Here is a 71,448-nt window from a genome sequence, read left to right as displayed (position 1 = left end):
CTTAGGAGGCTGAGGCAGAATCACCTGAGCCAGGAGGCTGCAGTGAGTTGTGTTCATGCCACTGCACTCCAGCCTGGGTGACAAAGCGAGACTCTGTCTCAAAAAAGAAAAGAAAAGAAAATGACCAAAGGAAGCAGGAAAGAGCCAGAGAAGGAAGATGACAAGAAAAGAGGAGGGAGTGTGTAGAGGTGAACGATCACATGGGTGAAAACAGTGAAGAGGGAAAAGGGCATGAGGAGGGGGCCAATCCGATTAGAAGACACGTTAATTTCCTCAAGAGTCAGAGCAGTCTCATATCTGTTTGTTTTTCTCGAATCCCCTATTTAACCCCCGAAAAATGTTCAATACATACTTCATTGATTCCAGCTTGATTGATTGATTGAGTTTGAGATGGAGTCTCACTCTGTCACCCAGGATGGAGTGCAGTGGCTCGATCTCAGTTCACTGCAACCTCTACCTCCTGGGTTCAAGCAATTCTCCTGCCTCAACCTCCCAGGTAGCTGGGATTACAGGTATGCGCCACCACACCCAGCAAACTTTTGTATTTTTAGTAGAGACAGGGTTTCACCATGTTGGCCAGGCTGGTCTTGAACTCCTGTCCTTGGGTAATCCGCCTGCCTCGGCCTCCCAAAGTGCTGGGATTACAGGCATGACCCATCAGATCTGGTCTCCAGCATTATTTATGAACCATGCTTCCAACAGGAGACTCCAACTCTCTGGTTCATCAGAATCCTGTGCCTGAGACTTCTGACATTCATGGTACCATCTAAATTCTCATTCTATCCCAGGTTCTCAATGTTGCCTTTGAAAGGCAGGACTTTAGGTTGTATAGACCTTGAGTCAGCAAGGTCTACCTCAGGGGAAAACTGCTCCCTGTGCTAGGTCTGTATACCTAAAAGAAGGCTACAGACCTTGGTTAACCCATCAAATTGTGATTTTGCCCATATCTGCCAGCTGTTAGTAAATAAGTTCCTTTGTCTGGATGCAGAAAAGATCCAAAATATCCATATTGAAGATACCTGGTTTCTGGTGCACACTCTGCCTGTCTCCCCTTGCTGGGAGTAAGTCTTCATAAATAACTGTTGTTTTTTTTTTGTTTGTTTGTTTGTTTTGAGAAAGGATCTCACTCTGTTGCCCCAGCTGGAGTGCAGTAGCACAATTACAGCTCACTGCAGCCTCCATCTCCGGGGCTCAAGCAATTCTTCCACCTCAGTTTCCCAAGAAGCTGAGACTACAGGTGCATGCCAACACACCTGGCTAATTTTTTATTTTCTAAAAAATTATTTATTTTCTAAAAAATATAGAGGAGGTCTATCTATATTTAAATATGAATATAAAAATATAAAAAATATATAAATATAAATATAAAAAATATTTTAAAATATAGAGGAGGTCTCTCTATATTTCTCTATGTTGCCCAGGCTGGTCTTGAACTCCTGAGCTCAAGTGATCCTCCCACCTTGGCCTCCCAAAGTGCTGGGATACAGGGCAGAGAACTTCTAATGCATTTCAGCACAGCGGCTGCTTTCCCAGGCTAGATCGCTGAGCCAGCCTCCGTCTCTATCCTCCTCAGCCAGCTATTGCTGGAACTGCCTGTACCCGCTGCTCTCTGCCCTGGCTGCCTCTAAGAGAGTGCTTTAAGGCTGGGTTGCTTCAAGCACTCTCTGCCCTCAATGCTAGCTTCTCAGTGGCTTGGCAAAGGTGCTTCCAACTCTTTTCTTTCTCCCTAGGGTCATCTTGGTAGGAATACCAGCATCTTAATTTCCTCTTTTATAAATCCTTACCTGATTTCCCTTCAGTTTTGCAGTTAAATCTACTGGTAATTGTGAAATAGCTCATGTAAAAAAAAAAAAAATCCTCAGAGCCTAGAAGCCTGGTCCTCAACTTCCAGCCCTCTTTTCTCATGACCAAAATATCCTAGAGCCTTCAAGTGTTCAGTACAGGCCCTGTTGGAACCTCTTTGAGCTCCACTGTTTATCTCTAGAAAAGCACTGAATATAGCAAGAGGCTAGAGGCATGCTGACATCTGCTCATCAGCAGAGCAGAAATGATGGTTTTAATTTCCTTTCTCAATTAATTCATTCCCAGGCTGTTCCCTCCCCACCTTCATAAGCTGGTTCTTATTTCAAAAAGTCAAAGTAATAAAGCTGCTCTCCATTACTCATCCAGTTGCTTCCTCCAGCTGCACATACCCCACATGCTCTTCCTCAACCTCTCCTCATCACCTTCTTTTTCCTCCCTTCTACCTCTCCCTCACCCCTTCTAGAGGGAGTGCAGGAACATTGCTCTTCCTCCAAGTCCTACACTCTTCCTACAACCTTCTGAGCTTATTCTCGCTGGGTTGGTTTTCACGGTGCTGAATACATACCTCTTGATATGCTTTGCATTGATTGATTTCCTCATGCCAATGTTCCAGGCATACTTCTCTCAGAGATGACCCTAAGAAAAAATCTGCCCCAGAGAAACTGAAAAATCCCAAAAGATTGAATGCCTAACAGAGCTGGATTTATTCCCTCATTCCCACAACAGGAATTAAAATCTCAGAGCTGGACTGACCCATAATGCCCAGGCACTGGCCCTAACAGTGGGTCTGGACCAGGAGCCAGGATTTTTGTGGGGACAGCCCTCTGTAGGCACCTGGAGGCACCTGCATGCTGCGTGTTTGGACATGTTTGGGCAGTGAAATATAAAGAAATGGGCCGGGCGCGGTGGCTCACGCCTGTAATCCCAGCATTGTGGGAGGCCAAGGCGGGCGGATCATTTGAGGTGAGGGGTTTTAGACAGCCTGGTCAACATGGTGAAACCCGGTCTTTACCAAAAATACAAAAAAATTAGCTGAGCATGGTGGCGTGCACCTGTAATCTCAGCTACATGGGAGGCTGAGGCTTGAGAATTGCTTGAACCCAGGAAGCAGAGGTTGCATGACCTGAGATCATGCCAGTGCATTCCAGCCTGGGTGACAGAGTGAGAGTCTGATTGAAAAAAGAAAGAAGGAAGGAAGGAAGGAAGGAAGGAAGGAAGGAAGGAAGGAAGGAAGGAAGGAAGGAAGGAAGGAAGGAAGGGGAAAGAAAGAAAAGGAAATGCAACTGAGTGTATAAGGTAAGGCATGGGGCTCTGGACTCAAATCTCAGATTTAAGTTCTGCCCTGACATTTATTACCTACCTGACCCTGGTTAAGTTACTTCTCTACCCCTTAATTGTAAAATAACAGTACTTCCTTGGCTGGCAGGACCAAATGAGAGCATGTATGTAAAGCATTTAATGCAATGTCTGGTGCATGAAGAGCATTCATTAATTGTAAGAAGTTATAATCATAAGTGAATAGACATCACTAAGCCAGAGAAGCTGTTAAAACTCATTGTAGGCCTCTAAATTAAAAAAAAAAAAATACAGCCTTGCTATTTTTTAAAAGTATTGCCTCTAAGAGTTGCTTTAATAAATTGCTAGAAAGGAGTGATTTATAAGTACCATATTGTTGGAATGCAAACAGATACTTCAAAGAGGTAAAAGTAACTTGTTTTCTTGAGGGGGATAAATATTCCCCTTGGGATCTTGTTTACAAACTCAAATATCTTCTAAGCAAATGATGCTAAGAGAAACTCTAGCCCTTACTTAGGGGAAATGATCACAAAAACTGTATTCTGAGCTTTGAGTAAATGAGGTTTCTACCCTGCAGAAAAGGAGCCATTGCCCAAATGAAATACCCTGATTTCAAAAGCATGAGGAAAAATTGTCAATCTTGAGGTTTTCCATTGTATACATGTTTATTCTAATGCTGCGCAATATTGGGTACTGGCCAATCTACTGCACAAAACAGTTTTCAAGTATTCATGTGTAGACTATCTAAGGGCAGCTATCTAACCAATCTTGTATATGATGCTTTTTGTTCTGTCTGCTTATATCTTTACTGTTTCCCAACACACACACATGCACACTCACCCAATTCACATCCACACTCACACAGACACACATATCAACACACATTTACTCACAGGCATGCATAAACTAACACACTAACACACACGTTCCCTCACTTTTTTTTCTCTTCTACACACACATACACACACATACACACACAACCCCACTTTGCCCAGAGCAAGCAGAGCCCAGAACTCTGTCTTCTGGTGGCTACGGATAGATCCATGACCGCTCTGAAAAGCATCTCTTTGTTCCCTTTCTCCCCTCACTGCAATATTTCCTTTTCCTGAATATCACGCAGCAAGGGGCAGGGAGGGGGAAAGGAAGGAAAGGAAACCGTGGTCTCCCCCCAGCCCAGCAGTGCAGGCTGTGCGAAGCAGAAGGCTCCTGCTGCTGGGTGCTGGCATCTCTCCTGCCATTTTTTCTGAAACTTTGGGGTGTTTTTCTCTTCGCAGCACCCACGCTCCCCTCCCTTTCTGCCAAATCTCCTTGTTGTGACACAGCGAGCGGCTGGTGGGTGGGGGGAGGGGAATCAGCTAGGTGGCCTCCCGGCTGAGTTACAGCTCCCCCTCCAGGAGCAGGGAAGGCAGAAATGAGACCACAGACAAATCCTAGAAGCCCCCCTAGTGCTGATCCCCCTACATACCCAGAGCGTCTGTGCACCCCCCGACACCCACCCATACACAGACACACACACACACACCCCAGATGAGCGTGGCAGGCACAGCCACACAGTCAGTAACACTCAGGCGGGAAACCCCATGTCACATTGCCATGGGTCTGCCCAGAAGCAATCCATGCCCCACGCCCCTCCTTTGATCTCTCACCCCTTTGCTGGGCCACAGAATGTTGCTGAGTGCTGGGCCTTGGGTGCGTGGACTCCGATACCACCGGCACTTCAAGCACAGGGACCACCAGCGGCAGCGCCAGCGGCTGCCCAACCCCCTCCTCCCAGGGCTCCAGCAGTACACCCTGAAAAACACAGACACAGTCCTGGTTGGGGGCGGGGCAGAGGAAGTGTGGGGTACATCTCATGGGCTGTGGCCTCGCTCCCCTCGGGTTCAGCTGATGGCCAGCAGTCCCTGGGCTTGTCTGAGGGAGAGACATCACTACAAGAGGAAAGGAGAAAGGATTCAATGACCTCTCAGAGCTCTCTCAAAACTCCGGGAGAACCAGTCAGTGAGAGCCAAGTGACAGGTCTGAATACCGGAGGACCCGGCGTTGCCAAGCTAGGTCCTGGGTCAGGAAAGTCAAAGGACATTCCCTACTGTGCGGGGATAAAACAGGAGACTCTGTGGGCTCAGCTGCAAGTACCCAAAGATGGGCCCCATCATTTTCCTTGCTGGCCACTGGAGGGCCAATACCCTGCCCTCCTCCCTCCCCAAGACCTTCTTTTTATCAGGCTGTTTCTCTAGCCCCTCTGCTTTAGGCACATTATTTTATTTTAATTTACATAACTCCACTGGGTGTTACTGTAGAAAAAATTTAAAAAAAAAAAAAAACCAGGCCAGGTGCGGTGGCTCAAGCCTGTAATCCCAGCACTTTGGGAGGCCGAAACGGGCAGATCACGAGATCAGGAGATTGAGACCATCCTGGCTGACACGGTGAAACCCCGTCTCTACTAAAAAATACAAAAAACTAGCCGGGCGAGGTGGCGGGCGCCTGTAGTCCCAGCTACTCGGGAGGCTGAGGCAGGAGAATGGCGTGAACCCGGGAGGCGGAGCTTGCAGTGAGCCGAGATCCGGCCACTGCACTCCAGCCTGGGCGGCAGAGTGAGACTCCGTCTCAAAAAAAAAAAAAACCAAACACAACTTGTGGTTCAGGGATTTTACATGATTTGATCAAGATTACAGCCAAGTGCGCGGTGTGGCATGTGCCTGGAGTCCCAGCTATTTGGGAGACTGAGGCAGGAGGATCACTTGAGTCTAGGTCAGGAGTTGGAGTGCAGTCTTCATCCTGGGTAATATAGCAAGACCTCATCTCTCAAAAGAGAGAGAGAGAGATGCAGAGAGAGAGAGAGAGACAGAGACAGAGAGAGAGAGGGAGAGAGTGAGCTAGAGAGAGAGAGAGAATACACAACTAGCAAGTGAGGGAGCCAGGGTTCGCCCCCATACCTGGGTAACTTCGTAACCTTGGCCCTTCCCACTGCTTCTCAGGAGCTCGCCACTGGAACCTTCCCAGCTTCCTCTGAGTGAGCTGGAGAGGGAGTCTGGTGTTGAAGAGAGTGTTGGGGGAGGTAGAAGAGGCATCTGCCTACTGACTTTCTTCCAAGGGAACAAAAGTAGCACAGCCTGGGAACCCTCTGCGCCGTCTTCCAAGCCTTGGGAGGCAGTGCCCAGTGGCTCGGGTGATTCCTCTAAAGCCATTTCGAGCCATTTCTCCTTCAGGACCCCACACTTTCTTGGCCAGTGTGCTACATGGCTGCAAAGATCCCAGCCCTGGACAGGCAAAGAATGTGTTGATTCAGAAACAGTTTTTAAATTAATAAGCACATGGTGATTCAGGCTGTTTGTTCAGGGCAATGTGCTGCCTAAATTGGAATGTGCCAAACTCCCTTCTCCCCCTTCCCCTCACCTTCTCCCCCTTCCCCTCACCTTCTCCCCCTTCCCCTCACCTTCTCCCCCTCTCCAGGTCCTGGCTGTTCCCCATGTCATTCTGGTAGTCAGAATTCCAGTTCCTCCATACCCTCAGGTGGGGCAACTGTTAGTCTGCAAAGCCTAACTTGCCAACTGAGCAGCTTCCCTGGGCTCTGAGGTCTCTCGTGTGTGTGTGTGTGTGTGTGTGTGTGTGTGTGTGTGTGTGTGTGTGTGTAAGATGCTTTTTCTTCTTAAATTGAAAAGTGATTAATCCATCGGTTCTCCTCTCTTCTGGAACATGTCCTAGGAGGACAGGTACTACTCAGTTTCATATCTGCTGTCAGGAAGTAGGCATAAGCAGCTCCTCCTTGAGGCAAGACCTACAGGTTGGACTGTCTTGAGGATGATCAAACTAGAAATTATTCTTCCTAGAGGGGCTGCCATCAGAAGTTTATCTCATCTTATCTCCCTTCAAATAGAGCTGCTCTTCTCTTCAGCCCAGACAAACATAATACATTCAAATACTCATTCGACAAGTATTTATTGAGTCTTTATGAGCCAGAAATGGTTCCAGGTGTAGGCATATGGTGGTAACGAGACAGAGAGGCACCCTACTCTCACGGGGTTTCATTCTAGTATGTGGGGGTGGGGAGAGGCAGATAAGAAATGAGGAAACCAATAATCAGTGCCAGGATATATATCAAATAAGATATGATAGAGCAGGGATCAGATCAGCAAGCTATAGCCATGGGCCGAATCTGCCTACTACCTGTTTTGTAAACAAAATTTATAAAGTAAATAAAGAGGCTAACACAGTGGTTCATTCCTGTAATCACAACATTTGGGGAGGATTACTTGAGGCCAGGAGTTTGAGACCATCCTGGGTAACACAGCAAGATCCCCATTCCTGCAAAATAAATATTTTTTAAAATACCCGGGCAAACTTGGTGGGCACACATCTGTGGTCCTAGCTACTTGGAAGGCTGAGGCCAGAGGATCATGAAGGTGCAGTGAACTATGATCGCACCACTGCACTCCAGCCTGGGGAAAAGAGTGAGACCCTGTCTCTAAAAAAGAAAGAGAAAAAAAGAAGGAAGGAAGGAAGGAAGGGGAAGGAAGGTTGAATGCTCAGCAAGGGCCTACTTTATTTTCTCTTTTATTTTTTTATTAATTTTTGAATAGATAATATATTTAATGAATCTACATTTAAAAAAAAATAGAAAAAGATATGCAGATAAGTCTATTTTCCTGCCCTGTTTCCTAGCTATCCACTTTCCTTCCCCATAAGCAACAAAATGTTAATTTCTTGTGCCTCCTTCCAGAGAAATGTATTCATACAAAAGCAAGTACATGTGTACAGTCTATGTTTTTGCCCCCAAGGAAGCTATTTTAAATTGGAAGATCGGGAAAGATTTGTGATTTAGGATAAAATTTGAATAAGAAGGTGCCAGCCAGGCAAAGATCTCAGAGCAGCAGCTTCCAGGCTGTGGGAACAACTAGTACAAAGGCTCTAAACTAGACCTGACATGGCAGGCCCTGAGATGAGAAAGGAGGCTCATGTGTTTGGGACATGCTGGGCCAGAGGGCAGTGATTTGACATAAATTGGAAGAAATTAGAAAGCAGGAAGATTTTGCTCTTAAAGGCTCTATAGGCCAGGCATGGTGGTTCATGCCTCTAATCCTACCACTTTGGGAGGCTGACGCAGGCGGATCACGAGGTCAGGAGTTTGAGACCAGCCTGGCCAACATGGTGAAACCCTGTCTCTACTGAAAATACAAAAATGAGCCAGGCGTGGTGGCACATGCCTATAATCCCAGCTACCCGGGAAGCTGAGGCATGAGAATTGCTTGAACCCGGGAGGCGGAGGTTGCAGTGAGCTGAGATGGCACCACTGCACTCCAGCCAAGGAGACAAAGTAAGACTCCATCTTAAATAAATAAATAAGGCTCAGCCGGGTACATTGGCTCATGCCTGTAATCCCAGCACTTTGGGAGGCCAAGGTAGGTGGATCACCTGAGGTCAGGAGTTTGAGACCAGCCTGGCCAACATGGTGAAACCCTGTCTCTACTAAAAATACAAAAATTAGCTGGGTGTGGTGGCACACGCCTGTAGTCCCAGTTACTTAGGAGGTTGAGGCAGGAGAATCGCTGGAACCTAGGAGGTGGAGGCTGCAGTGAGCCGAGATCGTGCCACTGCACTCCAGCCTGGGAGACAGAGTGAGATTCTGTCTCAAAAAAAAAAAAAAAAGAAAAAGAAAAAGAGCTAATATAAATAAAGAGAACAGCAATTAGCACAGTAACCACTCAACAACTTTCTCCCCCTCCTCCTCCTCATTACTTGGTTTACAAAACACTTTCTCATCAATTATCTCATTTGATATTTGCAATAACCCTGTGATTGGGCATGGCAGGTGTTACTGTTTCCATTTCACAGGTAAAAACATTGAGGCTCAAGATGATTAAATACATCGTCCAAGTCACAAAGCAGAAACAAACCCAGGTGTTCTGACTCCACATAGCACAAGCTTCTCTCGTTATGGGGAGAGCAGAGGGCAATGTAAGCAGGCAGAAAAACAGGAACAAGAGAAAGAAGCAGGCAGCTTTGGTAAACCCAATTGCATGTCATTTGCACCAGGCATGCTCTCTCAAGAGAAGCCTGCAACCTCTGCCTTCTAGGTAGTCTCCATATTCCCAGATCACAAGTCCTAGCTCAGGAAAAGGAGCAACTTACTGATGGACAGCCTCAACAGAGCAGGAAAATTGTGAACAAGAGAAATTCACCACCTCTATAATCTCATTAACACTGCAGACCTATACGCGCATGCACCAGACCTGCAGGTTGTCAGCGGTTAGTTACTAAGCCTGAGGCCTGAAATAAATTAGGCTGCATCTCAGAAAAACAAGGTTATGTTACTCACATTAAGTATTCGTGTGGATTAAAATGCCATCTACTGTTTTGTGGGTCACCTTTCTTTTCTCAGGGCCCTGCTGAGTGGCTAGAAGGGCTATCTTCCACACGTGCCACTCAGACTCTGTCCTGTCGCTTCCCAAAGGGGACTGGCCGAATTGAGCTACCTACCCCTTGTCTATCAGAGGCAGGCTATGAGGCCCCCAAGTAGGGGCTTCAGTGTCTGCCTTTGGAATGAAGTTGCCTTCTGGGGTTGCCCCTGGCAACCAAACTGCTTGAATGTCTGTATCTCTTAGAGGAGACTTGGGAGCTGGGGAGGAGGAGGAATCGGTCCCTGAACAACAGGATGCAGGGAGCATGTCAGGCATTGTCCTCCTTTCCACCTTTCAGCCCCTAGACCCCACCTCCTGATGAGAACAAGTGTTGTCCCCTCACCTGGCTTCTGCAGGTCAGCAGAATTAGCCTGAGATTCTCCCTGAGGACAGGGAGGTTGTGGAGAACCTGCCTGCTTAGCCTACTGCAAAGATCCAGGTACCCAACACATCCTTGGCCAGTTCCTGGCACACGATATGCCTTCAAACACCTTACACCATTTTGTCCTTTAAGCTTCAACATCCCCTTCTCCAGGAAGCCTACTCTGACTTGGCTTTTGGCCCCAGGCAGAGATAGTGTCCCTGCCTGTGAAACCCTGAGTATCACTCTATCATAATACACATCACTCCATTGTAGATGTATCTGTTTTTATTAGCTCCTCGAGGTTAAGGAGTGTGTATTATTCTAGCCCAGGACCTGGCACATAGGCACAAAATAAATGCTTATTGAATGGGTGACTGAGTGAGAACACAAGACTGTGACAGGAGAGCATTTCCCAAACCAGCAGTCCTTTGTCCATTGCAGATTAGTAGGAATGTCGCAAAAAATAAAAAGGATTTCTCTGCTTAGATAATGTTGGGAAAGAAATTCCCTCCCTTCCTGAGGCAGGAAGATCTTCAAGCACTGGCGGGAGGAAACAGAATGTGTAGAGCACAGAGGGGCCTGAAATTATTCAGCTCCAACCACAGCATAGGGTGTGCAGAGGGAACAAGGAACCAAGACAGTCCTGAAAGCTGAATTAATACATTTGGGACAGGCAAGTGGCAAGCTCCAAGCCTCATATTAGGAAGACAGATCTGGCCAGGTACGTAGGGTGGACTGGAGGGAAGAATCAGCTGGCAGGGACACTTGTCAGGAAACTGTTGTGACAGTGCAGACTTGATCTGTAAAGGGTGTAGACAAGAGCAGTGACAGAGGGAAATGAAAGCAAGAAATAAACCACCCAACTCTATTGGATGGCTTCTTCATCAGCCCGGGGATGGCAGCTGCTGCCTGACCCTGGTTAACTGCCAGCCTGTGGTTGCCATCTGAGCTGACTGGCCACCAAACACTTGGTGCCCTGCAGAAATCCTAGCTGCCTTTACCCCTGGTGCTGAGTGGTGTGGGGTGGAGGGTAAGTCTAGGAGAGCATTTCCCAAACCAGCAGTCCTGTAGTCCATTGTAGATTAGTAGGCATGTTGCAAAAAATAAAAATGAGTTCTCTGCTTAGATAATGTTGGGAAAGAAACTCCAGAGTTGACAAAGGGAGAAAGTTTCTCTACTGGAACATGTCAAGGAGCCATGTACCCCTTCCCTCAGTGTTTATCAACCTGAAATGGCAATGGAGCCCTTTTCATACCAGCCCCATTCACAGCTCCTAAGAGAGCACTCACTTCCTTAGAGGTACAGCTTCACTCACAGTCCTACCTCAGAAGCAGTACAGAAGCTGCTTACAAGCTCTGGCTCTCAAGTCAGTGGGTCTGGATTCAAATCCTAGCTCTACCACTTGATGGTTATCTAGCCTCTCAGTTTGCTTGTCTACACGATGGGGAAAATATTAGAAGCTACTGCAGTAGGGTTGTTTAGAGGATTATATTAGCGAGATATGCACCTAGCACTGTACCTGGCGCATAGGAGTCCCTCAAAATTTTTGAGCTACTGTTTTTATCCTATGCAACCACATGCCCTATAATGAGAGTTCAAGATCTGAACCAGGGCAACCTGGTGAGGGGAGGGTGTCAAATTCTCTCTCTGGAGATTTAGAAGTGGAACGCAGGGCCAAAAGGTTGGCAGTGGGAATGAAGGCGGACAAGATGTATAAAAAGAGGAGCCAGAATCTGAGATCGAGGCCTGAAGAGTCACAGCCAGCACCTCATCACGAGTCTGCCCCTCATTCTCTCCCCATGCTCGCAACCCCATTTTCTGGCTGCCCCTGTTTGCCCTCCCTGTATTGGAGCAGCATCAGGCCCTCGGATGTTTCCAGCCAGTGGCCTCCACCAGGTGCTTATTGACTCTTACTGTGTGAATGAGAAGCTCATGTCATGTCCTCATGACTACAAGGAACACCCCTTCCCCTATCTTTTACTCCCCCTTCCTCTCTTCTTGTCCTCACTGCACACGCACCTTTCCAGATGCTTCCCTTGAACCTGATAGCTGTCACACCTTCCCAAGAGTGGCCTTTGGATCTGGAAGACAGAATGAATAAAGGAAATCATTCCTTCCATCAATACAGCATTGTGCAAAGTGATTTTATATGATTATGATAACACTGTGAGGAAAGTATTATTATTTCCATTTTAGAGATGAATAACTAAAACTTACAGAACTTAGCAATATCTCAAGGTCACACAGCTACACAGGGTAGAATCAGGACCTGAACCCTGCACTTTTCACCTCTAAGCCAGGGTCATGTGCACTGTACCCTCCACCCTGGCCTCCCTGCCAACCCAGGACTCAGGGTCAGGCCACTATGGCTGCAAATCACAGCCTTTTTTTTTTTTTTTTTTTTTTGAGATGGAGTCTCACTGTGCTCCCAGGCTGGAGTGCAGTGGCGTGATCTTGGCTCACTGCAAGCTCCACCTCCCGGGTTCACGCCATTCTTCCGCCTCAGCCTCCCAAGTAGCTGAGACTACAGGCGCCCGCCACTACGCCCGGCTAGTTTTTTGTATTTTTAGTAGAGACGGGGTTTCACCATGTTAGCCAGGATAGTCTCGATCTCCTGACCTCGTGATCCACCCGCCTCGGCCTCCCAAAGTGCTGGGATTACAGGCTTGAGCCACCGCGCCCGGCAAATCACAGCCTTTATCTAAGAACTTGTCTCTGGGCAAGTCACATACAGTTCTGTGTGTTCATGGGTAGGCACCACCCCCAAATACCTAGCTTTGCCTCTGAAAGTGACTTTTAAGAAGAGGTGAGCTAGTCAGGGTATTCAGGGATGCCAGGAGCAAAGTCTTGGATCAGAGCTGCTCTGCCTGCTCGTGTCACACTGCTCTCCTCTGGGGGAAATCCCCAGAAGCTGTGATATGCTTGGGTTCAAGATTCTGCCCTAATGTGGTCTGACAGCAGCTAAAAGGCTGGAGTGGGAAGATCTAGGACTGAAAATCCCTCAGTGGAAACCTGGTTTCCTGTTACTACCCTTTGTGTTCTGTGTATTTGAGGGACTGAGGAAGACTCAGACACCATGATTATCTGGCAGGTTTTGAGTCTCATTCATTAGCCATGGGAAGAGGCACCTCCTCCTCTCCATCCAGAGAGGGCCTGAATCTAAGCACGCCAGGCAGATGAGTCTGTGCTTTCCGTGTTCCCCCTTTACACCTGGCCCTCCTCTCCTCCTGCAATGGCCAGTATCTTGTCACTCACGACCCCGCTTCTGGATCCTGGGGCCCACCTCTTCCTTCCCTTCCCTCTCCTTATGTGCCAGCATCATCACAGAATCGCTCTGAGGGCAGCCCAGAGTCCCTCATGTTTTTATCTTGTGAATTCCAGAACTGACAATTTCTTCATTACAAAGAGGAAAGGGCTGACTCCTGTAATCCCTGGGAGACCAAGGTGGGAGGACTGCTTGAGGCCAGGAGTTTGAGACCAGCCTGGGCAACCCAGGAAGACCCCATTTTTACAAAAATTTAAAAATTAGCCACGTATGGTGGTGTGCACCTGTGGTTCCAGCTACTCAGGAGGCTGAGATGGGAGAATCACTTGAGTTCAGGAGTTTGAGGCTGCAGTAAGCCTTGATTGTGCCACTGTGCTTCATCCTAGGTGACAGAGATGCTGTCTCAAAACAAACAAAAAACAAAGGGGAAAAGATGTATTCCTTATCATCTTCCCTAGCCTGTGGGGCTGAGAAGGCAGGTGGTCTGAGCCCCCCTTCTACCCTATCCAAATTGCTGTCCTTCCCAGCTCCACCTCAGCTGCCAAAGTCTGCCATGGTGCACAGACAAAGGGAACCACAAAGCTCCCCCAGGAAACCAAAAATGCCAACACAACAGATTTATAACTGTGAATAGACTCCAAGAGATCATGGAGGAAAACTCCAAGCCTTTTTAGTTTCTACACACACACACACTCACTCACACACACACATACACCGACACACTCTTTCCTCCACCCCCAACAGCCCTCCCTTAAGAGAGATGTTAATGGAGTCGTCCATTAAATGCAGCAGCTGCCAGAGCATTCGGCTGACTGGGCAGAGGGCCTGAACCCATTTATTCCAAACTGCAGCCCCCATCACATATCTCAGGTTTTTATCTTTTCATTTCCACACTGTGCTCCGGCCAGGTCGCTGAATGCCAGCTCCCGGCCTGAGAACCCACACGCTTCCATGGAGTACACACTAATGCCTGCCTGCCTAACAGCCACAAAGGCCGTGCATGGAGGGATGGGAGGGAGGCCAGCGGGAAGGGTAAATCAGTACTCATATCCCAAAGCCCACTCATACTCAAGAAAATGTTGCTTAAAGAGCCCCACTGTGGAATCTTTATCTATGACAATTACCTATAACTGAAAATTTGTTACAATGTCACAACATCTAAAATCCATTCTCAGCCTGGCACGGTGGGTGGCTCACACTTGTAATCCCAGCACTTTGGGAGGCTGAGGCAGGAGGATTGCTTGAGCATAGGAGTTTAAGACCAGCCTGGGAAACACGGCAAGACCCCATCTCTATGAAAAATACAAAAATTAGGTGGTCCTGGTGGCACGTACCTGTAGTCCCAGCTACTCAGAAGGCTGAAGTGAGAGGATTGCTGGAGCCTGGGAGTCAGAGGCTGCAGTGAGCCAAGATGGCACCACTGCACTTCAGCTTGGGTGACAGAGTGAGACTTTTTCTCAAAAAATAAAATAAAATTCACTCTCAAGAGGAAGACTGCCTGTTTCTGAAGACTCTGTCCCCAAGACCAGTGTCACCTGTCATTTCTAATGGGTCCCTGTCCTGTCCTCCATTGTGAACTATTATAAAGCCAAACACTTTACCAGCTGTTTAGAATGAAGGCAACAAAACAAGTTTTATATAGTGTGGGAAAATTCTAGAGTATCAGCTGTATACAATCTGGCAAATTGCAGGAACCTGGCTTGATGGAAGAGTGGGACTCTGACTTAGCACAACAGTCTGCCTTCAGTTCTTGGTTCTTCCTGCTTCTCTCAGCTTTCTCTTTGACCTTCTGACTCTTGGAGTAGCCATTCTACAAACATTATCTGAGTGCTGCTATGTGCAAGCTGCTGCTCCTGGCACAACCCTTGGGTTCATGGCAAGACTGCCTCCTCCTCATGGTTCTCCAATACCCCCAGCTGGCTTTCTGGACCCTATGACTAGGAGCTGGACTGATTTGTTCCTCTCTTATACTGACCTTGCCTTTCCTCACACCTGAGTCTAGAAAGTACCTCTTATAATTGACTGCTGAACCCATCATTTATGTTCCCTTTTTTTTTTTTTTTTTTTTTTTTTTTTGCGATGGAGTCTTGCTCTTGTCGCCCAGGCTGTCACAACAGCATTATCTCAGTTCACTGAAACCTCCGCCTCCTGTGTTCAAGTGATTCTTCTGCCTCAGCCTCCCAAGTAGCTGGGATCACAGGCACCCGCCACCATGCCTGGCTAATTTTTGTATTTTTAGTAGAGATGGGGTTTCACCATGTTGGCCAGGCTGGTCTTGAACTCTTGACCTCAAGTCATCCACCCAACTCTGCCTCCCAAAGTGCTTGGATTACAGGCGTGAGCCACCGTGCTTGGCCCATCATTTGTGTTTCTTAAGCAATTTCATTTGAATGAGCTAGATGTACTCTACAGTCAAAAAGGCAAAAAGACAATGCATGCTGTAATGGACACAAGTTCCTCCCCAAGTGTTGCTTCCTTAGGGGATCAGTCTCTTTAGTTATTCCAAAACCACATGGTCCTGGGAGTGGCAAGATCCTCCCCTCGACTTCAGGGGTAAGGACATGACCCAGGCCTAGCCCATCAGATTACTCCACGCCTCTAGGCACAGCAACTGATTCAGAGAAGGACACAGAACTCAAACCAGACCAATCACAGTGGTCTCCGGGCTTCTCCAGGAGCTATAGGAGAAATACATACTCTCTCTGTGGAATGGTGAGTTCTGAGGGTAGTGCTGGTTTGGAGCTGCTGGTGGCCACCTGACTGCACTATGTGGAGAGTCTGTCTGACCCTGAAGCAAGGCAGCAACAAGCAAAGCCAAGGAACAGAGATAGTCTGTACCCCATGCACCATTTGTTTTCTCTGTGTGTGTGTGTGTGTGTGTGTGTGCTTCTTTGTTTATTTTCTTTTCTGAGACACAGTCTTGCTCTCTCACCCAGGCTGGAGTGCAGTGGCACAATCTCAGCTCACTGCAACCTCCGCCTCCCAGGATCAAGTAATTCTCCTGCCTCAGCCTCCTGAGTAGCTAGGATTACAGGTGTGCACCACCACACCTGCCTAATTTTTGTTTTTTGTTTTTTTGAGATGGAGTCTTGCTCTGTCACCGAGGCTGGAGTGCAGTGGACCGCTCTCGGCTCACTGCAAGCTCCGCCTCCTGGGTTCATGCCATTCTCCTGCCTCAGCCTCCTAAGTAACTGGGACTACAGGCGCCGGCCACCACACCCAGCTAATTTTTGTATTTTTAGTAGAGCAGGGTTTCACCGTGTTAGCCAGGATGGTCTCAATCTCTAGACCTTGTGATCTGCCGGCCTCGGCCTCCCAAAATGTTGGGATTACAGGCGTGAGCCACCACTCCCAGCATTTTTGTATTTTTAGTAGAGATGGGGTTTCACCATGTTGGCTAGACTGGTCTCAAACTCCTCACCTCATGATCCGCCTGCCTTGGCCTCCCAAAGTGCTGGGATTACAAATGTGAGCCACTGTGCCCAGCCTGTTTTTTAATAAGCTGGTGTTTTGAAATTTTTATTTATTTTTGTAGAAATGGGATCTCACTATGTTGCCCAGACTGCTTTTGAACTCCTGGTTTCAAGCGATCCTCCCACCTCAGTCTTCCAAAGTACTGGGATTACAGATGTAAGCCACGGCGCCCTGGCCATGATGCATCATTTGAAGTCATGGATCTAGTCTTCCCAAAGCCAGTCGACCATTTTGCTGGAGATGTTTGAAAGAAAACAGCTACCTTTTAGTTAGTTGTCCCTCTGGGACACAGTCCTTATACTACCTTCCTGTTTGTTTGTTTGTTTGAGACAGAGTCTCACTCTGTCACTCAGGCTGGAGTGCAGTGGTACAACCACAGCTCACTGCAACCTCTGCCTCCTGAGTTCAAGTCATTCTCATCCTTCGACCTCCCAAGTAGCTGGGACCACAGGTGTACACCACCATGCCTGGCTAATTTTTTTGTATTTTTGGTAGAGACAGGGTTTCACCATGTTGGCCAGGCTGGTCTTGAACACCTGAGCTCAAGTAATCCACCTGCCTTAGTTTCCCAAAGTGCTGGGATTACAGGCATGAGCCACCATTCCTGGCACTACCCCTATCTTATTCCCTCCCACAAAATATGTTGAGAGAAAAGTTATGGAAATGGATAAGAGTTATCCAAAATTTTCCTTTTCGCCTCTAAATCAAAGCACAAGATTCCAGATCTCTTGAGAATAAGAATCAGAAGCCACTCTGATTCTAGAAATAGTGAGTCAACTAAGTGCTTGCTGAAGAGGTCAGAGATATTTGAGGTGTATCCCTAAATATTTGGGAGCATCTTGATAAACATTTACTGTGCTCTCTGTCTCACATTTTCCCTGGGGATCACTATCAAAATAGATGGATCAAGGTACCACCCAGTGGCCTTGCCGAAGAGAGTTCTTCACCCCCTCGCCAACCCCCTTCCCATCCTCACCACTAGTGGGAAGGAGGTCTTCAACGTAACAGTGCATTGAAGTTAAGCTCTAAGAGGTGACAGAAGCAATGAGGAATTGTCTTGGAGACGCTTTATTGGAAGAACATAAGGATCCACCTTCATCCTTCCAAAATAGAGCCAGACCTTGGCCAGGCACTGTGGCAATAATGCCAGCACTTTGGGAGGCCAAGGTGGGTAGATCACCTTAGGTCAGTAGTTCAAGACCAGCCTAGCCAACATGGAGAAACCTCATCTCTACTAAAAATGCAAAAATTAGCCAGGCGTGGTGGCATATGCCTGTAATCCCAGCTGCTCAGGAGGCTGAGGCAGGAGAATCGCTTGAACCTGGGAGGCGGAGGTTTCTGTGAACCAAAATCACACCACTGCACTACAGCCTGGACGACAGAGCAAGACACTATCTCAAAAAATTAAAATTAAAATTAAAAAATGGAGCCAGACCCAATCTCACAGGCCCTAATAATGAAGCCTAGACTCAGAGAAGCAAGCAGGGGGTAGAAAGCAAAGAGGAGGAAAATTAAAGGGAACAATTGCAAAAAGATTGAAAAAGAAAGCCCCAAGAACAAAATAGCATCGCGAAGAGGCCAAGAAGCTGAGTAAAACATAGCAGAGGGATGACAAGACCCGAGTACCTGGGGCCTTTCATCAGAGCAGCCGGTTCCCTGGGCAGGTGCTGGGCTTTTCCTTCCAGAGAGCTCCGGACCCTGCCCGGGGGAGTGTGGTGCTCAGGGCGCAGCTGGCTCCCAGGCATAGTACAGACCTACCCAGATGACTGTCTAGTCATGGCTCAAAGGTTCTTCCAGTCAATGTGCTTCCTTCACTGGTTAAACCCGTGGAACCTCAGCCTGTGGCTCTCTCCTAACAAGGCTTTTTACGCCCTTGCTAGCACAGCTGTCTGCCAGATGCCTATTGAAGGAGTCATCTATTGCTAGAAAAACACACTCCACTTCTTTCTCAGTGGGCCTTTACTCCTCTATGTTTTCTGAACATAGGGAGAGGGGCTGTTGTTCCCAATGCTCGCTGTCATTGGGCATTAATCATCACTATACTCACAGGGCTCTCTACAGTCATTTGGGTTGCTCAATACTCTGTCATTTGGGAGAGCAGCTGTATTAGGTCAGGTTCCCTAGAAGCAGAGCCTGAGACAGGATTCAAGGCACGTGATTTATTGAGATGTGACTTCAGAAGAAAGAGAATGAAGGAAGCAGGGAAGGGTAGGAGAGAAGGATATGGCTGGAACTTTGTATTTAGCCTCAGCCTGACTCCATGGGGGGAACTCAAGAGCATAAATAGCACCAAGGAACTGATCCTTTCTTGCAATGAAGGGGCTGGTCCTTGTACCCTCTTGGCTGAAACCTGAAGCGAATGGGTACAGGAGGGTACAAAGGGTCTCCTACACACTGGGAGCAATTTTCTGGAGGTGGGGAGATCTGTGAGCTATTGGAGTCCCAGATAGCAGCTGGGATACACTGAAAAGGTAAAGGGAATCTGAGCAGGGTACCAATGGCATCTAATACAGCTACATGTTAGTTGGCCTGGGCTGTTAAAACACAATACCATAGATTGGGTGACTTAAACAATAGACATTTATCTCTTACAGTTCAGGAGGCTAGAAGTCTAAGAAGGGGGCAGTAAGAGGGGGAGAGGGGGAGGCGGAGTAGAGAAACCAAGCCCTCTGGTGTCTCTTTCTATAAGGGCACTAATCCCATCCTGAGGGCCCCATCTTCATGACCTCACTTTAATCTGACTGCCTCCCCAAAGTCCCACCTCCAAATACCATCTGGGCAATAGGGCTTCAACATATGAATTTTGGGGGCACACAATTCAGTCCACAGCAGCTACCATTTTCCAAACAGGAAAAACAGACAAGCATTCCATGAGAGCCATTTCCCCACCAGTCATTTCCCTGCCACCTAAATTCCTCTGGGAACCCCATTGTTGACTGATACGGAAGAGTTAAGTTTAAACCCCAGCTAGCTGAACCAGGCCTAGGATCTCCCAACGGCTTCTCTTTCTTCTGCCTTAGCAGATGCTCTGCTTGATCTGGGAAAATCAGGCTGGGAATGTTTGCAAGCCTCAGTCCTTGGTAAGTATTCTGGAGGTGACAGCTGAGGCATGTGCGTGCACTCCTACCCAGCTCAGGCTTTGAAGCTCGGGAGCAGAGCCATTAACATTCTCTTCAGCCTACAGACAGTTCTCTTCAGCCCTTGTTAGTCTCATTTTCTTCCCTCCTGACTTTTTCATCAAGAGCAGCAGCTTTCTTGTTCCTAGAACCTTTTCTTCTCTTCAAAGAGCTCTGGTCCCCAGGGAGGCCTGTGGCCGAGAGACTTGCCAGACACCTCTGGATTCCCAAAGAGGAGACTATGCCACCTGCTTTGCAGCTAAGAACCCAAGCACCCCCACTCCCTTCACAGATGCCTTCAGGATTGAGCAAAGGACCAGCCAGAGGTGGGGGGCCCACTTGCCCCCTGGTTTCCTGGGCATCTGCAGTGGTTAGGCCATGGGCTACAGAGACTATCCTGCTGGGTCCTCAGGTCCACTCCTACTTCTAAATTTGGGCTATTTAAATAGAGGAGGTCAGAGAGGATAGTTACAGAGAGTAGGAATCCATCCACTGCCCCACCTCCATTCTGAAGCCATGAGAGGAGGTGGAGAGGGCTCCTTTCACAGAAGGCCTCCTGTAGGCTGGAGAGGGGCAGAGAAGTGTTCTCAGTGGGAGCACCATTCACGCCTCTGTGATTTATTAAGAGCTACTATCTATCAACCTGTGTGGGGGGTGCTTAGAGAATAGGAAAAAGTAATCTCGGGGAAGCTTAAATTCTACTAGCCCCAAAGGAAATTTCCTAAGCAGTCTACAGATGTTAGTAAAAGGGACTCCAGTGCTTGCAATTCAGACAGAGGAGAGTAAGTCAAGCAGATGATAATTCACCATCATTGTCTAAATTTTCCTCTTAGGGCTGCCCTTTCTCCAAGAGCCACTGGTTGTATCCCTGTTCCCCTACGAGGTTTTGCAGGGGTGAGGGAATTGTGCCATGTTCCTCCACTACCCAGGACTTGGTTCTGTCATCTCTGCATCTTCCCTGCCCCATGCCCTACAGTTATCTCAGGCATCCGAGCACTCACTCCTTACAGTTGCTTCTGCAGTGATTCCAGAGAGATACATGAAAGCAATCTCCCCAGGAGCATATTTTACTGAACTCCTGTGCAGACAGGACAACAGTTATGGCAATGAGGTGCCATCATTTTTATTAATTTCCCTGTCCCCTCTGGCCCCAGAGCTGGGCCCAGCATCACGTTGCACGCCAGCCCAGGTAGGCCCAGCGGCACACAGAGGACTGTGACTCCATCTGCTGGCTTGACAGCAGCTCCAGATCAGAACCTTTGAATTCCTTGCAAGGCAGGCTCTGGCTCTGAACTAGAAGACCAAGAAGTCCTTTCATCATGATAAAGTAAAGATATTCAGCCATTTTGTCAAAGGCGATGACATCTACCCCTCCCACCTTAAACCCACAGACACAGATACAAATACACCAGGGAAACACTGAGCCAAAGATTATTGATCTCTCTGACATGAGGTGGGGAAGGCAGCCCAGCAGCCGCTGGCTGTGTTGTGCATAAGTATTGCTTTGGGGGCTATAATAGAGACCTTCATACAACAAGAGGACAGCTCCAAACCGAGGTGGGGGGATTAGAAAAACACTGATGAAATTAGCGTTTTCTTCTTTCCATCACACCCTTCACCTCTACTTACCTTCTTTATGGAAGAGGCTCCCTCTGTAGATTACTTAACTATTCCCAAGGGCCTGTGGTCCATGCAGAGTCATCTTTATCCTCAAGATTTCTTACTGCTCTTACTGAGCAAGGAAAGGATGAGGGCCCACTTTAGAGATGAGAACAATTAAGCTTCCTTGAAAGAAGACAGGAGAATGGTAATATTACCTACCTATACTCAGAAAATAACCACTTGGTTCCCGAAATCCCTTGTTTGATGACATTGTGTTATTTGGAAATTTCAGTAAGGCTCCAATATTCAGTATCCATGTCATATCGAAGTGAGGTGCCAGCAATGATGCAAATTTTCACAGGAAACAGTTGACAATCACTTATGGGACTCTCAAACTTTCACCCCTATCAAGGGGAAAAGAAGTTGTTGGATATGAAGAGAATGTTTCTGAAAAGGATTTATTTGGTGCAAAGTATTGGTGTGCTATGGGTACCCACTCCAAAAGAAAGAGGATACCTGTGTTTCACTACAAGCCTAATGAGAAGGGCTTTGAAGGGACTCCTTGGAGAGTCTGATATGTGTCTTCTCCTGCAGTTATCGGGGCAGACTGGTCTAATTTCTGACTCCAGCCTGAAAAATGTAGAAGCCACCATATGTGCTAGCAGCTGCTTTGTGATGCTGGGATTTGTTCAGAGCTTGTGTGGGCAAAGAACCTGTTTCTCACAGACCCGAGGTGGGGCACATGTATAGGGGGATGCTTTAGAGAGCATTTTAGATCTTGACCAATAGGAATGTCAGAGGGCAAACAGGCCTGAGCAGAAGAGAAACTGGAAATGGACTGTTACATTATGAGGGGCCAGAGCGGGCAAAAGCAACTGACAGAGGGGAGTGCACTTGCCCAGGCCACTGGGAACTGCAGCAGCAGCAGTGTGTGTTTGTGTGTGTGTGTGTGTATGTGTGTGCAGATCTCCGAAGAGAAGAGAAGAGAAGAAGCACCACAAAAGTGCTTTAGGAGGAAGCAAGATTTAAACATTGGCCACCCTGGAAGGTGGGAGAGTGCAAAGCCAGCTTTGACATGAGACAAGCACCATATTTTCTGTCACCTCTTACTTTCTTGTGCTCTAATTCTGGAAGGATCAGAAATTTCAGAAGAGAAAGACTACACCCTTTCTTTTCACTTGCAGCAGGCCCTAGATAGGAAGGACAAATAGCAAATAGCTTAAGCTTCAAAAACCAAAAAGAAACATTGATAATACCCAGCTGAACATTTTTTTTTTTTTTTTTTGAGAAGGAGTCTTGCTCTGTCACCCAGGCTGGAGTGCAGCAGTGCCATCTCGGCTCACTGCAAGCTCTGCCTCCCGGGTTCATGCCATTCTCCTGCCTCAGCCTCCCGAGTAGCTGGGACTACAGGTGCCCGCCACCACACCCAGCTAATTTTTTGTATTTTTTTAGTAGAGTTCAGCTCCAGCTGAACATTTTAAGTGCCTAATTGAAATCATGTTGTACTGCGTTCAGTGGCTATAAGGCTTCCTAACACCTCCAAGGGATCCTGAAAAGTATTTGTCCAGGAGCAGACTTAAGACCATCACTACAAAGCAGGTTTAAAGAAACAGTGGGGCCAGGCGCGGTGGCTCACGCCCGTAATCCCAACACTTTGGGAGGCCGAGGTGGGCGTATTGCTTGAGGTCAGGAGTTCAAGACCAGCCTGGCCAACACAGTGAAATCCCGTCTCTACTGAAAAAAAAAATTAAAAAAATTAGCCGGGCATGGTGGCAGGCACCTGTAATCCCAGCTACTCAAGAGGCTGAGGCAGGAGAATCACTTGAACCCAAGAAGCGGAGATTGCAGTAAGCTGAGATCACGCCACTGCACTCCAGCCTGGGCGACAGAGCAAGACTCTGTCTTGAAAAACAAAAAAGAAAAGAAGAAACAGTGGGAGCTGAAAATAAAGTTTCTGTTATGATTATACCCCATCAGTCCTGCTTGTCATTGTTCCAGTTGCAGTTATAAAAGTTGTTCTTCAACCTTTATTTTAAAAATAATTAAAACACCGAAGGTCTTATAAGAAGAGGAGCTGTTGTCAGAGCTAACAGTTCTCCTTGGCTTCACAATGCTTCAATGTCCTTGTGGAAAATGAAGCTTCGAGCTCAGCCCACTCTACTCTTTCTTCTTCATTTCCTGAAGGCTCTCTCTTCCCTCCTCCTGTTACTCTGCAGTATTTTTTTTTTTTGAGCCGGAGTCTCACTCTGTTGCCCAGGCCGGAGCACAGCAGCACGATCTTGGCTCACTGCAACCTCCGCCTCCCAGGTTCAAGGGATTCCCCTGCCTCAGCCTCCCCAGTGGCTGGGATTACAGGTGCGCGCCATCACATCCGGCTAATTTTTTGTATTTTGAGTAGAGATGGGGTTTCACCATGTTGGCCAGGCTGATCTCGAACTCCTGACCTCAGATGATCTGCCTGCTTCGGCCTCTCAATACCTCCTCATTCTTTCCCTACCGTTGGGGGATGAGATACATACGCTCATACCCACATACAAAACACCATGCAAAGAAAATTCTATACCTGGATTCTAGCCCCTTAGAAATGTACAACTTAGGGCCGGGCGCGGTGGCTCAAGCCTGTAATCCCAGCACTTTGGGAGGCCGAGACGGGCGGATCACGAGGTCAGGAGATCGAGACCATCCTGGCTAACATGGTGAAACCCCGTCTCTACTAAAAATACAAAAAACTAGCCGGGCGTGGTGGCGGGCGCCTGTAGTCCCAGCTACTCGGAGGCTGAGGCAGGAGAATGGCGTGAACCTGGGAGGCGGAGCTTGCAGTGAGCCGAGATCGCGCCACTGCACTCCAGCCTGGGTGACACAGCGCGAGACTCCGTCTCAAAAAAAAAAAAAAAAAGAAATGTACAACTTAGGATAGTTAACATTAAACAGACAAGCATAAACATATAAACAATAGAAAAACAACATTAAACCAATACATGAATGAACAGCAGGGTAACTTCATGATTGAGATGGCAAGCAGGCAGCCAGTCGATGAATGTTTACTGAACAGCTCCTAGGTGTCAGATGTTGGGCCAGGTTTTGGCAATAAAATTTGTACAAAACAGACACAGTCCCTGCACACATGGAGAATCAAAATACTAGAGAAGATAAATACTAAACAATTTTTTACTAAAAAGTAGCTTATAGGCTGGGCGCAGTGGCTTACGCCTGTAATCCCAGCACTTTGGAAGGCTGAGGTGGGCAGATCACCTGAGGTCAGCAGTTCGAGACCAATCTGCCCAACGTGGCAGAACAAAAATACAAAAATTAGCCGGGCGTGGTGGCAGGCGCCTGCAATCCCAGCTACTCAGGAGACTGAGGCAGGAGAATCACTTGAACCTGGAAAGCGGAGGCTGCAGTGAGCCAAGATCGCACCACTGCACTCCAGCCTGGGCGACAGAGTAAGACTCCATCTCAAAAAACAAAAAAAGGTATTATAGGTGTAGACAGTGCTGTGGAAGATAATATGCAGGACTGGTCTAGGCCTTAGGAGTCTAATCTATTCTGGGGGCTGGAGAAGCTTGCCTACACAAGTGACATTTATATTGGGACCTGAAGACTAAATAAGGTTAGACAAATGGCTGGTGGAGAGAAAGTGATCTAGGGACAAGTGAGGGCCTATGGAAGTGCAGAAGCAACACTTTCAAGGACCTGAAAGAAGGCCTGTGTTGCTGCAGTGAATCTATCAAGGAGGGGTTGCTGATATAAGGAGGTTGAAGGGACCAGCAGGAAGCTGGGAGCTTTTTTACTTTTTTAAGAGAAGGGATCTCACTATGTTGCCCAGGCTGGAGTGTGGTGGCTATTCACAGGCGCACCATCATTGCACACTACAGCCTCGAACTCCTGGGCTCAAGTGATCCTCTTCTCAGCACTACAGATGTGCACCACCACACCAATTCTGGTTTTTTTTTTTTTTTTTTTTTTGAGATGGAGTTTCATTCTTGTCACCCAGGCTGGAGTGCAATGGCACCATCTTGGCTCACTGCAACCTCCGCCTCCCAGGTTCAAGCGATTCTCCTAACTCAGCCTCCCAAGTAGCTGAGATTACAGGCAAGTGCCACCACGCCCAGCTAATTTTTGTATTTTTAGTAGAGACAGGGTTTTACCACGTTGGCCAGGCTCGAATTTCTGACCTCAGGTGATCTGCCCTCCTCAGCCTCCTAAAGTGCCGGGATTACAGGCGTGAGCCACCACGCCCGGCCTTTGGGGGATTTTAAATGTTAATTAAGAACAAGCAAGTAGGTCAGGAGCAGTGGTTCATGCCTGTAATCTCAGCACTTTGGGAGGCTGAGGTGGGCAGATCACCTGAGGTCAGGAGTTCGAGACCAGCCTGGCCAACATGGCGAAACCCTGTCTCTACTAAAAATACAAAAACTAGCTGGGCGTGGTGGCCAGCTCCTGTAGTCCCAGCTACTCTGGAGGCTGAGACAGGAGAATTGCTTGCACCTGGGAAGCAGAGGTTGCAGCAAGCCAAGATCGGTGTGTGAGCCACAGAGTGAGACTCCGTCTCCAAAAAAATCCAAGCAAGTGGAAAGTATAGAATCAAAGACTTGCAGGATGGGCAGTCACAGGATTTAAAGGTCATCTAGTCCTACCACCCAGATGATGCTAGTATCTCCTCTGCTCATTTTCCATCACCAGATGAATACAAATGGAGGCCAGAAAGGGGCTAGCATGAGGTCACAGCAGGCTGAGGTAAGGGAGTATCCATGCTGAGGCAGGAGGGTTCTGGGTTCCATTTCTCTGACCCGAGTATGAGTTTGAGCTGGTCTCTGGTCAAACTGCCTATTTGTGTGAGGACGCTCACAGGATCAGCCAAGGAAAAGCAGATAACAACCATTCGTGTTTATTAACCATAGCGCATTGGAAGGCTAATTGCTCTGAGCAGGTGTCGGGGAGGTTGATTTGTTCAAGAGGGCCTGGCTAGTTTGTATTCCTGACAGAGAAATCTATTGTTGAGAGCTGGGCAAGACAGCCTGTGAAGAAGCCAAAGAAGGGCAAAGCCAGCCTGACCAGCACCCAGAGGAGCTCTGGCCCATGGACTCTGGTCAAGGGAATTTGTTCATCATTATCAGGGCAAATGCTTCTTCCTGTGCTGGCAGCAGGACAAACAGGCTACTCCTTGGTGATACAAACCAGTGAAATATTCATGATTATATGGCAGTAATGAACCTGGCCCCTTCCTCCCTTCATCTTCCTGATTCTCACTGTGTGGCAGGGCTGCGTGTGCTCAGAAAGAGTCCTGTGTCCATGTCATTATCATAATTAATCAACATTTAATAAGTGCCCCCCACACTATGAAAAGCCCTGTGGTGGCTCAGGATACAAGAAAGTGGTAGTCTCTGCACCTGAGAAGGTTCACAAATCTAAATAAAGTAGAAACATGCACCAAAAGGTAACCTATAACCAATACATGGCTGCAGTGACAGGAGTTTGGGATTTAAAAGGCCATCAAAAGGCCAGGCGCAGTGGCCCACACCTATAATCCCAGCACTTTGGGAAGCCAAGGCAGGAGGATCACTTGAGCCCAGGAGTTGGAGACCAGCCTGGGTGACAGAGTGAGGCTCTGTCTTTACAGAAAAAGAAAGAGCCAGGGTCTCACTCTGTCACCCAGGCTGCAGCATAGTGGCGCAATCTCTGCTCACTGCAGCCTCTGCCTCCCAGGTTCAAGCAATTCCCCTGCCTCAGCCTCCCAAGTAGCTGGGACTACAGGCGTGGCGCCATCACATCCAACTTTTTTTTTTTTTTTGTATTTTCAGTAGAGATGGGATTTTGCCATGTTGGCCAGGTGGTCTCGAACTCCTGGCCTCAAGTGATCCACCTGCCTCAGCCTCCCAAAGTGCTGGGATTACAGGCATGAGCCACCACACCCAGCCTACAAAAAGTTTTTTTAATTAGCCAGCCATGGTAGTACATGCCTATAATCCTAACTACTTGGCAGGCTGAGGCAGGGGGATCACCTGAGCCCAGGAGGTTGAGGCTGCCGTGAACTGTGATCATGCTACCGCACTCCAGCCTGGGTGATAGTGTGAGACACTGTCTCTTAGAAACAAATAAAAGTAAAAGTAAAAAATAAGTGAAAAATAAAAAGACCATCAAAGACTACTGTAGAAGAACAAGACAGAGGCTAGAGTTTAAGGAAATTGGCCTCAGAGCAGCATGATGCAGGAAGGTACTTCAAGTAGACTAGAAAGAGATGCTTTGGGGCCAGGAATGAGAATGTTTGTAGGTCCTGGAACAAGGGGACCCAGGCCTTGATCCCTGGCATGGCAGCACCTGAGAAGGGAGCAAGACCCTAGAGAGGCCTGGCCTCATGGTATAGCTAGGAGATAGGACCCCAGGCCATAGGATGAGGCAAGGATGAAGAGCAGGCTGTCAGTACCCGGGCCTGAAGTGATGGTGCGAATGATGAGACAACTCAAAGCTCCCTCCAATCTCATCCAAAATATAAGATCTCGGAACCATAATGGAAGCTTGAAGACAAGAAATAAGCTAGGTTAACTTTCTCACCAGTCAGATGGAATCAGAGCGTATAATTGGAGTTTACCTTTATTTAAGAATATAAATAAATGTGATACTTCCTACACACATGAATTTATAAACTGAGAGTCATACCTGCTGCAGTTGCTACAGTTCAGGCGTGAAAGGATGAGAACTAGATTAGAATGAGTTCAGCGAGAAGACAAAGACATAAAAGTCTTAGTGATACACAGGAATAAAGAACAGAACTAGATTTGCCCAGAATCTACAGAAAATCCCAGGACACATTGAGAATGCACGAAGTTTCTCCTTGTTTCGGTCGCTCTCTGCCCGTAGGCATCCCTACAGGGGACTCAAGTCAATGCTTTATGAGTTAGTCTTGGCATCCATAAATTATGATGAAATGCAACTTAAAAAAAGCTTTGTTCTCTCCCAAGGCTGCATGTTACTGCTCAGGTGGACAGGGTAATTAAAAAAAAAAAAAAAAAAAAAACACGAGAAAATTTAGTCACTGAGTTTCTACTTTGTGTTAGAAATGGTGAGGGCTAGCAATACCAAGATTACTAAAACTCTCTTCCTTCCCTTAACATGCCCATTATCTATTCAGAGGAATGGCCATTCCAGCAAATAATTAAATCCTCTGTGATATGTTGTGACAGAACTGTGGATAAGTTCTCTAGAAGCACAGAGGATCAAGTGACAAGTTCAAGAAGCCAGAGAAGGCTTTACAGAGAAGGTGAGATTTAAGTGGTGGGCTTTACAGGATGAATAGGAGCTCACCTTTTGTTTTGTTTTGTTTTGTTTTGTTTTGTTTTGAGGCAGGGTCTCGCTTTGTTGCCAAGGCTGCAGTGGCATGATCTCAGCTCACTGTAAACTCTGCCTCCTGGGCTCAAGAAATCCTCCCACCTCAGCCTCCCGAGTAGCTGGGACTACAGGTGTGCACCACCACGCCCAACTAATTTTTTTATACATCTTTTTTTTTTTTTTTTTTTTTTTGAGACTGAGTCTGGCTCTGTCGCCCAGGCTGGAGTGCGGTGGCCGGATCTCGGCTCACTGCAAGCTCCGCCTCCCGGGTTCACGCCATTCTCCTGCCTCAGCCTCCCGAGTAGCTGGGACCACAGGCGCCCGCCACTTCGCCCGGCTAGTTTTTTGTATTTTTTAGTAGAGACGGGGTTTCACCGTGTCAGCCAGGATGGTCTCGATCTCCTGACCTCGTGATCCGCCCGTCTCGGCCTCCCAAAGTGCTGGGATTACAGGCTTGAGCCACCGCGCCCGGCCTTTTTATACATCTTTTGTAGAGATAAGGTTTCACCATGTTGCTCAGGCTGGTCTCAAACTCCTCACTTCAAGTGATCCTCCCGCCTTGGCCTCCCAAAGTGCTGGGATCACAGGCGTGAGCCACTGAGCCTGGCCCAACATTTGGATAAGAAAGGGAAGAGCATTCCAGGGAGTGAGAACAGTATACAAAAAGCATGAAGGCACAAAAAAAGGGTGAGCTTGCAGTGTGGAGGAGGGAGAGGAGGGGTGAAAAAGAAGTTGGCAGGAAACTTCTTCCAATATTTTCACAAGATTAATTAAATTACAAAGATCATATAAGTAATTCTGCAAATTCACAAGTTGTTAGGGAGCTATATCCAAGCCTCAGAATTTGGATTCACAGGGTAAGAGGGATTATCACAACAGAGGGAAACTCGATTGTATTCCATGAAAAAAAGACGTTCTGCCTAGAATTGGCCCTTACACTTTCTTTTCTTGAGATGGAGTCTCCCTATGTTGCCCAGACTGGACTAAAATTCCTGGGCTCAATCAATCCTCCTGCCTCAGCCTCCCCAGTAGCTGGAACTACAGGCACATACCACCACCACAGAGGGCTGGCTCCTGCCATTTTTCACCAAGGACAGCTAGCCCAGCTAGAAGGGGCAGCTGTTCACATATTCACCACCAATGGACTTCTGAGGTACACGAAAGGGAAGAAGTCCCATGTTATCTGCCATATGGCCCTGTGCTGGAGACCGCACAAAGAGATAGTTTACACAGACCTTTACGTACTCTTAGAAAACCTACTAGCCTCCAGCAAAATCATTTTCTTCTCTTTTTTTCTCTTTCAGGGCTTCTCACCAAAAGCACTGCCAGCCCCACAGCTTTCTTCATTTATCAAGTGAAAACACTTTGGTTTAATATCCACATCGCAGGAGTCTGGATAAAGCCTGAGACCTTACAGGGGCACATCCATACTGCACAGCTTCAGCACGCCATCCCAGGCATCACATGTCTACATCCATATTGCACAGCTTCCAGCACACCGTCCCAGGCATCACATGTCTACATCCATACTGCACAGTTTCCAGCACGCCGTCCCAGGCATCACATGTCTACATCCATACTGCACGCCATCCCAGGCATCACATGTCTACATCCATACTGCACAGTTTCCAGCACGCCGTCCCAGGCATCACATGTCTACATCCATACTGCACAGCTTCCAGCACGCCGTCCCAGGCATCACATGTCTACATCCATACTGCACGCCATCCCAGGCATCACATGTCTACATCCATACTGCACAGTTTCCAGCACACTGTCCCAGGAATCACACTCTTTTTTTTTTTTTGAGACAGGGTCTCACTCTGTCACCCAGGTGGGAGTACAGTGGCATGATCACAGCTCACTGCAGCCTCAACCTCCTGGGCTCAAGCAATTCTCCCACCCCACACTTCCAAATAGCTAGGACCACAGGTGTGCACCACCACACCCAGCTAACTTTTGTATTTTTTGTAGAGACAGGGTTTCAACTGAAACTCCTGAGCTCAAGCCATCCTCTGGCCTCAGCTTCCCAAAGTGCTGGGATTACAGGTGTGAGCTACCACATCCAACCTGGGATCACATCTCTTTTTTTTATTTTTATTTTTTATTTTTTTCAGACTGAGTCTCACTCTGTCGCCAGGCTGGAACGCAGTGGTGAGATCTCAGCTCACTACAACCTCCACCTCCTGGGTTCAAGTGGTTCTCATGCCTTAGCCTCCCAAGTAGCTGGGATTATAGGCACACGCCACCACATCCAGCTAATTTTTGTATTTTTAGTAAAGACGGGGTTTCACCATGTTGGCCAGGATGGTCTCGATCTCCTGACCTCATGATCTGCCCGACTTGGCCTCCCAAAGTGGTAGGATCACAGGCGTCAGCTACCACACCCGGCTGGGATCACATCTCTTTAGGCCCTACTCTTTCCTGCCTTTGCCCCAAAGAGGCAGTGTGGAAGAGAGCTACCCTTGCTTACTAAGATCAGTATATCTTTAATCCGTGGCAACTTCATGTAAAATATGGAACAAGAAGAAAATAACCCCCAAACTCCAGAGGGTTTTTTCCTAATAATGTGCTTCAAGATTTATTGAAATGTCTGAATCTCATTTTCAGCACATTAAAGATCTGGATTGCAAATGTACAGGTTATGTATTTTGTGATGTGTTTCTGATAGAATTCAGGGATCAGGGAAGGAAAGATATTATTACTGATAGATTATTTGAGGGTGAAGGGAAGGTCTTAGGAAACTGACCTCAACTTAAAAAAAGAAAGGTAATTTGGTTTCAATCTTCAAATAAAAAGTGCATTTGATTTTGAAAAACAATCATCAAGATTCACATTTTTGTGTTTAACAACAACCTTGAAATTGGTCTGCCTCAGAGGACAGCATGATTCTAGGCTACCTTAGCATGAATGATTTATGACATTCATGAACTTGGCAACTACATCAGTTTTTCTAAACCTGGCACCCAACACCACCTGCATGTTAAGTGAAGATTTATGATTTATAAAACTCACCTCATTATGCAGAGGTACATGAATTGTCTTCTATCTGTAATCTATAACTCCCAAGACAGATAAGAAGGCAGCTATGTCACAGAATTTATGGCTCCTACCCACTAAAGCTGAAGTTTTGGAGAAAAACTACAGAAATAACTGGCCCCTTTGGAGAAAAATAGCTTTAGCTAACCATTACACCCCCAAATGATGAAATGGCTATAACCCACCATTATATCTTACATGAACAAAGAGGCTAACGGCGAAAGTCACTTTAATCACAGCACTGAACTATGCCTCCCTTTTGAATGCGGCGGTGATACACAGAACCTAAGTGACTTCTTGGAAATATCAAGCACTCTGTCAGTTTAATTTTTTTCCCCAGTTTGGTGTCTGAGACCTCTTGCTGAGATTTCTCATCAAGTGGCCCAGCCAGAGCCACAGACATGGACTTCAGGGAAGACAATTCAATACCTCGTTGTGTCTAATGGCTTCCTGCATACACCCCTAAAGTGAAGAAGATCACATGCTGATTTGAGTTCTGAAATGCAGCTTGTTTTCAGAGATATTTTAGAAGTGCAGCTTCTCTCTCCCTATACCCTGAAAAAATAAAAAAATAAAAACTTGGAAGAACAGAGCATTCCGTGGAATAAACTTATGTATCTTATGGAATAAGATTATATAGCTAGCCATTAAAAATGACAAGTATATGGGACCGGGTTGACATGCAGAAATCTTTAGACAACAGTAAACAAAACAAGCAGAACATAAAATGATAGAAAAAAAAATGATGTTTCAATCCTAGAGATTTTCTTTTTTTTTTTTTTTTTTTTTTTTTGAGACGGAGTCTCACTGTGTCTCCCAGGCTGGAGTGCAGTGGCGCGATCTCGGCTCACTGCAAGCTCCGCCCCCCGGGTTCACGCCATTCTCCCGCCTCAGCCTCCCAAGTAGCTGGGACTACAGGTGCCCACTACCGCGCCCGGCTAGTTTTTTTTTTATTTTTAATAGAGACGGGGTTTCACCATGTTAGCCAGGATAGTCTCGATCTCCTGACCTTGTGATCCACCCGCCTCGGCCTCCCAAAGTGCTGGGATTACAGGCTTGAGCCACCGCGCCCGGCCAATCCTAGAGATTTTCAATGGTATAAAGCTAAATGAAAAACAATAAAACCCTAAATAATTTATTTTCAAATTTCCCTACCAATAAGGAAATAGATATATACACATGGCTGCCGACCACCCTGAATCTGAGAAGCACCCTATGCCTCCCTCTTCTGCAGAGCTCTCCAAAGAACATCCTACTCTCTCTGGCCTTTGAGAGTGTAGAACACCAGCACTCAGATACCCAGGTCCACCGAGGAAAGCTGAAAATGTAAATGTCTTTACGTAGCAGGAGGAAAATCAATCAGAAAAAAGAAGGTAGGAAACCTACTTCCATATTTGATAACTAAATAAACCTTTTAGGGAGATTGTTCTTTGTTATTTACTTAGTAACCTGATTTCCAAAATGTGTCTGGGATTCTCCCAGTTCTGACTTTGGGCTCTAGTGCCAGTGTGGTCACTCTAACTCATGAAAATGATACTCCACTCACAAAATGGTGTCCCAGAACAAGAGGACAGTATCAATGAACCACAGATTACATACCAGGAAAAGTGAAACCTCTCTGGCAACTGGGACTATATTCGAGAGCAGATAGATGCACAGATAGACCCCAGGGAAGAATTGCATTTGGGTTCAGGGACTCAGTTACCACTCCTCCTTAAGCGGCCTGCTGATACTTTACCACTAAAACACAGATGCTGTTCTCCAGGGCTCTGGGCGCTGGTCTGTTGGCTGCCTTTAATCCTGAGAGTGACTTCCTCAGTTCAGGCCAGGGATTCATGCTGTAATGGAATGAGAGAGAAGTGGGCCAGTACCATACACACATACACCAATGCACACACCCAACACAACCTAGGGCAGAGCAGACTTCCTTTGGGAAGCCATGTGAAGTTGCAGAGCACAGGCAGGATGGCCTCATCCATGGCTTCTGCCCATTGGCATGCTTAGAAACAGTTCATTGTGGCAGGGTGCAGTGGCTCATGCCTATAATCCCAGCATTTTGGTAGGCTGAGAGGGGTGGATCACCTGAGATTAGGAGTTCCAGACCAGCCTGGCCAACATGGTGACACCCTGTCTCTACTAAAAATACAAAAATTAGCTGGGCATAGTGACGCATGCCTGTAGTCCCAACTATTCAGAAGACTGAGGCACAAGAATTGTTTGAGCCTGGAAGGCAGAGGATACAGTGAGCCTTGGTTGTGCCATTGCACTCCAGCCTGGGCAACAGTGCAAGACTCTGTCTCAAAAAAAAAGAAAAGAAAAGAAAGAAACAGTTCATTCTTTTATGGAAGAGAGGTGTTCATGGGATGCTTATGCAAACAGATCCCCTTTTTCCCTGAAGAAACGGTCAAAGGGATCCTTCCAGGTAAACTGGCTTGCTTCAGGTCATGGCACACACACACACAAGCCCTCTCACCCAACCCCTCAACCACTAGTTGAATAAAACAAGCAATTGTCACTTAAACCAAAGGCCGGGCCTGTAAGCTAAACCAGTGACCCTTGTGACACCTGGGCACTTTTCTGGGCCTTTACTCTGCCCAATAAGGCTTTCCATATGGGATGATGTAATTCAAGCCATGCAGAGGAAGGCAGCAAGGGAGGTCTATACCAGAGATACTTTGGGGTATAGGAAAAAAGTATTTAAATCTATTTCTATTTTATCTCTTTCATTTTTGTTTTCTATTTTTAAGTATTTGTGATAATAGTACTATATACACATACGTAGTTTATAAATACATGAACACACACATAATAGGAGTATGTGCGCCAATATTTTTCTAATAGGGACATGTAATGAAAAAAATTGGAGACAAGAAGACACCACGGAGCTTGGACTATTTCTAAAAAGACATGGTCCTTAATCTCCACCTCACCATCAGAATCTCCCTTTATTAAACATGCAGATTCCACAACCCATCTCAGACCTGAATGTCCAGAGGTAAGATACCAGTGCTCTGCATGCTTAAAGAACTGCCCAGTAATTCTGACTGCTACTGAAGTTTGAGTACCATTGCAGTAGAATTGGAGAAGCTAACATAAAAAAGGCTGAGCTATGAAAAAGGCAGAGTCAGTGCAGATGAGAACACCAGAAATCCATTTCTAAGAAGAAAACAGGTAACTGGCCACTACAGCTCCTGATGGAGCCTAAGAAGTCCCTGTTCTTCCAGCATTCTGGCTGTATGGGTATTGAGACAATGGCTGTACTTTCCCAACTAGTCTTCCATTAAACTCTCGTCTCCTAAGGAAATCTGGGTATTTCCACTCTTGACAGTTGAGGAACAGGAATGGGGAAACTGAGAAACTGTCTTGGCCAGCTCAGGCTGCTGCAACAAAATATCATAGACTGGATGGCTTAAACAACAGACAGTTCTTCCTTACACTTGCCGAGGCTGAAAGTCTGAGATGAGGGTGCCAGCATGGTGGGTTCTGGTGAGGGCTCTCTTCGTGGGGAAGGGGAGATCATCTCTCATGTTTCCTCTTGTAAGGGCACTAATTTCGGCCGGGCCCGTTGGCTCACGCCTGTAATCCCAGCACTTTGGGAGGCCGAGGCGGGCGGATCACGAGGTCAGGAGATCAAGACCATCCTGGCTAACACAGTGAAACGCTGTCTGTACTAAAAATACAAAAAATTAGCTGGGCATGGTGGTGGGCACCTATAGGCCCAGCTACTCGGGAGGCTGAGGTAGGAGAATGGTGTGAACCTGGGAGGCGGAGCTTGCAGTGAGCTGAGATTGAGCCACTGCACTCCAGCCTGGGTGACAGAGTGAGACTCTGTCTCAAAGAATAAATAAATAAATAAATAAAGGCACTAATTCCATCATGAGGGCCCATCTTCATGATTTAATCACCTCCCAAAGGCCCATTTCTAAATACAATCATATTGGGAATTAGGGATTCAACATACAAATTTGGGGGACACACACATTCAGTCTATAGCAGAAACCAACAGCTCCTTGCATAGAGAGAGCATATAATCTAAGAGAACTGAAAAGGCAACTGACGTAATTTCACTAATCATGTGCCTGAAAGGGTGAGGACAGGATAGGAGGAAGAGGGTGATGAGCCAGAGTTGTCTGTAAGCATTTGAAAAAGGTCCTACACTGACCAAACATTTAACCTGAAGTCATGTGGGTGATTTCTAAAAAGCATAGCCAAGTTAAAAGAGGAGGTTGTAGAGCAGAAGCTGGAACAGTCTATGTGACCTTGGGCAATTCACTGATTCTCTCTGTCCTTTATCTAAGGTTCTTTCCAGGTTTCTAGAACCCAAGTTCAGGCTCAACTGCTAGTTCAGGATTTCTTCCACACTATATCATGCTGGTCAAGAATAAATTACTAATTTGGCCCTCTAAAGTAAAAAATCCAGAAAAGCCTCCTACATCTTTAAGAATTAAATATTAAATAGATCTTCATGAGGAGCAAATCTCTTGTTTTGTCAGCCCTCCTCTCCTCCCGATAGGAACTTCTTGCACAAGGCCTTGACCTATCCAAAAGCCAACTATTTCCCAAACCTGAATGAAAATCCAGAGTGAGTATAACTGACTGCTTTCTACCTTGAGCAATGAGACTACATTGTCACTGGAATGTAAATGTCCTGTCTAATCAAAGTGACATCTTATTTTGATTTATTGCTGCCTTACTTTTCTTTTAGGGTCATCCTGTATTTCTCTTTTCTCCTACCAGAAAGAGGGCAGGTTGGTGGGTTACTAGGCATTCACCACAGAATGAAACTTGCTAATTGTCACCACTTCTGTGGCCAGGGACATCACCTGCCATAATTCTTCCTACACTTTGCCAGGGCAAGCTCTGTTGAACCAGACTTGAGGGAAGCGACACTGTGTAATGCACTCCAATAGAGTGTAGCTAATGCCAAAAGAGGGAACTGTCTCCTGAAATCTGCCGCAGGTACATGAAAAATTCCAAGGAGAACAAAGGTGACAAATCCCTGCAGTATGCCACATTTTTATTTCCTGAAGATAGAAGGTGCCACAGCATGCTATTCATCTTTGGGGAAACTGAATAAAATGTCTTCTGAGTCACCAGTTTAAAGAGACTTTACTTTAAAAATGTAAACTTGATCCTATGAGTTATAATACAGATTGAACTTTATAGTTGTCCTGGAACCTAAATAATTCTAAAAAAGGTTAAAGTATTTCTAACTTTTTAATTCTGTTGCCTAAAATAACTGCTATTAATAATGTATTAGGCCAGTATTATAAAATGCACCTTCTGGATATGTGAAAGTAGAGGTAAAAGATAACACCCAGCTTGGTTATGAGGCAGCAGAGCCTAGTGGTTAGTAGTGCAGGTTCTGGAGTAAGAGAGTTTGGCTTCAAATTCTAGCTTCGCCATTCAGTTGCTGTGTAACCACTCTAGGCCTCAGTTTCCACATCTGCAAACTGGGAATACCAATATTTACTTGAGACCATTGTTGTGAATATGCCAGTAAATAATGTATATGAAGCATTTGTGTGGCACTTAAAATGAATGCTCAACAACTATTGGTGATTACTATTCTAATGACAATTCCTATTAATGAATGAGGGTTATTTAAATACTTAAAAGGTGAAACTAGTTACCTGTCTTCAAATATGCTAAAGTAACAATCATGTCAGTTAGAATATTATTAAAAATACAGGCCAGGCGTTGTAGCTCACGCCTGTAATCTCAGCACTCTGGGAGGCTGAGCCAGGGGGATTGCTTGAGGCCGGGAGTTTGAGACCAGCCTAGGCAACACAGCAAGACCCTATCTCTATAAAAGAAAAAATAATTATACATATATAATTATTTCCTGAATAATATACATGTATGGTATACACAGGTATTGGACAGCCACCTGTTCTGTTTGGTAAACATTTATCCGCATGCAGATTATGCATTAGCTCCTTCCATTTCCCAATTTTGCACTGAGATGACAACAGAAATGAAATACAGCACTGTGCTGCAGAAGAATTATACCATTTAGCTATGGATATGTCCATTCTTGCTCATCTGAACCTTTACATGTTTTTAGATTCAGGTTCATTTCCTTGAGCCTTCAGGCTGTAGGCCATGTTAATTTGCAAAGCAGTCCAGTAGCCTGTCTTCCCGCTGAAGATATTATAAAGCTTGCGCTTTCAGTATCTAGCGCTACCACATCCCCCTTGTGGTCGTGGAGAGTATTTGCAAGGCGCCTGAGAAACCACCAGAAACAGCAAACACACTGAATATACCCATAGGATCGTAATTTCTGACACCCTTAGATAACAACATTTGATTCCAGGATTCTTTTGTTTAACACTTCGTGGTTTTTTAACATATGGAACAAGAAGAAGGAAAGCAAACTCGTCGCTGGGCGCGGTGGCTCACACCTGTAATCCCAGCATTTTGGGAGGCCGAGGCAGGCGATCTCCTGAGGTCAGGAGTTCAAGACCAGCCTGGCCAACATGGTAAAACCCCATCTCTACTAAAAATACAAAAAAAAAAAAAAAAAAAAAAAAGGAAAGAAAAGAAACACTCTTAGGAGAGCCAGTTAATAGAAGAGAGAAGTGAGAAGTATGCAGTTACTCCAATTATTTCTACTTACTCCAATTATTTCTACCTGCCCTTCTCCTCCCCGTCATGTACAACGTAAGAACACAATGTTTGTTATTGCGTTTCAATGTTCAATAGTATTTGTCACTCCTCTCTGTCTTCTTTTCTTCAGTATATTTTTTTAGAATCTAAATCTCTACAAACAGGAATCATGAGCCTGTAACTTGGATAGCCTTTAAGGAAGCCTGCCTTCTCATTTTTCTTCCTTTCCTTCCTTTCTCTCTCTCTCTCTTTTTTTTTTTTTTTTTGAGACGGAGTCTGGCTGTGTCACCTGGAGTGCAGTGGTGCAATCTCCACTCACTGCAACCTCCACCTCCTGGGTTCAGGCAATTCTCCTGCCTCAGCCTCCCGAGTAGCTGGGGTTACAGGCACCCACCACCATGCCTGGTTAATTTTTGTATTTTTAGTAGAGACGAGGATTTCACCATGTTGTTCAGGCTGGTCTCGGACTCCTGACCTCAGGTGACCCACCCACCTCAGCCTCCCAAAGTGCTGGGATTACAGGTGTGAGCCACCACACCCAGCCACATCTTTCTTTCTTTTCTCTCTTTCTCCTTCTTTCCTTCCTTCTCTCCCTCCCTCCCTCCTTCCTTTCTCCTTTCTTTCTCTCTTTTTTTTTTTTTTTTTTTAACGTCTCCCTGTGTCACCCAGACTGGAGTGAAATGACACGATCATAATCACGACTCACTGCAGCCTCGACCTCCCTTGGCTCAGGTGATTCTTCCACCTCAGCCTCCTGAGTAGCCGGTAGCTGGGACTACAGGTGCACCACCATGCCCGGCTAGTTTTTTGTAGAAATGGGGTTTTGCCATGTTGCCCAGGCTGCTCTCAAACTCCTGAACTCAAGTGATCCTCCCACTCCAGCCTCCCAAGTGGGTGGAACTACAGGTGGTGGCTACCATGCCCAGCTAATTAAGGAAAAAAAAAAAAATTGGCCGGGCGCAGTGGCTCATGCCTGTAATCCCAGCATGTGGATGCCGAGGCGCGTGGATCCCTTGAGTTCAGGAGCTGGAGACCAGCCTGGGCAACATGGTGAAACCCCGTCTCTACCAAAAATACAAAAATTAGCCAGGCGTAGTGGCGCACGCCTGTAATCCCAGCTACTCGGGGGAGTGGGGCGCTGAGGTGGCAGTGGAATCACCTGAGCCCGGAAAGGTCGAGGCAGCAGTAAGCTGGGACTGCACCACTGCACTCCAGCCTGGGCAACAGAGGCTAAAGATGGGGTCTCACTCTGTCGCTCAAGCTGATCTTGAACTCCTGGGTTCAAGTGATCCTCCCACCTCGGCCTCCCAAAGTGCTGGGATTACAGGTGTGAGCCACCGCCCGGCCACCCCTGCCTTCTGAGAGAATTAAAAAACAAGAGAAATGAAGTGTTAAGTAACTAGTGAGGATAATATAATAACAGCTGACAGTTAAGAGTGTGGGGGAGGCTTTTTTAAAACTTTTAGAATCTGTATAATCTATAACCTATGTTACGTTAAACTTTGTTTGTTTTCTTACTCCCACTGCCATCCCCTCAGAATGTAAACTCTTCAGTTAGCTTCTTTCCCTCCCCAACTTTCTCCAACATTTCCTTCACAATTCCTCACCCAGGGGTGACTACTTAATATTACTGATCTTCCTGAAGAGATAGGGAGTCTGAAGCATTTCTCTTTTTTGAAAGAGGGCTTCCAGGACAAATTGCTTCATCTCCAAAATCAAGCTCAATTTGTCATCATCCATTCATTCGTGTTTTGCTTTTGCTGTATTCCCACCACCTAGAAGAGTGACTGACACAGTAGGCACGCCAGAACATATCTTTTGAATCAATTAATTCTCTTCTTAAAAATCTAAAACTGGGGCCGGGCGCGGTGGCTCAAGCCTGTAATCCCAGCACTTTGGGAGGCCGAGACGGGTGGATCACGAGGTCAGGAGATCGAGACCATCCTGGCTAACACGGTGAAACCCCGTCTCTACTAAAAATACAAAAAAAAAACTAGCCGGGCGCGGTGGCGGGCGCCTGTAGTCCCAGCTACTCCGGAGGCTGAGGCAGGAGAATGGCGGGAACCCGGGAGGCGGAGCTTGCAGTGAGCTGAGATCCGGTCACTGCACTCCAGCCCGGGCTACAGAGCAAAACTCCGTCTCAAAAAAAAAAAAAAAAAAAAAAAAAAAAAATCTAAAACTGGGCTGGGCGCGGTGGCTCACGCCTGTAATGCCAGCACTTTGGGAGGCCAAGGGGAGCAGATCACAAGGTCAGGAGACCGAGACCATCCTGGCCAATATGGTGCAAACCGGTCTCTACCAAAAATATAAAAATTAGCTGGGCGTGGTGGCGCGCGCCTGGAATCCCAGCTACTTGGGAGGCTGAGGCAGGAGAATCGCTTGAATCAGGGAGTCAGAGGTTGCAGTGAGCCTAGATGGCGCCACTGCACTCCAGCCTGGCGACAAAACGAGACTGTCTCAAAAAAAAAAACCAAAAACCTAAAACTGGTCACAGGGTAGAGTAGTAGTTGACATCCTGCCAGCAGCACAAGGTTTGAAAAGGGCCAGAGGAGTCTCAAGCCAGGCCCAGCACAGTGGGGAGAGAAAGGGCCTGAAGCTCAGCTATTTTTTTTTTTTCCTGCAAGCTCCGCCTCCCGGGTTCACGCCATTCTCCTGCCTCAGCCTCCTGAGTAGCTGGGACTACAGGCGCCCGCCACCACGCCCGGCTAATTTTTTTGGTATTTTTAGTAGAGACGGGGTTTCACCGTGTTAGCCAAGATGGTCTCGATCTCCTGGCCTCGTGATCCGCCCGCCTCAGCCTCCCAAAAGTGCTGGGATTACAGGCGTGAGGCACCGCGCCCTGCCAAGCTCAGCTATTTTTTTTCCCCTTTGTGCAGGCGAATTGGCCTAATGTTATGTGTGAACCAAACGCTTTGTAGTTGGAAACCCAAGACCCCTGTGATAAAACGCAACACGAAATTGTTGCATTCCAAGCATATTTCAAGTTGTGAACAACGGGCGGCACCAAGCAACAAAAGTACTGACGTCCTCACTTAACAAAGCCACAAGACAAGATGGCGCCATCCTCCAAGAGCGAGAGGGGGGAACACTTTCACGCCCGCGGCATGTGCACGCGCCCGGGCTCGCCCCAGGCAACGCTGGCGTGCGCTCAAGCACCCAATGAGCGATGTAGTTAGTCTCCACCCACGTTTTCCGCCACTCCCTGGGCACATGCGCTCCAGCTTCTTAGCGGGATGCCTATTGCGCAGGCGCAACAGGCTCCTCCTTCCGCGCAACTGACGCAAGAAGACTGTAATCGGTTCGCAATTTATCCCGTGTGACCTTGAGTCTTTCCTGTCGCTGAGGACCAGGGCTGTCCGAGGTGCCGCCTTCATACCCCTCTTCCTCCCCTGGACTCTTTGTGGCCCAGAGCCGCCGCAGCCGGGATGGGAGGGCAGGCGTTCTCCAACCATCATGCTGCGGAGCATATTACCTGTACGCCCTGGCTCCGGGAGCCGCAGTCGAGTATCCTCTGGTCAGGCGGCGCGGGCGGCGCCTCAGCGGAAGAGCGGGCCTCTGGGCCGCAGTGATCAACCCCCGCCCCTCACCCCACGTGGTTGGAGGTTTCCAGAAGCGCTGCCGCCACCGCACCGCGCAGCTCCCGGCCGTCTGAGCGCCTGTTTGCTGCCTCGTACTCCTCTATCTATCCGCCATGATAAGCGCCAGCCGAGCTGCAGCAGCCCGTCTCGTGGGAGCCGCAGCCTCCCGGGGCCCTACGGCCGCCCGCCACCAGGTGAGGAACTGTCGGACCTTCCCGAATGGGGTCACGGCCTCGGGCCTCGGGCCTCGGTGCGGCAGGCTGCGCGCCCTTTAGGGTTTGAATTCTCCGGGATAGGTCAGGCGGCAAGGAAGGTGACGGACCTTCCGTAGCTAGCGCTGCCGGCTCAAGATTTTGCGGAAGGTTTTGCCTCCGGCTTAGGCCCTGCTGAGTCACACCCCTCGCGATCTAGAGTATCATCTCAAAATTACCAGGTAGTGGTCTTGATGGCTCGTTCTGTGGCTGAATGGAAAGATTTGGCCTTGGGAGTGAGGGATGCAGTCTATTAGGAAAGCCGCTATTTTCAGTTTTGTTTTCGGCTCCTCTACGGAATACGGAATGTGTAAGGATCTCGTTAATAAGGTGAAGTAAGATAAGAAAGTCCTGAGTCGGAAATAAAACTCCAGTTTTTGTGCTTAGCAACATTTTCTCAAAATCGGTGGTGTAAGATTGTACTCGTTTGTTACTTAAGGACAAAAAGCAGATCGGGGGGCGGAAAAAAAGCTATGGAGTGGTTACTTGTTCTCTAAAATAAAAGATAAATACTTTGGAGAATAGGAATTGTATATGGGCATTAAGAAAGGCTTGGAAGGAGCCTGAAGTTAAATCGTGATAAAGATCTTTTATCCTAGTGGAAGGCCACTACTTAATTTTTCTTTTTAAAAGACTTAGTAATCCTAGTTCTCTTAAACTAATTGCATGGCAAGGTCAGGGGAAGTGTTTTCCCCCAGGGGACATCTGGCAATGTCTGTGGATATTTTAGGTTGTCGCTAACTTACTGGGGTTCTTATTGGTTTCTAGGATGTAGAGGCCAGGGATGCTGCTGTATATCTTACAATGCACAGAACAGCCCCCACAACAAAGATTTGGCCCAAAATTAATAGCGCCATGGTTGAGAAATCCTATTGTAATGTGATTCTAAGGCCATCTTTTATTTACCTTTTTTTTATCTTACTTATTTGGGAAACTTTAATATTTACTGTTTTAGTAGCTTAACGTATTTTATATGCTAAATGAGCCCAAGTTTTCTTTTTTTCCTCTCAGGATACACATTGGTTGGTGACTGAGTCAGTTTTTTTCTTTTTTAGGATGGCTGGAATGGCCTTAGTCATGAGGCTTTTAGAATTGTTTCGAGGCGGGATTATGCGTAAGTATAATTTCATTTCCTTTGAGAGGGAATACATATTAAACTTCATAGCAGTGTTTTCTACATTTGTGATTAACTATTCTTCTCTAATTTATCTGTATTAGAGATTATGTAGTATACCACTGTTAATTTTCCAATTAAATATTATCTTTAAGTGACTTTGGTCTATCAAGATAACAATAGCTGTGACATTGTTCTAAATGTCTTACAGATCAGAAGCAATCAAGGGGGCAGTTGTTGGTATTGATTTGGGTACTACCAACTCCTGCGTGGCAGTTATGGAAGGTAAACAAGCAAAGGTGAGCATGATTGGTAACTAGTACCCTATCCAGAACCTATCCAGAATTCTGTGGTGTTTTCCTTAGTTAAAGAATTTGAGAACCTGATTTGCTTTTTTTTGGTGGGGGGGAGATGGTCTCTATAGCTCAGGGTGGAGTGCAGTGGCACGATCTCTGCTCACTGCAACCTCTGCCTCCTGGGTTCATGCAGTTCTCCTGCCTTGGCCACATAGCTGGGAATGCAGGCGTGAACCACCATTCCTGGCTGAGTTTTTGTATTTTTAGTAGAGACAGTTCCACTGTGTTGGCCAGGCTGGTCTCGAACTCAAGTGATCCGCCCGCCTTGGCCTCCCAAAGTGCTGGGATTACAGGCATGAACTACTGAGCCTGACCTGAAACTACATTTAACTAAAACAACAAAAACATGACTATAGATTAAGGCTGGCCAGGCATAATGACTCACGCCTGCAGTCCCAGCACCATGGGAGGCCAAGGGGGGCGGATTACCTGAGGTCCTGAGTTCAAGACCAGCCTGGCCAACATGGTGAAACCCCGTCTCTACTAAAAATACAAAAAATTGGCCGGGCACAGTGGATCACAAGGTGAAGATATCGAGACCATCCTGGCCAACATGGTGAAACCTGTCTCAACTAAAAATACAAAAATTAGCTGGGCATAGTGACACACACCTGTAGTCCCAGCTACTCAGGAGACTGAGGCAGGAGAATCGCTTGAACCCGGGAGGCGGAGGTTGCAGTGAGCCAAGATTGTGTCACTGCATTCCAGCCTGGCGACAGAGCGAGACTCCATCTCAAAAAAAAAAAAAGGCCAGGCGTGGTGGCCAGCACCTGTAATCCCAGCTCCTCAGGAGACTGAGGCAGGAGAATCACTTGAACCTAGGAGGCAGAGGTTGCAGTGAGCCAAGATCACATCACTGTACTCCAGCCTGGGTGACAGAGCGAGACTTTGTCTCAAAAGAAAAGAAAAGACTATAGATCAGGTTTTTCATACCCAATATTGGGACCCAATGTTACTTCCACATGGAGAATTATATCTACTTCTAAATTTTTGGGGGGGTTGGCCACAGATTTCAGGCATACAGGAAAAATGCTAAGAAGCACAAATTAGGGCCAAGAGAAGGAATAATCTCGGTGCCAAACAAGTGGGATAAGAAGACCATAGACAGTTCAGGTGATTTCAGAAGAGGAGATGGGGGAAAGAGGAAGCATGAGAGCAAAAGAGGCCATGAATGGAAGAAGCAAGAGTCAAGAATTCCCGGTGCTCTAAATCTTGCTAAGAACCCAATAGGAATAAAAGTTCAATATATAGAGTAAGGAGGCTTCAAAAGGAATAGCCTGCTCCAGTGAACAACATGCATTACTTCACATGTGAAGCTCCACTTCTAGTCTGTCTCTGCACCTCCAACTTTGGTTCAGTTTAGAAAGTGCAGCACTTTGGTGGTTACCAGAGTAACCAAACAGTGCAAGCCATTCCCACCCCTCTTAATAGTAAATTAGTAGCCTACCTCTATACCACATTTAAATCCTTTTCTGGGAAGTTAGATACATACAATTATCAGCACTACAAAGGTTCACCTATCAAGAGTCTTTTTTTTTTTTTTTTTTTGAGACGGAGTCTTGCTCTGTAGCCCGGGCTGGAGTGCAGTGGCCGGATCTCAGCTCACTGCAAGCTCCGCCTCCCGGGTTTGCGCCATTCTCCTGCCTCAGCCTCCGGAGTAGCTCGGACTACAGGCGCCCGCCACCTCGCCCGGCTAGTTTTTTGTATTTTTAGTAGAGACGGGGTTTCACTGTGTTAGCCAGGATGGTCTCGATCTCCTGACCTCGTGATCCGCCCGTCTCGGCCTCCCAAAGTGCTGGGATTACAGGCTTGAGCCACCGCGCCCGGCCCAAGAGTCTTAAAAGCAACCAAAACAGCTTTTAAAATGTAAATCAGGGCCAAGCCTGTTGAGTCGTACTTGGGACTCAACACTTTGGGAGGTCACTTGAGTCAGAGTTGAAGATCACCCTGGGCAACATAGCAAAACACTTTTGAAGACCCGGGCTACAAAAAATTAGCCAGGCACAATGGTATGCACGTGTGATCCCAGCTACTCTGGAGGCTAAGGTGGGAGGATCAGCTGAGCCTGGCAGGTCAAGGCTGCAGTGAGCTGTGACAGTGCCACTGCGCTCCAGCCTAGGTGACAGGTGAGACTCTGTCTCAAAAAAAAAAAAAAGCCAGGCAGTACCTCACGCCTATAATCCCAACATTTTGGGAGGCCGAGGTGAGCAGCTGACCAACTTGGCGAAACCCCATCTCTACTAAACGTACAAAAAAAATTAGTTGGGCATGGTGGCAGGCACCTGTAATCCCAGCTACTCGGGAGGCTGAGGCAGGAGAGTTGAACCCAAGAGGCGGAGTTTACAGTGAGCCAAGATCGCACCACTGCACTCCAGCCTGGATGACGAGCAAGACTCCATCTTAAAAAAAAAAAAAAAAAAAAAAAAAGTAGTTTGAAAGTAAAGGACTAAAGATATGTTAAATATCTGCTGTTCATTAACTGTCAGCAGTAAAGCGTGCCCAGTATTGTTCATGCACATTTGTTTCATAATTTGGGAGCTGTTTTTGTGTCTTAAATGATTGCTGCAAAGATACCAGTGATAAGCTGGGCGCAGTGGCTCACGCCTGTAATCCCAACACTTTGGGAGGCTGAGGCGGGCGATCGCCTGAGGTCAGGAGTTCAAGACCAGCCTGGCCAAAATGGTGAAACCCCGTCTCTACTAAAAAATAACAAAAAATTAGCTGGGCGTGGTGGTGCACGCCTATAGTCCCAGCTACTAGGGAAGCTGAGACAGGAGAATCACTGGAACCCAGGATGCAGAGGTTGCAGTGAGCCAAGATTGTGCCATTGTACTCCAGCCTTCGCGACAGAGTGAGACTCTGTCTCAAAAAAGATACCAGTGATAACTACAAACTTATTCTCTGTCACATTTTGGGAGTTTAGGTGCTGGAGAATGCCGAAGGTGCCAGAACCACCCCTTCAGTTGTGGCCTTTACAGCAGATGGTGAGCGACTTGTCGGAATGCCGGCCAAGCGACAGGCTGTCACCAACCCAAACAATACATTTTATGCTACCAAACGTCTTATTGGCCGGCGATATGATGATCCTGAAGTACAGAAAGACATGTGAGTAGTAGCAAAAGCGCAGTTACTTGCAAGGGCTACACAGAAGAGCCTCAGCATGTTGATTAGGATCCCTGGAGCACCTTACCCTAGTCGTTTTACTTACTGTCCCTAGGGGAAATCTATACCACTGCCAAAAGGGTAATTTCTTTAAAAAACTCATTTTTGGCCGGGTGCAGTGGCTCATGCCTGTAATCCTAGCGCTTTGGGAGGCCAAGGTGGGCGGATCACTTGGGATCAGGAGTTCAAGACCAGCCTGGCCAACATGGTGAAACCCTGTCTCTACTAAAATACAAAAATTAGCTGGGCATGATGGTGGTGCCTGTAATCCCAGCTACTCGGGAGGCTGAGACGGGAGAATCGCATGAACCCAGGAGTGGTTGCAGTGAGCTGAGATCACTGCCATTGCACTCTAGCCTGGGCTGCTCAAAAAAAAAATCATTTTTGTCTTTACAGATTAGGTCTTTGTTATGTATTGACATGATATATGAAAATTTGCAAAGCATTCCTAAACCACATAGTTCAGTGTTGAATACATACAGCAGAAATGGCACAGGTTCTATCATGTGTTGATCCAGTACAGGAAAAAACTTGATTTTTCTTTTTTTCTAACCCCCCGGCCCCCAAAATAGAGACGCGTCTCACTATGTTGCCCAAGTTGGTGTTGAAATTCTGGACTCAATTGACCCTCCCACCCCAGCCTCCCTAAGTATTGGAATTACAGGCGTGAGCCACCATGCCCAGCCTACTTTTTTCTAAAATAGACATACTAGAGGCTAGATGGGGTTGGCTCACACCTGTAATCCTAACACTTTGGGAGGCTGAGGTGAGCTCAGGAGTTCGAGACTTGGGGAAAAGCCGCCTCTGCAAAAAATACAGAACGAGCTGAGCTCGGTGGTGCGGGCCTGTAGTCCCAGCTATTAGTGAGGCTCGAGCGTTGGGGGACGGCAGTTCCAGTGAGCCAAGACCATGCCATTGTACTCCAGTCTGAGTAATAGCAATGAAACCCTGTCTGAAAAAAAAAAAGCACTAGAAGCATAGGTAGAGCTTCCTGTTGTATACAAAATTTTTTAGGCCTGGAGTAGTGGCTCATCTCTGTAATCCTAGCACTTTAGGAGGCAGAGGCAGAAGGACTGTTTGAGGCTAAGAGTTTAAGACCATGTAGGCCAACGAGGCAAGAGAGTGTATGTGTGTGTCTTTCTATATATAAACACTTAAAACTTTAAACAGCTTTATTGAGCTTGAGTAGAATATGAATTCTGTATGCAAGGAGTCGCGTGGACTTCTCTGACTGGCCTCTTTCACTTAGCTTGTTTTCAAGGTTCATCCATGTTGCAGCATGTGTCAGTACTGCATTCCTTTTTATGGCCAAATAATACTATACTGTATGGACATATAACACATTTTGTTTATCCGTTTGTCAAGTGATGGACATTTGAGCTGTTTCTGCTTTTTGGCTATTAGAAATAATGCTGCCTTAAACATTTGTGTACAAGTTTTTGTGTAGACATAAATGTTTCCATTTCTCTTAAATAGTAGAATTGCTGGATCATACAGTAACGGTTTCATCGTCAAATTATTGTAAAGTGGCTGCAAAAATCTTCTGCCTGGGGTGCTAAGTAAAAAATGTTGAGGTTTCATTGTGATGTTTTTCTACGTTAATGATTGCTTTATTTTTATTTATTTACTTCATTTCATTTTGCCGTGTAATCCTCATAAACCACGTTAGTGATTGCTTTCTGAAAAATTTCACAAACTGTCATTTATTGGCCATGAATGAGTCTCTTGGGGTGGAAGATGGATGTTCATGGTGTGTGGTAATTTTGTCATATGAGGTTGTTCAGGCTAGTTTTCTCTAATAGAATTTTTGTTCTTACAGTAAAAATGTTCCCTTTAAAATTGTCCGTGCCTCCAATGGTGATGCCTGGGTTGAGGCTCATGGGAAGCTGTATTCTCCAAGTCAGATTGGAGCATTTGTGTTGATGAAGATGAAAGAGACTGCAGGTGAGTTGAGTGGGTTTAGTTCACATCTGGGAAAGTTCTAAGAACAGAATGATTCCTGTGAGATCACTAGCACCCTGTGCCCCAGCATCCTGTAGATGAATCTGTGGTCCCTTTTGTATAGAAAACCTAGGAATGGCAAAACTGTGTTACACTTCATGCTTTCCCTGCAGATGAATTTATCTTCAAATCTCACTAATGGTGGCTGGCTTGTTTCTTTTTTTCCAGTAGGGGGTATGTTCTATCTATATTGAAAGCCACAAGACTACACATTAAGCTTTTGTCCCTGTTAGGTATAAATTAGAACTTCTTATTTGAAGTGGCTGTTATAAGTCTAAAGGTCATTGTAGTTTAGTGAACCTTCACTAAAATGTTGAAAGACTGATCCTAGGGGTTTTGGGTTTTGGGTTTTGTTTTTTTGTTTTTTTGTTTTTTTTTAGACGGAGTTTTGCTCTTGTTGTCCAGGCTGGAGTGCAGTGGCGTGAACTCGGCTCACCAAAGCCTCCACCTCCTGGGTTCAAGCGATTCTCCTGCCTTCCACCTGGCGTAGCTGGGATTACAGGCATGTGCCATCATGCCTAGCCACTTTTGTATTTTTAGTAAAGAGACGGGGTTTCTTCATGTTGGTCAGGCTGGTCTCGAACTCCCGACAGATCAGGTGATTCGTCCGCCTCAGCCTCCCAAAGTGCTGGGATTACAGGCATGAGCCACCGTGCCCAGCCGGCCAGCCTTGGGTTTGTTGGGTTTTTGTTGTGGTTTTTTTTGAGACAGTCTCGCTCTGTTGCCCAAGCTAGAGTGCAATGGCGCGATCTTGTCTTACTGCAACCTCCCCCTCCCGAGTTCAAGCAATTCTCCTGCCTCAGCCTCCCGAGTAGCTGAGATTACAGGCATGTGCCACCACACCCGGCTAATTTTGTATTTTTAGTAGAGATGGGGTTTCTCCATATTGGTCAGGCTGGTCTCAAACTCTCAACCTCAGGTGATCGCCCGCCTCAGCCTCCCAAAATGCTGGGATTACAGATGTGAGCCACTGTGCCCGGCCCGATCTTGGGTTTTTAAGCAGTATATTTACTTGGGGTGTTTTCCTGCAAAGACATATTAGGTCACTTGTCAAAAGACTGATGAATATTGTCTGTGGCTCCAAAAGGATGACACAGGTTGTTGGGCTATGTTAATAATTCTGTTCTGACAGAATTCCATGATTGAATTTCATTCTTTTCCAGAAAATTACTTGGGGCACACAGCAAAAAATGCTGTGATCACAGTCCCAGCTTATTTCAATGACTCGCAGAGACAGGTAAGGTCAATTAGCATTCTTATTCACAAAAAGTAACGTGCCTGGGATGGAAAGGTACAAAAATGCTTTTCTCTTTGTTTTCTCTAGGCCACTAAAGATGCTGGCCAGATATCTGGACTGAATGTGCTTCGGGTGATTAATGAGCCCACAGCTGCTGCTCTTGCCTATGGTCTAGACAAATCAGAAGACAAAGTGTAAGTTTATGCTATAAATTTCTTACCTGGATGTGTGAAACTAAAGTGTCACTTGATTTCTTAGTGATTGAGCCTTTTATTTAAATAGTGCTTTTACTGATTTTAAGTTTGTATGATCATTTTTTTTTTATTTCAAAACCATTCCTTTGTTTTCTTTTGGGCCATGGTAATTTAACTAGTATATTCCTCAGGGAAAAGATTAGATTATCTGTATTTGGTTATTGAAATTTATATTCTGGTGATAGGTTTTGTTCCTTAAGGATTTCTTTCTTTCTTTCACAAATCATTTACAGCATTGCTGTATATGATTTAGGTGGTGGAACTTTTGATATTTCTATCCTGGAAATTCAGAAAGGAGTATTTGAGGTGAAATCCACAAATGGGGACACCTTCTTAGGTGGGGAAGACTTTGACCAGGCCTTGCTACGGCACATTGTGAAGGAGTTCAAGAGAGAGGTGAGTTACCAATGTGGTTAATGTGTAGATGTTAGGATATTGAGAATTTGTTTGTTCAGATTGCTCTTTGCTTTGTTTACGAGTTCAGTTCAACCCCCTTATTCTAGACACAGATACTCTTTTCAGAATATTTTTTCCCCACACATTAAGGGTAATAAAAAGTAATCATCTTGTATATAAAGGTTATGATTCCATTTTGTGTTGTTCCAACTTATTACTGCAGTTTAAATTTATTACCTCACTAATGCTGGTGTTCAATGTCTTCACTTTATAGACAGGGGTTGATTTGACTAAAGACAACATGGCACTTCAGAGGGTACGGGAAGCTGCTGAAAAGGCTAAATGTGAACTCTCCTCATCTGTGCAGGTGAGACACGAAAGATTTGAGCGGTCTTGATGGGTATTTTCAGCCAGAGTTTATTTAAATAGTATTTTCTAATTGGCCTAATGTCAGTTGAGTTTTTTCGTTTGTTTTTTCAATTTTCTGATTTCTAGAGACCTTTGTCGTGAGCACAGGAACAGTAAGGTGTTCAGTTTCTTTATGAGCTGAAATTTTTTTAACCACCCAAATCAGGTACATATACTGGAGCTAAATAATATATGAATGATGCTGGGTATACTTGTTTGCTTTTCAGTTAAACACATTTATTTGAAAACCTGCTCTGGCAGTGTTTAAAACTAGAATTACTAGCTTGGAGAAACTGCTCTCTTAACTGACAGTATTAAATAACCTCTCCTTGTGAATTGGAGAGTCTCTGCGTGTCTTTTTTTTTTTTTTTTTTTTTTGAGATGGAGTTTTGCTCCTATTGCCCAGGCTGGAGTGCAATGGTGCGGCGATCTCGGCTCAGCACAATCTCTGCCTCCTGGGTTCAAGCGATTTCTCCTGCCTCAGCCTCCCGAGTAGCTGGGATTACAAGTGTGCACCACCATGCCTGGCTAATTTTTGTATTTTTAGTATAGACAGGGTTTTGCCATGTTGGTCAGGTTGGTCCTTGGACTCCTGACCTCAGGTGATTAACCTGCCTCGGCCTCCCAAAGTGCTGGGATTACGGGCATGAGCCACTGAGCCCGGCTAATTGTCTCTCACTTAATAAATAATTTGAAAAATTACCTGGTCATAGTCTACACAGCTGTAGTCTCAGCCACTCCAGAGGCTAAGGTAAGAGGATTGTTTGAGCCCAGGAGGTTGAGGCTGCAGTGAGCTGTGATCACACCATTTCATTCCAGCCTGGGTGACAGATGAGACCCTGTCTCAAAAAATGACAATAATTTGAACCACCAGTCTAGAAAATGAGCTGAAGCTTGTTCAAGTTTCCGTCTGTGAGCATCAGATTTACTCAGTTTGTTTGTCAGCTTGATTAGCTCCAGTTCTGAGAGGTGAAACTTCACTTCACCACCAAGAGTAGAATTGTATAAACCATGTTGGATCTGTGTTAGAGACCCATAAAGACAGAAAGCAGCAGATCTCTTTCCGGTGTCTTGGGTGACAGTAGGAAGAGCAGAGCTGTGATACCTTTATTTTGATCACCCACAAAGGAAGAGGTATTTATGATGATTGTCATTGTGTTGGTAAAGTGGTTGCTGCTAATGAACATTCAGTCAAACCTGGATTTTGTTTTTTTAAGTGGCTGTGAGGAATGACATAGTTATACACACGCATGCATGGTCTTGCTGATGTTACTTTGCCCCTGCTATCATGGAGTGGCAGAACATTGCAACGTTGGTTAAGGTTGAAGTTGAAATATGTGGCACTGCCAGAAGATAGTTTGTAATTCTTCCCAAAGATTTTATATTTGGGGTAGGGGATGCAGGGTGTTGGAAGAGATTGGTTGGTTTTAATTAGTGTGGCTGCATGCTATTGATAGACATTTTGATTGTTTTCCAGCGTTTATTATAGCAAGATGTATTGAGCATCCTCATACATTGTTTTGCATAGGTGATTTTAAATGTATAGAATAAATTCTTAGCGTTTATTACCCTCATGCAGATTATATTGTGGTTTGGAAAGCTGGACATTAATTAGAACAGATTAGTAAATGTTAAACTAGAAGTGATACAAAGTAAAGGTTAAGGGTGGTTCTGCAGGCATTCTGCTGGGGTTCGAGTCCCCATTGTGTGGCTTATTAATTGGTGATCTTGGATCTTGGATTAACATTACTGTTACTTATCTACAAAATAAGGATAATACTGGTACTTTACTCCTCCCCTAAGAGTTCTGAGCATTACCAAGTTCATAAATATTACACGCTTAGGAAAACATAGGAAATTGTGAATACTCTTAAATGTAAGTTACTATTAATGTAACAAGTGGTAAAAAGGCAATTATATTTATAATTTAAGAAGGGGCCGTACTTTGGGTGGCCAGGGCCAGGAATATCACTTGAGCTCAGGAGTTGGGGACCAGCCTGGGCAAAATAGTGAGAACCCCATCTCTACAAAACTAGCTGGGCGTGGTGCACTTCACCACAGGTGCATGCCTGTAGTCCCAGCTACTCAGGAGACTGAGGCACAAGAATCCTTTGAGCCCAAGTGTTTGAGGCTGCAGTGAGCTGTGATTGTGCCACTGCACCCCAACCTGGGCGACAGAGCAGGTCTCTTAAAAATCATCTAAGAAGGGCCAGGGTGCAGTGGCTCACGTCTGTAGTCTCAGCACTTTGGGAGGCCAAGGTGAATGAATCACTTGAGGTCAGGAGTTCAAAACTAGCCTTGCCAACATGGCGAATCCCTGTCTCTACTAAAAATACAAAAATTAGCAAAGCGTGGTGGCGGGCGCCTGTAATCCCAGCTACTCAGTAGGCTGAGGCAGGAGAATCGCTTGAACCCAGGAGGCAGAGGTTGCAGTGAGCCCAGATGGCAGTCCAGCCTGGGCAACTGAATGAGACTCTGTCTCAAAAAATAAAAATAATAAAAAGAATCTAAGAAGGTACCTGAGAGAGGTGTTCAGCATAGCAAGAATAGCATTTGAGGCCGGGCGCGGTGGCTTAAGCCTGTAATCCCAGCACTTTGGGAGGCCTAGACAGGCAGATCACGAGGTCAGGAGATCAAGACCATCCTGGCTAACACAGTGAAACCCCGTCTCTACTAAAAAATACAAAAAACTAGCCAGGCGAGGTGGCAGGCACCTGTAGTCCCAGCTACTCGGGAGGCTGAGGCAGGAGAATGGTGTAAACCCGGGAGGCGGAGCTTGCGGTGAGCTGAGATCGGGCCACTGCACTCCACCCTGGGCGACAGAGCGAGACTCCGTCTCAAAAAAAAAAAAGGAATAGCATTTGAGAGATGAGTTTATCAGAAAAAGATAAATGGGCACGTGTAAATGGGTTAAGTGTAAGGCTCTCAGGTGAAGACCTGAGAAAGGGCCAGAGTGGCCAAAAGGGCAGAGTGAAGATTGGGGTCGGGTGTTGGTGGGCATGGAAAATAAGGTTAGAGCAGGCTTGTCCAACCTGCAGCCCAGGATGGCTTTGAATGCGGCCCAATACAAATTCGTAAACTTTCTTAAAATATTGAGAGTTTTGCTTTTTGTTTTAAGCTCATCAGCTATTGTTAGTGTTAATGTATTTTATGTGTGGCCCAAGGAAGCCAAAAGATTGGACACCTTTGGACTAGAGACTTTATAGATTTGGGATTTGGCGTCTCTCCCAAGATAAGTAAATACAAACCCCAGAGGAGTTGAGGATAGTAACATGGTCATGTGTCGATTTGTGAAAAGCCCTTTGGCTGGAGTAGAGTGGAGAATTGTTAAGGGCAGAAGGCAGCCTGAGTGGGTGTGGGGAGGGTGTTGGTAACCATGTGTTGAGAAAGGACTTGGATAAGAGAGTGTGAGACATAAGTGGTTGGGTTTGAGAGAGGAGGTAAGGAGAGAACATTGTGATGGATGTTGGACTCATTGTAGAGAGTTGAGAGTAGTGCTGAAGATTTTCAGGTTGCCATTAGCTTTTAGTGCTTAGAGTTGTGCTACTATAATAGCCAAATGTGGGTTTTGAATTAATTAAAATTAAACAACATTTAAAATTAGATTTCTTAGTTACCCTAGTCTTATTTCAGGTGCTCAGTAGTCATGTTGTTAGTGGTTGCTGAATTGAGCAACATAAGTAGCATTTTCATTGTCACAGAAAATTCTACTGGATAGCATTGATTTAAATAATTGTGTATTCTGATTTGGTTAATCAACATTTTGTAAAATAAGAAATTGTCAATAATATTTAGATAACACTCTTCTACAGATGGTGCGTTAACTCTGTTAATTCTATTAAGTATTGAAATGTCTAGGATACTTTCTTCTAAAGAAAGATGGTTAAGATCTCACTCTTCTTAGTTACACATTGTAAGATCCTATGTTGTACTGTGATTTGGGATTTATTAAATACTGGATGTTACATGGTGTGACTGTCAGCTGCTGTCCATGGATGTGATGGCCATACAAGTCAGTCCTCATACATTAATGAGAGTATGTCTGTAGCTTTCGTACCGCTTGTAAATGTCCTGGAACTTAACAGAGCCCAGGGTTGATGGCAGGTTACTTGGTTCAGAAAATAACTTTGACATTTCACCTACATGGGATATTTTTAAAACTTGGTGAAGGAAAACATCAGTAATGTGGTTCTAATGAGTGTTTAGTGGCAGAATAGCTCTTTATCTCTTGAATGGGGATTTTTTTCCTGCTTATCTGCTGCATTCTTGTTAATAACTATAAACTTCATTAAAACAGATTCTATAGTGTTTATCTCTTGGGAGATAAAACATTGCATCTTAAAGAGTAACTATTCTTGGCCGGGCATGGTGGCTCACACCTGTAATCCCAGCACTTTGGGAGGCCAAGGCAGGTGGATCACGAGGTCAAGAGATCGAGTCCATCCTGGCCAACATGGTGAAACGCCATATCTACTAAAAATGCAAAAATTAGCCGGGCATGGTGGCACATGCCTGTAGTCCCAGCTACTTGGAAGGCTGAGGCAGGAGAATTGCTTGAACCTGGGAGGCGGAAGTTGCAGTGAGCCAAGATCATGCCACTGTACTCCAGCCTGGCAATAGAGTGAGACTCTGTCTCAAAAAAAAAAAAAGTATTCTTGGTGACTATTCATTTAAATTAGGTCTCACCCTCCCTGTGGTTTTCCAAGTCTTCTGTCCTAGGGCATGGTCATATCTTAGTTGAAATAATAAATGTAACCGTCATTTGGCCTGCTCACTGACATGCAATTAAACATTTCCTTTGCAGACTGACATCAATTTGCCCTATCTTACAATGGATTCTTCTGGACCCAAGCATTTGAATATGAAGTTGACCCGTGCTCAATTTGAAGGGATTGTCACTGATCTAATCAGGAGGACTATCGCTCCATGCCAAAAAGCTATGCAAGACGCAGAAGTCAGCAAGAGTGACATAGGAGAAGTGATTCTTGTGGGTGGCATGACTAGGATGCCCAAGGTATGGATCCATGGAATTCTGTCATGGAGAGAGGGGACTGGCACATAGTGTGTACTTGGGACAGGTGCCATGAATATATGGCCTGTTCCGCTGGGGTGACCTAAAAGGGAGATGAGATTATATCCTCACTAAAGAATTCTTTTCTGTTTGTTTTGTTAAAATTGAAGAATAGGCCGGGCATGGTGGCTCACGTCTATAATCCCAACACTTTGGGAGGCTGAGGTGGGCAGATCACATGAGTCTGCAAGAGTTTCAGGCCAGCCTGAGCAACATGGCAAAATCCCCTTTGGACAAAAATACAAAAAATTAGCTGGGCATGGTGGTACATACCTGTAATCCCAGCTACTTGGGAGAATCACCTGAGCCCTAAGGTCAGTCACTTGAGTGAGTTTGGGGCTGCAGTGAGCCATGATCGTGCCACTGCACTCAGCCCAGGCAAGAGTGTGACCCTGTCTCAAAAAAAAGAAAATACAGTGAGCCGAGATCGCGCCACTGCACTCCAACCTGGGCGACAGAGCAAGACTCTGTCTCCAAAAATATAGATATAGATAGATATATATGTGTGAAAAATTAGGAGGGGCAGAATTTCTTTAGGGGCAGTAGCAGGGAGGATCCCGAACTCAGTCATAGAATTTTTAGGATTGAAACAACGTTTGAGGTCAGAGACAGCATAAAACCTTGGTAATAGGCCGGGCGCGGTGGCTCAAGCCTGTAATCCCAGCACTTTGGGAGGCCGAGACGGGCGGATCACGAGGTCAGGAGATCGAGACCATCCTGGCTAACACCGTGAAACCCCGTCTCTACTAAAACATACAAAAAACTAGCCGGGCGAGGTGGTGGGCACCTGTAGTCCCAGCTACTCGGGAGGCTGAGGCAGGAGAATGGCGTGAACCCGGGAGGCGGAGCTTGCAGTGAGCCGAGATCTGGCCACTGCACTCCAGCCTGGGTGACAGAGCAAGACTCCGTCTCAAAAAAAAAAAAAAAAAAAAAAACACCTTGGTAATAACGCTCCCCCCACCCCAGCCACCGTCTTTGTACATGTGTCTTTGCAGCATAGTGCATCTCTTCGACAAAGATTTGTGCGATGATGTATTTTATTCAACACATCATTCTGAAAGAACATATGTGGAAAAATAATGACTGAGCACAAACCTGTTGAAGATGCAGTTCTTCTTGGTAGCCTAAATAGGATTATCTTGGGCCTAAGATAGTGACCTTGTTTTTTTCTTAATTTTTCCATTGAAATACATGACCTTAAGGAAATACGCAAAAAAAAAAAAATGAACCTGGAAACAAACAAGGCCCTGGACCAGGTGGATGCCTCTGTAAATGATCCCCGAGGCCAGGCGCAGTGGCTCATGCCTGTAATCCCAGCATTTTGGGAAGCCAAGGTGGGCGGATCACAAGGTCAGGAGATCTAGACCATCCTGGCTAACACGGTGAAACCCCATCTCTACTAAAAATACAAAATATTAGCTGGGCATGGTGGCGGGCGCCTATAGTCCCAGCTACTTGGGAGGCTGAGGCAGGAGAATGGCGTGAACCCAGGAGGCGGAGCTGGCAGTGAGCCGAGATAGTGCCACTGCACTCCAGCCTGAGCCACAGAGTGAGACTCCGTCTCAAAAAGAAAAATAAAAAAAGAAATTATCCTCAATACTATTCAAATGGAACTTTATCACTAATAAATACAAGGGAAGAACATGCCCCACGTTAACAATGCAAATTATTACTACAGCTGCGTATGATAATTTGGTCTTTAGTTGATAATATACAAGAAGATGTGGACTTCTAAGTCCCCTTGCCTTACATCCTCTGTTTCAAATGATTTAATCTGTTACATGGGAAACCAGATAATAAAACTTAGGAGAATCCTTCCCAGATTTACAAGGGTCATGAAGGAGATACTCCTGTAAGTATAAAGTGTATGAATGTTACGAGATCATTAGCAGGAACCCAACTATGAAATGGTCATTTGAATAAACATTCTTAGATTTGAGTTAGCCTGTCTTGAGATTTGGCTGGGACCGAAGGACATGTATGCTGTCTTTTGTTCTGCTCAGGTAGTTCCCAAGTGTGGGCTGACAGGTTCTTTTTCCTTGATGCTCAGGTTCAGCAGACTGTGCAGGATCTTTTTGGCAGAGCCCCAAGTAAAGCCGTCAATCCTGATGAGGCTGTGGCCATTGGAGCTGCCATTCAGGGAGGTGTGTTGGCCGGTGATGTCACAGATGTGCTGCTCCTTGATGTCACTCCCCTGTCTCTTGGTATTGAAACTCTAGGAGGTGTCTTTACCAAACTTATTAATAGGAATACCACTATTCCAACCAAGAAGAGCCAGGTAAGAGCTATCACTTCCTACCTTGTCACATGGGTTTTAGGTTCTATGACGGATGTGATTGCAGCCACTTTCATGAGCTTTTTCTAGAAAACTTCAGTTTTTCGTTTTGCTGTTTAGAATAGTAAATAGTTAACTGTGGGTGGTGAGAATCCTATGTGGGTTTTTTTTGGTTTTTTTTGGTTTTTGCTACCAGAAAAGTTCTTACGTGTTAGCTGGTAGTGATGTTTATAGGAAGGACATCAGTAGTCTCCTCCACAGGATTAATATAATTTGTTGAAAGGGATCTCAGTCATTTGAGACTGAATTCCCCGTAGTCTTCTGTTCTCAAAGACGGTAAAAAGGATAGTCTGGACCAGACTTAGGGGAGTGTTCTTATGAGTGAATGAAGGGGGTGGTATGGGGGTGCCGAGATATCCAAGCAGGGCTATTTGGTTGGACATGGCTTGTTCTTGAAGTAGGAATTATTTCTGGCTGGGCGCCGTGGCTTACACCTGTAATCCCAGCACTTTGGAAGGCTGTAGCGAGAGGATCGCCTGAGCTCAGGAGTTTGAGACCAGCCTGGGTAACATGGTGAAACTCCCTCTCTCCAAAAAGTTAAATTAGCCGGGCATGGTGCTGTGTACCTGTAGTCCCAGCTACTCAGGAGGCTGAGGTGGGTGGATCACTTGAGCATGGGAGGCAGAGACTCCAATGAGCTGAGGTCATGCCACTGCATTCCAGCCTGGGTGACAGTATGAAGTGAGGCCTTGTCTCAAAAAATATGTATATATATTATTTCCTGACTTCCCTAATCTTGTGGATGTTTTTCCATAAAACTATGGCTGTTGGTATATTTGTGCAGTGATGTATTTGTCAACACATCATTCTGAAGAAAAGTATGTGGTGACTCTCTGTGACTGAGCACAATACATCTTCTTTCTCTGATCCCGTTTCCCCAGATGAGCATGTTTCAACATTTTAGTTCCTTTTTTGAGGCCTTCTCTCCTATTGCTGCATCTTAGGAGATGCATTTTCTTAGCTGAAACAATTGCTATTGTATGCCCATTTGCTGTACTATTCCTAGTCCTATTCCCTATAAAGACATCAGCCTTTGTTCTGAACATACTGTGAATTAGGAGCCTTCCAATCTTGGAATGTGAACCTTTGGCTTTCATTTTTTCTATAGAAAGGGAATAGGTTAATCAGATTGCCAACCCAGGAGGTTTTCTTTTTCCCTAGGTATTCTCTACTGCCGCTGATGGTCAGACGCAAGTGGAAATTAAAGTGTGTCAGGGTGAGAGAGAGATGGCTGGAGACAACAAACTCCTTGGACAGTTTACTTTGGTAGGTATTGTGAATCCTGAATACTATGGCTCCTTCACTGTAAAGTGAGATAATATCCTAAGCCATAAAAATATTAGTATAAACTGCTGGCATACACATACATACTGAGTAGTCTTTTTTTTTTTTTTTTTTTTTTTTTTTTTTGAGACGGGGTCTCGCTCTGTCGCCCAGGCTGGAGTGCAGTGGCCGGATCTCAGCTCACTGCAAGCTCCGCCTCCCGGGTTCACGCCATTCTCCGGCCTCAGCCTCCCGAGTAGCTGGGGCTACAGGCGCCCGCCACCTCGCCCGGCTATTTTTTTGTATTTCTTAGTAGAGACGGGGTTTCACCGTGTTAGCCAGGATGGTCTCGATCTCCTGACCTCGTGATCCACCCGTCTCGGCCTCCCAAAGTGCTGGGATTACAGGCTTGAGCCACCGCGCCCGGCCGAGTAGTCTTGAGAAGAGGGGATGCAGACACTTTGTGCAACTGGATACCCATGGCATCAGTTTTTACCTGAAAGCCTTGCTTTTTCCTTGTGCCTTAGGAATTTCCTCAGACATAAACTCCTGACTACTCATTTAAAAGACACTTGATATTGTTACTGGTTTCTGATCAGCATTGCTTATTGGTTATTGATGAGGTGAATAATAGCAGGGAGGTTTGCTGTCTGTCATTTAGTGTGTCCACAGGTACATACAGCCATTATAGTTACTTGCTATAGCTAAATTTCACTGGTATAAAACTGGTTGATTTCAGGCAGCAAACTACTACTGTTGCTTATAAACTCTGTGTTTTTGTACATTAAATCACTTGTTTTTCCCAGGAACCAAGTGACTTGTTTACTATAAAACCATATAGATTTGAAAATAATAGCACTGGACCCCTCTGTAAGAGGACCTTACTCTGGATTCATTTATTTTAGATTGGAATTCCACCAGCCCCTCGAGGAGTTCCTCAGATTGAAGTTACATTTGACATTGATGCCAATGGGATCGTACATGTTTCTGCTAAAGATAAAGGCACAGGACGTGAGCAGCAGAGTAAGTTACTTTATCAGACCCTAAGAGTGAGGTGAGGGAGGTCTTGGGAAGAGACCCTCTTAGGATGATGAGTCCTCTTTGCCCCTCAGTTGTCAGATTCACTTGTAGAAGTGTAGTGTTTATTCCCCCCAAATAGGCACTGAGCCTGTGGATTGCTGAAGTTTTCATGGGCAAACAGGCCAGTTGGTGTTTGTGTATGTATTGGGTCCTTGGTTTCATTTTGCTTTATAGGACTATAAAGTTATTTCTCCTTTTCATAATTTGTATCAAGATTGGCTGCTATGAGCTGGAGTACTCTTAATGCAATGGAGGAAGAAGAGGCATATACCTTTACCTGGGGATTAATGAAATGCCTTCTTTTTACTACAGTTGTAATCCAGTCTTCTGGTGGGTTAAGCAAAGATGATATTGAAAATATGGTTAAAAATGCAGAGAAATATGCTGAGGAAGACCGGCGAAAGAAGGTGATTACTTTTTGTCTTCTGAACTTTAATCTTAGTAAAGCTCGGTCTTGAGTTTGGGGCTGGGCGCGGTGTCTCACTCCTATAATCCCAGCACTTTGGGAGGCCAAGGTGGGCCGACTGAAGTCAGGAGTTCAAGATCAGCCTGACCAACATGGTGAAACCCCATCTTTACTAAAAATACAAAAAAATTAGCCGGGCATGGTAGTGCACACCTGTAGTCCCAGCTACTTGGGAGGCTCAGGCAGGAGAATCACTTGAACAAGAAAGTGGGAGAGTTTGGACATGTCATAGGTTGTGGGTAAGAGAAAACCTAAGATCAATCTATTCTTCCTTCCCTGTTGCTTATACTTTATGTGTGCAGTGCCTTTATTATTTCTTCTGTTCTCCATCACAATTCTGATGTTAGAAAATCTAGCCCAAATCTCTCTCAAAGCCATCCCAGACTAAAGCCGCTCTGATTTCTCCCTTACTCTATTTTTACTCTGTAACTGTATGCAGCACATAGCTTATTGTCTTACTGAGTATAGACATTCAGCAAACTTTGGTTGATTGGAAAGTCTTCGTTTAAACTTCTAATTTATCTAAGGAACGAGTTGAAGCAGTTAATATGGCTGAAGGAATCATTCACGACACAGAAACCAAGATGGAAGAATTCAAGGACCAATTACCTGCTGATGAGGTGAGTTCTATTTTAAAGTAACTCAAGAGGTTGGACACATTTTTACCAAAGGCAGTGAAGTTTATTTTTCTGTGGATTTTGATAGGGGTTTAATTATTTTAAAATGTTTCTAAATAGTACTTCTACTTGTAATGGTACAGGAGACCTGGAAAAGTAAGGATTTTTTTCTTTTTTTAAGTGCAACAAGCTGAAAGAAGAGATTTCCAAAATGAGGGAGCTCCTGGCTAGAAAAGACAGTGAAACAGGAGAAAACATTAGACAGGCAGCATCTTCTCTTCAGCAGGCATCATTGAAGCTCTTCGAAATGGCATACAAAAAGGTACAAGGGCTGAAGTGGATTTTGATCCTAACTTGATCTTGATGGAACTATTCTTTCTGACCGTTACTGGTGGCTCCCTCCATAGCCATTTGTGGAATTGAAAGTGAGATTAGAGTTGGAGATATTCTCCTGCCGTCTCGACTCTATTTTGACATTGGGGGTAGTGTCAAAGGGAAGGAATCCAGAAGCAGGGTAGAAAGCGGGGAGGGGGAGTGGAATATATATGAATGATGAAGAATATGTGGGTCCCTCATCTTGGAGTGCAACAAAGAGCAAATGGTTAGCCGTAACATTAAATCTGAGTGGCTTTCAAATGTTTTCTTAACAGATGGCATCTGAGCGAGAAGGCTCTGGAAGTTCTGGCACTGGGGAACAAAAGGAAGATCAAAAGGAGGAAAAACAGTAATAGCAGAAATTTTGAAGCCAGAAGGACAACGTGAAGCTTAGGAGCGGACAGACTTCCTGAGCAGAAATGGGCAAACTTCAGTCTTTTTACTGTGTTTTTGCAGTATTCTATATATAATTTCCTTAATTTGTAAATTTAGTGACCATTAGCTAGTGATCATTTAATGGACGGTGATTCTAACAGTATAAAGTTCACAATGTTCTATGTCCCTAGCCTGTCATTTTTCAGCTGCATGTAAAAGGAGGTAGGATGAATTGATCATTATAAAGATTTAACTATTTTATGCTGAAGTGTCAAGGGGTGAAAACATCTCGCACACAACAATTAAGGTAGTCATCCGTAGACTTGAAATGAGACGACATGGGGATGAGATAGATCCTTCTAGTTAGCCTAGTACTGCTGTATTGGCCTGTGTGTACATGGGGTCCTTCAGCTGAGGCCTTACAAGTCAAGCTGGCTGTGCCATGTTTGTAGATGGGGCAGAGGAATCTAGAACAATGGAAAACTTAGCTATTTATATTAGGTACAGCTATTAAAACAAGGCAGGAATGAGGCTAGACTCTTAACTTCCCTACGGCATACTTTTCTAGCTACCTCTGCCTTGTGTCTGGCACCTACATCCTTGATGATTGTTCTCTTACTCGTTCTGGATTTTTTTTTTTTTTTTAATAAATACAGAAAGCATCTTGATTTCTTGTTTGTGAGGGGTGATGCCCTGAGATTTAGCTTCAGGAATATGACGTGGTTCATGTTTCCCATATTTCCCAAGTAGGGAAATACACGATTCTCTAACACTGGTTAAAAATGCAAATTCAAGATTTGGAAAGGCTGGTATAATGAAATAATGAGCAGTATCAGCATGTGCAAATCTTGTTTGAAGGATTTTATTTTCTCCCCTTAGACCTTTGGTACATTTAGAATCTTGAAAGTTTCTATATCTCTAACATGAAAACCAAGGTGGCTATTTTCAGGTTGCTTTCAGCTCCAAGTAGAAATAACCAGAATTGGCTTGCATTAAAGAAACTGCATCTAGAAATAAGTCCTAAGATATCATTTCTATGGCTCAAAAATAACAGGAACCCAGATTTCTTTGCCTATTTCTGCTTTTCTGTCCTCAGTGTACTGGCTTGTCCCAAATTCTCTGATGTAGTTCTAATTATCCTGTGTTGACAACTTAAGCAGAAAGGAGTCTACATCTTTATTCAATGTTAAGATTTCCCAAAAGTCTCCCAGCACATTTCCCTTATGTTTCATGGACTAATGTCATATGCCATGTTCAAAGGAGTCCGTTATCAAGATGGGCTTAGAATATCAGATACAGTGGCTCCTTGTATAATGTTTTTTAATATGTAGAAATGAGATTATTTCCAAAAATCAGTATAAGAAATCAATTTGCAAGTATGAAGGAAGTGATTTAGACAACATTTTTGGAAGATTCAGTGCTTGTTAACACCCATGTAAAAGATTCTTGGGATTCATGTGAAAAATAAATTCTAGGCTCAGGTTTCCAACCATATGAATACTCAATGGGAACATTGTAGGATTATGAAGGATTGTTATTTGGTGTGTCAGAAGATACTTAGCATTTCTGGTTGGCCCTTGCATACTGCCTCTGCTGTCTCCTAAAGATAACTTTAAAAGCCCTCCAGGACTTGCAAAGTACTCCAGTTGAGAACTACTGGCTTATATTAGTTAAGATTCATCCTTGGCATCAGAGAGAGGAGCCAGATTTCCCAAGCAAAATATATCTTTGAGTTCTATTAGGAGGGAGAAGTTGCTTGGGTATGAGCGGAAACAGTATTTCAGTAACCTATCAGTAAAGCTCATAGTAGTATAAATAGCAAGAAGGTATATGGAGATTCCCTATAGAGCCAATAGGATATAGATCTAGAATGAGATTTACTATAAGATACTGGCTCACACAATTATGGAGGCCAAATCCCACCCACAATCCACTGCTGGGAAAGCTGTTGGGGTAAAATTGCAGCAACCAGGAACACAATGGTGTCCTAGTCCAAAGTTAGAATATGGATGTCTTAGCTCTGGCAGTTCTATATGGGCCCTTAACTGATTAGATGATGTCCACTCACATCAAAGCAGAGCAATCTCCAATTCAATACTAATCTCTTCTGGAGACAGACAAATGTTTAACCAGTTAAATGGCATCAATGGCCAAACTGACACACAAAATTAACTATCACAAAAGGCAAAAAGAAATGATTGGTTTTATTCTTTAGTAGAGCCTCCCTTTTGTGATTGTAAGTACTTGCTTAGGTCCCAAGAACTTACGGTATCCCTCTTACACCAACCTCCTGTTTTGGGGTTTGTTATTTTATGTATTTTTTTTTTTTTTTTTTTAGTTTTTGTTTTGAGATGGAGTCTCTCTCTGTTGCCCAGGCTGGATTGCAGTGGTGTGACCTTGGCTCACTGCAGCCTCAACCTCTGCATCCTGGGTTCAAGCAATTCTCCTGCCTCAGCCTCTTGAGTAAAGGTGCCCACCACCACACCCAGCTAATTTTTTTTTTTTTTTTTTGAGACAGTCTCCTGTTGCCCAGGCTGAAGTGCAGTGGTGCGATCTCAGTTGCAACCTCCACCTCCCAGGTTCAAGCCAATTCTCCTGCCTCAGCCTCCCTAGTAGCTGGGATTACAGGCACCCTGCCACCACAACCAGCTAATTTTGGACTTTTAGTAGAAACGAGGTTTCACCATGTTGTCCAACTGGTCTTGAACCTCTGACCTCAGGTGATCCACTCCCCTCGCCCTCCCAAAGTGCTGGGATTACAGGCTTGAGTCACTGTGCCCAGTGTAATTTTTGTATTTTCAGTAGAGATGCGGTTTCACCTTGTTGGCTAGGCTGGTCTCAGACTCCTGACCTCAGGTGATCCACCGGCTTCAGCCTCCCTGAGTGCTGGGATTACAGGCGTGAGCCACCGCACCCGGCCTCCTTTTGTTATGTTGTTTTTTGAGACAGGGTCTTGCTGTCACCCAGGCTATAGTGCAGTGGTGCATTCATAGCTCACTGCAACCTCAAACTCCTGGGCTCAAGCAATCCTCCTGCCTCAGCCTCCCAAGTAGTTAGGACTACAGGTGCACACCACCACACCTGGCTTATATATGTCTTTTTCTTTTGAGGCAGGGTCTCACTCTGTCATACAGGCTGGAGTACAGTGGTGCCATCACAGCTAACTTCAGCCTCAACCTCTCGATCTCAAGTGATCCTCTCACCTCAGCCTGTGGAGTGGCTGGGACCACAGGCGCACGCTACTATGCCAGGCTAATTTTTTTTTTCTTTTATTTTTTTTTTTTTTGGTAGAGACAGGGTCTCACACTCCTGACCTCAAGCAATCCCACCTCAGCCTCCCAAAGTGGTGGGATTACAAGCATGAGACACAGTGCCCAGCCTGATTATTTGTGTTGAGTGAGGTATACATTATCAGTAGAAATACTACATACATGTATACATAATGTGTCAATTCTCAGGGAAATCAAGACGTTGCATTTCTTTGATCCACATTTATAGTAGTGACTACAGCAAAATGGAGCAGCAGAAATAAAAGCAAGTTCTTTCAAACAGTGCATGAGAAGACTGGGTATGAAGAAACAATTCAAATTTTGGAAATAACCAATATTCAAGAGACCCTTCACCACTTCAGATACCATTGCAACTCTATTCTCTTCTCTGGTCATAAGGCCAGGTTTTTTGTTTTATTTTTTTGAGACAGTGTCTGTCACCCAGGCTGGAGTGTAATAGTGAAATCTTGGCTCACTGCAACCTCTGCCTCCCAGGCTCAAGCGATTCTGCTGCCTTAGCCTCCTGAGTAGCTGGGATTACAGGTGCATCCCACCACACCCGGCTAAATTTTGAATTTTTAGTAGAGACGGGGGTTTCACCATCTTGGTGAGGCTGGTCTTGAACTCCTGACCTCGTAGTCCGTCGCCTCGGCCTCCCAAGTGCTGGAATTACAGGCATGAGCCACCGTGCCCGGCTCATAAGGCCACTTTGTAAGGGCTTTGTCTTCTCCCTTTCCCCACCTCTAGTATCAGAACACAAAATGAGTGAAAGCCCTGGGAACAGATGAAGGAGCTATAGGGTGCCCTGCACTCTGAACAGCATGCAGGAGCTTTACTTTAGCAATTACAGAATTGCTGAAACAGGCATTTGAGTAGATAAACAATTGAATATCACCAATTTCTTATAGTTAAACCTATGAGAAGGAGCCATTTTTGTTACAGCAGGTCAGGTAATCTGTCTTGATTAACTAAAGACTGCAGCTGAACATCAAACCAACCTTTAATGTAGGCATCATCACTGCAATCAGGAATGGGAAAGTAAAATGTTCTGCCAAACTCACAGGCTCTTAAACAGATTGTTGAAGCCCCTGACTGAGAAAGTGAAGATTAGGGTCAAAGGTGATGGGGGTGTGGGGTGGAGAGTCCATAAGGGACTGATTATAAAGTGCAAGATTGTGAATATTGATTATTTTTAGGAAAGTGGTCCATCGCTTTCACTGGTTCCTTGGAGTCTGTCCCAAAGAGGGTTAACCATTACATGGAAATTTTACTAGCTTAAATGGCTTCAAGTCATATCCTACCGGTCACCCCTTTGCCATTTGCCATCCCCTCAATCCTGTGCATTTATTTAGCATCCTTGGTCTACCATCTACCTCCTTGGTATACCTTCCCCACTCAGCTCACACAGATCATTTCACTCAACTTCTTACGCTCTTTTTTTTTTTTTTTCTTTTTGAGCTGGAGTCTCGCTTTGTTGCCCAGGCTGAAGTGCAGTGGCACGATCTCAGCTCACTGCATCCTCCACCTTCCAGGGTCAAGCGATTCTCCTGCCTCAGCCTCTGGAGTAGCTGGGACTACAAGCGCACGCTACCAAACCTGGCTAATTTTTTGTATTTTTAGTAGAGACAGGGTTTTACTGTGTTGCCCAGGCTGGTGTCGAACTCCTGAGCTCAGGTGATCTGCACGCCTTGGCCTCCCAAAGTGCTGGGATTACAGGCATGAGCCACGGCACCCGTCCCTACGCTCTTATTTTTTAACATCTTAATGTTCCATTTAGCAACTTCATCTTTTTGTTCTTTTTTGTTTTTTTGCAGTCTTGCTCTGTCACTCAGACTAGAGTGCAGTGGCACAATCTCAGCTCACTGTAACCTCTGCCTCCCAGGTTCAAGCGATTCTCCTGCCTCAGCCTCCCAAGTAGTAGCTGGGGTTACAGGCATGTACCACCACACCCAGCTAATTGTTGTATTTTTAGTAGAGACAGGGTTTTGCCATGTTGGCCAGGCTGGTCTCAAACTCTAGAGCTCAAGTGATCCGTCCACCTCAGCCTCCCAAAGTGCTGGGATTACAGGTGTGAGCCACTGTGCCTGGCCTTCATCTCTTTTATGACATTTTTCCCTACCTTCTGGATTATTCTGAAGCAAATTCTAGAATTCATAATTTGACTCAAAGTATATACTTTTTTTTTTTTTTTGACACGGAGTCTTGCTCTGTTGCCCAGGCTGGAATGCAGTGGCACAATCTCTGCTCACTGCAAGCTCCGCCTCCCAGGTTCACGCCATTCTCCTGCCTCAGCCTCCTGAATAGCTGGGACTACAGGCACCTGCCACCATGCCTGGCTTTTTTTGTTTTTTGTTTTGTTGTATTTTTTAGTAGAGACGGAGTTTCACCGTGTTAGCCAGAATGGTCTCGATCTCCTGACCATGATCTGCCCGCCTCGGCCTCCCAAAGTGCTGGGATTACAGGCATGAGACATTGCACCCAGCTGACTCAAAGTATATACTTCTAAAAGGATTATACTACAAAATATATCATTGTCACACCTTTTAACATCTTTATAGCAAAAAAGAGTATGCTTTTCCCAATAGTCTCATAACTTTAAAGTTTATCTGAGTCAGGAACCAAGGGTCACACCCACATTGTTTGACATGTCCAAGTTCCTTTCAATTTAGGCTTCCCTGCCTTTTTTCCCCTTTGCAATTTATTTTAGAAACTGGACCACTGGTCCCGTAGCGTCTCCTACATTCTAGATTTTACTAATTGCTTCCCTGTGATGTAATTTAATGTATTCCTTTGTCCCATTTAATCCAATTCAAGTTCAGTTTTTTTGACATAGGATCTCACTCTGTTCCCCAGGCTGGAGTGTGGTGGTGCTATCATAGCTCACTGTAACCTCAAACTCCTGAGCCCAAGCAATCCTCCTGCCTCACCCTCCCAAGCAGCTAGGACTACAGGTGCTCACCACCACACACAGCTAGTTTAAAATGATTTTTGTAGAAATGGCACCCTTGCTATGTATATTGTTCGGGCTGGTCTCGAACTCCTTGAGCCAAGTGATCTTCCCACCTTGCCCTCCCAAAGCACTGGGATTACAAGTATGAGCCTTTCACCCAGGCTGTTTCATTTTTCTACAACAGGTGATGTGTACTGCCATCAGAATTTAAAATATTAACATATGAATTCCAAACATAATTTCGGTTGGCTCTTTTGTCATGTTAGTAGCCACTGATGATCGTTACCGAAATCTCTAATTTCATTAAAGGTCTATTATTTTACTTCTGTCTTTTCATTTTTAGTTGGAATACCTCTATAGTAAGAAAATTCCCCTTTTAACAAGTACCACGTTACACTGCAATGTAACTATATATATAAGGGAAGACCAGTTAAATGCTCAGCTCTTTTCCTTAATTTACTAGTTTTCACAATTAGTTCCATAATCAAAAGTGGGGAAATTAGGTTTCTTGGTTGTCACTGTGAACTCATGGATTTCAACTTATTTTTATGTTTCACTTCATTGCAACTTTTCTTAGTGATACTCAAATTGTTCTAACCTTGGCGTGAGAGCCTCTTCCTGCTGGCTCTTAAATCCTTTTGACAAAACCCCAGTAGTCTGTTACTTTCTTTGCTTACTGATATAACAAGATGTTCCAGGCTCACCTTGTTCATTTCTGCTTCAGTCCAAGAAACAACTGCTTACTTTATCTGTTATCTTACTTATTTAACATCCCTGTCTCCCCTGCACCCCCACAAAAGACCATAAATATAAGAACTGAATTACATCTAAAAATTTTCAGCACTTGTCTCAGTGCTGGACCAAAAAAGTGGCATGCAATAAATATTTATGGAATTCAACTAAAAGATTAGCCTCTGTCTAGCTATTCTACAGGTGTCTCTATTGAGTCAAACAAGGCACCACTGGCAACTGGCAGAATTAAGCACTTGCCTCTTCAGGTGGGTCAAGGGCAGGGTTCAGGCTCTCCCTATAAATACTCTTATATGCTAGAGGTAGACCCCAGCTAATGAGCTCTCCCTAGAACAGGTATTCTCACACACACACACACACCTTTTTTATACTGAGAGAATGAGAAAAACTACGTTTTAGTTCTCCATGGGCCTTATTTTCTTAAGGAGGAAATCATTACAGAGTAAAGCATTAATGGCCAGTATCTGCTTAATTTAACAAGACTACAAATTCATGTAAAGATGTCTGATCCTCTAGAGAGGAAACTGTCATTAGCTGCAGTCCCCCCTCCAACTGAAGAATTACATTTCACCACTAGGTGTCCACAGGGGAACAAAGGATACCTTACACTTGCCCATTCCAAGTCCCTTTCACACACACTGCACTCCATAAACAACTTGTCCTAGGTCAATTTATAAAAACCTTAAATCTTGTTTTATGTTGTACTACTACAGCTTAGGTCTTCATTTATTGTAACTTATATCCTGGCCAGGCGCAGTGGCTCACACCTGTAATCCCAGCACTTTGGGAGGCCGAGGCAGGTGGATCACAAGGTCAGGAGTTCCAGACCAGCATGGCCAATATGGTGAAACCCCATCTCTACTAAAAATACAAAAATTAGCCGGGCATGGTGGTGCGTACCTGTAGTCCCAGCAACTCAGGAGGCTGAGGCAGGAGAATCACTCCCTTGAACCCGGGAGGCAGAGGTTGCAGTAAACTGAGATTGCGCCACTGACTCCAGCCTGGATGACAGAACGAGACTACATCTCAAAAAAAAAAAAAAAAAAAAAGAGAGAAAACTTTCCTCTAACAACCATACTGACTTCCAGAAGAGTCAAAGATAGTCCTTTAGCAAATCTCACCACAACCATCCCTTCCTTCATCTTGGCTACTCTTTTTTTTTTTTTTTTTCTCTGAACTCCAGTGATCCTTCTGAGTAGCTAGGGACTACAGGTGTGCACCACCATGCCCAGCTAAATTTTGTAGTATACATGAGGTCTCGCTAGGTTGCTCAGTCTGTACTCCAACTCCTGAGTTCAAGCAATCCTCCTGCTTTGGCCTCCCAAGGTCCTAGGATTACAGGCATCAGTCACTGTGTGGTCTATCTTCGTTACTCTTAAACTTATCTTCACATTAGTAACCAATAACCTCATTCTGTAGCTATTTTTTGGGGGAAAGGGTCTTGCTCTCTCATCCAGGCTGGAGTGCAGTGATCACAGCTCACTGCAACTTCAAACTCCTGGGCTCCAGTGATCTTCCTGCCTCAGCCTCCTCAGTAACTGGGACTAGTGGCACATGCTGCTGTGCCTGGCTGATTTTTTTTTTCTTCTTTTTGTAGAGACCAGGTCTCTCTAAGCACAAAGACTTATTTCTGCTTTCAACATCAAAACATAACAGGCCTGCAATCCCAAGCACTTTGGGAGGCTGAGGCAGGTGGGTCACGTGGGGTCAGGAGTTCGAGATCAGCCTGGGCAACATGGTGACACCCTATCTCTACTAAAAATACAAAAATTAGCCAGGCATCACAGTCTATGCCTGTGGTCCCAGCTACTAGGGAGGCTGAGGTGGAAGGATCACTTAAGCCCTGGGGTC

At 45.5% G+C, this 71,448-nt stretch overlaps 1 protein-coding gene and 2 non-coding genes across 3 annotated transcripts; all 3 read left to right on the top strand.

Moving 5' to 3' along the window:
* The first annotated feature begins 41,262 nt into the window (after positions 1–41,262).
* Positions 41,263–63,703, top strand: HSPA9 (heat shock protein family A (Hsp70) member 9). Its single transcript, XM_025386898.1, has 17 exons — positions 41,263–42,061; positions 43,174–43,232; positions 43,444–43,531; positions 46,512–46,693; positions 48,570–48,694; positions 49,915–49,988; positions 50,076–50,182; positions 50,476–50,638; positions 50,913–51,005; positions 55,851–56,060; positions 58,168–58,395; positions 59,614–59,718; positions 60,621–60,738; positions 61,108–61,202; positions 61,789–61,881; positions 62,060–62,200; positions 62,529–63,703. The coding sequence occupies exons 1-17, from the start codon at positions 41,981–41,983 to the stop codon at positions 62,604–62,606; spliced, it is 2,040 nt and encodes a 679-aa protein (XP_025242683.1). The 5' UTR covers positions 41,263–41,980; the 3' UTR covers positions 62,607–63,703.
* On the top strand, positions 57,140–57,209 carry LOC112627251. The gene has a single exon (XR_003120099.1). It is a non-coding gene; the product is annotated as a small nucleolar RNA SNORD63 (small nucleolar RNA).
* LOC112627252 lies at positions 59,231–59,300 on the top strand. The gene has a single exon (XR_003120100.1). It is a non-coding gene; the product is annotated as a small nucleolar RNA SNORD63 (small nucleolar RNA).
* Positions 63,704–71,448: the final 7,745 nt, after the last annotated feature.

Source organism: Theropithecus gelada, chromosome 6, assembly GCF_003255815.1.
Source record: "Theropithecus gelada isolate Dixy chromosome 6, Tgel_1.0, whole genome shotgun sequence".
Lineage (NCBI taxonomy): Eukaryota > Metazoa > Chordata > Mammalia > Primates > Cercopithecidae > Theropithecus > Theropithecus gelada.
Note: the sequence above shows the minus strand (reverse complement) of the source record. Positions and strands in the feature narration are given on the sequence as shown.

Bases quoted from the DNA above. Each gene is read 5' to 3' on its own strand.
- HSPA9 (XM_025386898.1), top strand. From the start codon at position 41,981: ATGATAAGCGCCAGCCGAGCTGCAGCAGCCCGTCTCGTGGGAGCCGCA. The intron at 46,694-48,569 runs GTGAGTAGTAGC...TTGTTCTTACAG, and splicing joins CCTGAAGTACAGAAAGACAT to TAAAAATGTTCCCTTTAAAA. The intron at 56,061-58,167 runs GTATGGATCCAT...CTTGATGCTCAG, and splicing joins GCATGACTAGGATGCCCAAG to GTTCAGCAGACTGTGCAGGA.